This window comes from Callorhinchus milii, unplaced genomic scaffold (genome assembly GCF_018977255.1).
Source record: "Callorhinchus milii isolate IMCB2004 unplaced genomic scaffold, IMCB_Cmil_1.0 Scaffold13, whole genome shotgun sequence".
Classification (NCBI taxonomy): domain Eukaryota; kingdom Metazoa; phylum Chordata; class Chondrichthyes; order Chimaeriformes; family Callorhinchidae; genus Callorhinchus; species Callorhinchus milii.
The window spans coordinates 18,413,606-18,485,694 of record NW_024704754.1 but is presented as its reverse complement, the minus strand read 5'-3'; the positions used below and the strand labels follow the sequence as shown (position 1 = coordinate 18,485,694).

The following is a 72,089-nucleotide window of genomic DNA, read 5'->3' as shown; positions in this document are numbered from 1 at the left end:
GGGCTAACCCAAGGGATGAAAGATAAAATCATTTCCTTCGTTAATTCCTGCGAAGTGGTAGGTGACCTTATTGCTGTCTAACTGCAAGTTGTTGTTGTTGCTGTTGTAACATTCCAGGCACTAATATATTATTGTACGCGTTTATATAGCGTACAATAATATCTCTCACATCCATCAAACTATACGGTGCAGGTTTGTAATACAGATGCACAATAAGCTTGAGGACTTCAATCTGTATTTGCCTCCTTGAAACTATAACCATACGTGTGGAATTAGGACCCTCATACGCAGTTAAATTGTCCGGCGCTGTTAGAATTACCTTAACTTCATTAAAGGTCATTTATGGACTACAACACAATCTAATACTCCATCTCCAAACCCCCCTCCCCCCCCCCCCCCCCTCCACACACACACACAACACCCTCCCCGCTCCAGATTTAATCCCAGAAAGTCACAGGAATGATTTGTAACACAGACTTTCCAGCTTGACATGTGTTGCATAATCTGAAGACGGTTATAATGATCGTATTTCCAAATGTTATATACCTCGCAGGTTAACTGATATCAGAAGAAATTATATTGACTTATCCACGAGAAAATAAATATCCACGAGAAAAGAAATAAAGCAATTTTTACGAACATAATTCATCTCCAAATTTTACAAAAAAACAGAATTCCAATCAATTGCATGACTTAAAGGGTCAATAAAGAGAGTGTGGCATTTGTGGGCACGTCACCATAATTTCTGATGAGAGAAACATGGGAGAAAAAGCGTTCTGAGCGTTGTGTATCGATTAGTCTCACTGTATTATATACAAAGCCATTTTACCAACAGCAATTCAGCATCGAGAGAGGCAAATATCTGAAGCAGTGAACAGAATTGCTCTGTTGCATTTTCGATTGCACAACCGTAAATGCCATTTTACGCAAACGTTTCGTGGGTCGTTCCAGCTTTAAAAACTGGTCGAGTTTTGATTGGTTGAACGCGAGGCTCCATCTGTTAACCAGTCAAAGGCCCGAAAGGAGCTGGAGATCCTGCCCGCCCTCTCGCTCGCCCATCCACCATTACGTGCAACCAGATAAGGCATACACATGCATCAGCGAGCAGTGTGATGCGAATAAGGTTTGCTACGTGTGTCCAGGTCCGATTTTAGCGAAAGGAAGACTCCACGGGAATTATCGCAAGGTTTATTGAAGAAGAATACAGGTATACTATCGCATTTTTAGCGTCTCCTTTCGACTAACGAGAGGTGTGTACGTATTCCCAGCAATCATTGAACGGAGCCGTGCCGCGCTGAGCCGAAACAGTTGGGATGCTTTGTACTGGAAATGGGATTTTACGACATAAATTGGCCGTTGAAATGGCAACTGCTGTGCTGTTTGTTCCTTTGCTGGAATCTGGCGTCTGGGTCCATTTTTTATTCAGTGCCTGAAGGACTACAGCCGGGCGCCTTTGTTGGGAATATCGCGCAAGATTTGGGTTTAGATGCGAAACAGTTCTCGGCTCGGAGTTTCCGGATCTTGCCCGGTCCCGGGAAGCAGTATTTGGATGTGAATTTAGACAATGGGATTTTGTTGGTGAAGGAAAAAATTGACCGGGAAGGGCTTTGTGGTGCGAGCCCGACTTGTGCGTTGTCCTTCGAGGCTGTGATCGAGAACCCCTTCAACCTGTACGACATTGAAGTGGAGATTGTGGATGTGAACGACAATGCTCCCCGTTTTCCCAAGAGCCAGTTCCGCCTTGAAATCTCAGAGCTGGCTGCTCCCGGAGCTCGCTTCCCCCTGGAGGGTGCCCAGGACTCGGACGTTGGGACTAACTCTGTGCAAACCTACCAGCTGGTGGCAAATGAATATTTCTCCTTAAACGTTCAGGGTGAGAGTGGGGATGTGAAGTTACCGGTTCTGGTGTTGGAAAGGCGCCTGGACAGAGAACAACAACCGACCCACAGATTAGTCCTAATCGCGGAGGACGGAGGGACACCAGAAAGATCAGGCACGGCTGAGATACTGATCATCGTGCAGGATGCTAACGACAACGCGCCTGTTTTCACCGAGTCAGTTTATCGAGTCAGCCTGCCCGAAAACACCCCGAGAGGAACCGTGGTAATTAAACTGAATGCCACAGATTTGGATGATGGGAATAATGGACAGATAGTTTACGGCTTCAGCAGTCACACATCTGCTAAAGTGCGTGAATTATTTAACATAGATTCCAAAACCGGTGTAATCAGCGTTAAAGGTAATTTGGACTATGAAGAAAACGGTGTTTTTAAGATTAATATAGAAGCGAAGGATAAGGGACCAAATGCAATCCCTGCCTATTGTAATGTGTTGGTGAATATTATTGATGTGAATGATAATTCCCCTGAGGTGACAATGAACTCCTTGTTCAGTCCAGTTCGTGAAGACTCACTGCCCGGGACTGTCGTGGCTTTGATCAGTGCAGGAGACAAAGACTCTGGAGAGTATGGACAGGTGCAATGCCAAATCCCGCATAACCTTCCCTTTAAACTGGATTTATCCTCAAGGAAGTATTTCAGATTGCTCACTCAGGGCACACTGGATCGCGAGACAGCCTCGGAGTACGATATTACAGTGGTGTGCAGTGACAGGGGAACCCCACCTCTCACATCCAACCTAACTATCCGAGTGGAGTTGTCAGACATAAATGACAACGCACCGAGGTTTGCGCAGCCTTTGTACAGAGAGCACGTGATGGAGAACAACGCTGTTGGGACTTCTATGTTCTCAGTGTCAGCCTTTGATCCGGATTCAAGTCAGAACTCTCGAATTACTTACTCGATTCTGGAGAGTCAGATTCAGGGCCAGTCAGTGTCCAGTTACGTCTCTATTAATTCTGACAATGGCATCGTATTTTCTCAGAGATCGTTCGATTACGAGCAACTCAAAAACTTTCAGATCCAAGTTCAAGCACAGGACAACGGTGAGCAGCCACTCATCAGCAACGTGTCTGTGGATGTCACCATCGTGGACCAGAATGATAACTCTCCAGTGATCGTGTCTCCATTGCCCGAGTTTGGCTCAACAGTGACAGAGACTGTCTCGAGGTTGGCAGAGCCAGGCTACCTGGTGGCCAAGGTCTCAGCCACTGACGCTGACACTGGGCAGAATGGGCGTCTGTCTTACCAGATTGTCCAGGCGACTGACCCTGGGCTTTTCACCATTTCGCCTGACACAGGAGAAATCTGGACTATCCGTAGTGTTGTGGATAAAGATGCTAAGAAGCAAAGGCTGGTCATTGTGGTGAAGGACAATGGATCCCCTTCACTGTCAGCCACAGTGACTATTATCTTGTCAGTGATAGGTGGCGATGCAGAAATGCTCTCGGACATGAATGGTTTGTCTGAGGACACGGGGTTCCCTTCCCATATAAGCTTTTATTTAGTAATTTCCTTAGGGATAAGTTCGTCCGTATTTCTTATAGTTTTAATACTGCTCGCTATTAAGGTCCACAAGAACAGAAATGGCTTTGGTCACTCTAATTATTGCCTGGGCATGTGCTCTTGCTTTGAAGCAAGGAACTCCCTCAATGGAATCCAAAGAGCCAGCAGGAATATTCAGATACCCCCTAACTACGTTGAAGTATTTGGGGGCGATCCACTTTCCCAAAGTTTCCGTTATGGATCATATTCAACGTCAGGTTCGACCAAGACAGACTTGATGTTTCCCAACAGGTGCAGCTCACCCACACACAGGGATAATGCCAGGAGTGGAGGTATTGTGAAAGAAGGGAATTCACGATCAACACATTATACCAACACTGTAACTGGTGAGGTGAGACGCTTCTCAAATTAACCCTTAAGGGTTTTGTTTGGATGTACTAAATTTCATTGATACTGATGGTAATATTGAAGAGATAAAAAAGTTTTTAATTAGCCATGTGATTTGCTGTTGATTTTCCTAGATCAGCATTCCTTGAACAGTCCTACAATGCCCCGTAATTGTGCCCATAGTTTCTTTCACATTCATTTGATTTTTGTCAGGGTTAAGGAGCAAGGGTGGGTAATTGGAGTTGAGGCACAGACCAGCCACGATCTAAGAGAATGGAGGAACAGGCTTGAGGTGTGAATGGCCTACTCATGATCCTATGTTTTTACTTAATGATTTCAGTTGTAAAAGTGTTTTGTCCTCATAAACGCACCCTTACTGATGTTTGCCATAGTGCATTCCACTGTTACACATAAAACAACGTGCTGTAAAGCAAGAGAGCACTGACACATGTTTATCAGGAACAATGTGAAAATATGCCTAAATGCCATATCCTTACTAAGCATACTTAATTCTTACTTAGTTTAGTGTGATATATGTGCAGAATATATTATATTGTTTTTACAAATCAACTGAGAGGAATAAGAACCCTCACAATGTTCAGATCTGTTGGGTTGGTAACGCTCGGTCTTAGTGTCAAGAGATTTTGAGTTCTTAAATTAGGTTGATCATTTCCTTGAATTTAATTTTATTTCACTAATAAATACATTCAACTGACATTGCTACATGTGTTAGTCTGGGGAAAATAATACTACAAATATCAAGAACAAGGTTACAGTGCATAAAAAGCATTTAACGAAGGATAAACTGGCAGGGTCGTGTATGAAACCCCATGGTGACTTCAATGAAATATTGAAAGGGTTATATATTCTGGCAGCTAATGGAGAAGTGGTCTATACTGTTGTCAATTGTCAAATACATGTCAGAGCATTTCAGCAGCGTGAATGAAGTGTCCAAAATATGGTAAAGGGAAGATTCGTTAAATTTTGGTTGCACAACTAAAATTATAATTTTTACGCAGCGTTTTCTTCAGACATTCCAGCTTTAAGAAATTCCCACGGTCGTGATTGGTTGAATACCGTCCTTCTTGTATTCACCAATAGGGAGCTGAAAAGCGACCAGCGATCCTGACTGCCCCCTCCCCTCCCTCTCCGCCATTGCGCACCGTCAAACGCGTTGCAAAAAATGGAGAACGAGCGTCACATCAGGTTCTGTACCGGCTTGATTTAGTGAATTTAGGGGGAAAATATGAAGATTCGAGTGAAATAATCCCGGCGGTTTTACACAACTGAAGGTATTTTCGATCATGCACCGATTTTTGCTGTGTAAAAAATGATAAGTAGATAACCTATTAAGGAATCCAGAAACGGCACTGTGCCGCGTTAAGGCAATTGGAATGCTTTGTGTCTGAAATGGGAGATTATAAGATCCTTTGGCTGTTAAAGTGGCCGGTACTGGGCTGTATTTTCCTCTTGTGGGATCTAGTTTCTACACAGATTCGTTATTCGATTCCCGAAGAGCTGCAAATAGGTACTTTTGTGGGGAATGTCGCTGACGATTTAGGGTTGAATACAAAGAAACTCTCAGCTCGCGGTTTTCGCACAGTGTCTGGTCCGAGAGCACAGTATTTGGGCGTAGATTTGGACAACGGGATTTTGTTTGTTAATAAAAAAATTGACAGAGAAGAGCTGTGCGGTGCGAGCCTGTCTTGCGTTTTGTCTTTGGAGGTCGTGGTTGAAAACCCTTTCAATCTTTACGACGTGGAAGTGGAGATAGTGGATGTGAATGACAATGCTCCCAGTTTCCTAAAGAGCCAGTTCCGCCTGGAAATCTCAGAGGTGGCGACGCCAGGATCTCGCTTCCCCCTGGAGTGCGCTCACGATCCGGACGTTGGAATCAATTCCCTGCAAACCTACCGACTGGTTGACGATCAATATTTCACTTTAAATATTCAGACGCGAACTGTGGATGGGAAGTTGCCAGTACTCGTGTTAGAAAAGCCCCTGGACAGAGAACAACAACCGACCCACAGGTTAGTGCTAATCGCGGAGGATGGGGGTACACCAGAAAGATCAGGCACAGTCGAGATATTTATCAACGTACAGGATGCCAACGATAACGCACCTGTTTTCACCGATTCAGTTTATACAGTCAGCCTGCTGGAAAATACCCCGAGAGGAACTCTGGTAATCAGAGTGAATGCCACAGACCTGGATGATGGAAATAATGGAGAGATTGTTTACTCTTTCAGTGGTTATACATCTGCCAAAGTGCGCGAAATATTTACTGTAGATTCCAAAACTGGGGAAATCAGAGTTAAAGGTAACTTGGACTATGAAGAATTCAATGTTTTTGAAATTAATATAGAAGCAAAGGATACGGGACTATATGCAATCCCTGCCTATTGTGATGTGTTGGTGAATATTATTGATGTGAATGATAATTCCCCTGAGGTGACATTGAACTCCTTGTTCAGTCCAATTCGTGAAGACTCGCTGCCCGGGACGGTCGTGGCTTTGATCAGTGCAGGAGACAAAGATTCTGGCGAGTATGGACAGGTGCAATGCCAAATCCCGCATAACCTTCCCTTTAAACTGGATTTATCCTCAAGGAAGTATTTCAGATTGCTCACTCAGGGGACACTGGATCGCGAGACAGCCTCGGAATACGATGTTACAGTGGTGTGCAGTGACAGGGGAACCCCACCTCTCACATCCAACCTAACTATCCGAGTGGAGTTGTCAGACATAAATGACAACGCACCGAGGTTTGCGCAGCCTTTGTACAGAGAGCACGTGATGGAGAACAACGCTGTTGGGACTTCCATGTTCTCAGTGTCAGCCTTTGATCCGGATTTTAATCAGAATGGACGCCTCACCTACTCAATTCCCGAGAGTCAAGTTCGGGCCGAATCAGTGTCCACCTACGTTTACATCAACTCAGAAAATGGTATCATATATTCTCGGAGATCCTTTGACTTCGAGCAGATGAAAAGTTTTCAGTTCACAGTTCAAGCGCAGGACAATGGCTCGCCACCTCTCACCAGCAACGCCTCAGTGGATGTCACCATCGTGGACCAGAATGATAACTCTCCTGTGATCGTGTCTCCATTGCCCGAGTTTGGCTCAACAGTGACAGAGACTGTCTCGAGGTTGGCAGAGCCAGGCTACCTGGTGGCCAAGGTCTCAGCCATTGACGCTGACACTGGGCAGAATGGGCGTCTCTCTTACCAGATTGTCCAGGCGACTGACCCTGGGCTGTTTACTATTTCCCCTGATACAGGAGAAATCTGGACCATCCGTAGTGTTGTGAGCAAAGATGCCGATCAGCAAAGGCTGGTCATTGTGGTAAAAGATAATGGGAATCCATCGCTGTCAGCCACAGTGACTATTATCTTATCAATCGAAGGTCGTGACACAGAAATGCTCTCTGATGCAAGCGGTCTATCTGAGGATCCCTGGCTGACGTCAGACGTAAGCATTTACTTAGTCATATCTTTGGGGATAACCTCATCCGTTTTTCTTGTGGTATTAATTCTGCTCGCTCTCAAAGTCCACAAGAACAGAAATGGCTTTGGCCACGGAGTCACGTGTCGCTGTTTGGAAGCGAGGGATTCACTGAATGGGATTCAAAAGGCCAGCAGAAATATCCACATACCTCAGAACTATGTCGAAGTGTTTGGAGGTGATCCACTGTCACAGAGTTTCCGCTACGACTCTTGTTCCACTTCGGATTCCACCAAGGGAGACTTCATGTTTGCATCCGGACGCAGGAATAACTCCAGGAGCGAAACTACTGGTAAAGAGGGAACCCTACGTCCAGAGAATCCCTCAAATTATAGGATTGCTGTAAATAGTGAGGTGAGGCACTTCCAAGGATAAACCCTTGCAGGTTTGATTCGGCTGTTTAGAGAATTCGATCGCACAGGAAATAGACATGTTTATTTGAGAGATAACAGTATCTGAATTATCAGCTATATTTCCCCTGGTTCATCCCCTCGGCCAAGAGCTTCACTGTATTTGCGCTACGTGGTGGTATTTCTTGTCTTTATTTTTTTCCAGTTAGATTTGCACGTGGACTATTGGACAATTGCAATATCGTTAGCATCTTCCAAAAATCGCACAAATATCCATATTCGGTGCAGGGCCTCCGATGTAAATTATTTGGCATACGTCCCAGTAGTGTCCGTGTCCAGCTTGGATCACAAGTTCAGTGTTGTGATGGGCAAGCTTATGATCGACTTGGTGAGGTATTAATTTAAACAAATGGTACTCTGTATGTAGGAGCTGGAACCTGTTACGTGAAAGGATAGCCTTTCCCATGATAATGTACTTATAGAAGGATAAGATCAAGCGGGCCTGAGGCAATTGATGGGAGTTCCTTGCTGATGTTATTGTAGCTCAATGATACTGATTTTGTAATGCTGATTTCACATATGACCGAGCAATAGTCAGCGCAACAATATTTATTGGCTTTATATTTCTCCTTATATATATATATATACATTAAAATCAACACAGACTGTGAATGCGGTCAGTGCGGGAACAGCATTTGCAAACTATTAACAAGGTTGCATGGAATAAGAGACTTTGATGGCGGAATGAAGGACAGAGTGAAACATTTAAAGGTGTGTGTTTTGGCGTTGTAAGAATAAGCGGCTCTTTCGACATCTAATGTTTATTTCTACTGAGTAATGATATCTCAGATCGTAAACAGAATCCTCCAACTTATCGAAACGAGCAGCTGATCACATATTTGATTGCACAACCCGATATTTACGCAAAAAGCGTTCCAGCTTTAAGAAATGCTCACAAATCTGATTGGTTGAATGTGGTTATGCCTACGTGCACCAATAGGACGCTGAGAAGCTGCCAGAGATCCAGACCGCCCCCTCCCCTCGCCATCCACCATTACGTACGACCAGATGCGGTGCAAGAATGGGGGAGCGAGCTGCTGAATGTTATATCAGGATCTGCGTACCCGTCTCTGGGCGATTTTATAAGAAAAATACGGGGAATTGTCCTAACTAGCCTCGGCGAATTATCAACAGTGCAGGTATTTTGTTTTCTAATGTAGCTGTTTTATAGGCGAGCAATGATATAGAAATAACTTTATATAAGGAAATACAGAACGGCGCTGTGGTCGCGCCGAAGCGATTGGGATGCTTTTGTGTTGGCAATGGGATATTCTAAAGCAAATTGGTTATTAACGTGGCGATTGTTGTGCTGTATATCCGCCTCCTGGGATCTGGTTTCTGGACAGATTCGTTACTCGATTCCCGAAGAATTGCAACCGGGTGCCTTTGTTGGGAATATCGCTGGCGATTTGGGTTTGAAAGCAACACAGCTTTCAGAACGTAGTTTTCGCATCGTCTCCACTGCCAGGAAGCAGTATTTGGACGCGAATTTGGACAAAGGGATTTTATTTGTGAAGGAAAAAATCGACCGAGAAGATGTGTGTGGGCCCAGCCTGACCTGTGTGTTGGCCTTCGAGGCTGTGCTGGAAAATCCTTTCAATCTGCACGACTTGGAAGTGGAGATTCTGGATGTAAATGACAATGCTCCCAGTTTCCCAAGGAGCCAGTTCCGTCTAGAAATTTCGGAGGTCGTGACGCCCGGAGCGAGCTTCCACCTCGAGGGAGCGCACGACCCAGACGTAGGAACCAATTCACTGCAAACATATGAGCTGGTAGCAAATGAATATTTCACCTTAAACATTGAACAGCGCAGTGGGGCTGGGAAATTACCAGTGCTTATATTGGAAAAGCCGCTGGATAGAGAATTACAATCGACCCACAGTTTAATGTTAATCGCCAAGGACGGCGGTTTGCCTGAGAGATCCGGTACTGCAGAGATCATAATCATTGTACAGGATGCAAACGACAACGCGCCAGTTTTCACTCAGTCGGTTTACAGTACCAGCTTGTCGGAAAACACACCTAAAGGCACACTGGTGATCAAACTAAATGCCACTGACTTGGACGATGGCGCTAATGGAGAGATAGTTTACTCTTTCAGCAGTCATACTTCTCCTAGAGTGCGTCAACTGTTTAGTCTCAATTCCCAAAGTGGTGAAATCAGAGTCAAAGGGGATTTGGATTACGAGGAAAGCCGCGCCTTTGAGATGACCATAAAAGCGATAGACAGGGGCTCTCATGCAGTCCCTGGTTATTGCCGTGTATTTATAAATATTACTGATGTGAATGATAACGCCCCAGAGGTGACACTCACGTCGTTGTACAGCCCAGTTCGTGAGGACTGTCTTCCTGGCACTGTAGTGGCTTTAATGAACGCAGCAGACAAGGATTCGGGAGAGAATGGACAGGTGCAGTGTCAAATCGCAAACAAACTTCCTTTTAAATTGGAGCCTACTTCAAAGAAATATCTCAGATTGATAACTCAACAGCCTCTTGATCGCGAAAACATTTCCAAGTTCGACATTACTGTTGTGTGCAGCGATAGAGGAATCCCTCCTCTCACTTCGAGCAAACATATCCGGTTGGAGGTTTCAGATATAAACGACAACGCGCCACGATTTACGCAGCCTGTATACACAGCCCAAGTAATGGAGAATAACGTGATCGGCGCCTCTATTTTCTCGGTAACCTCCGTTGATCCGGATTTTAACCAGAATGCCCGACTCACTTACTCTATTCTCGAGAGTCAGATTCAAGGGGAATCAGTATCCAGTTACGTCTCCATCAACAAGGAGAATGGTGTTATTTCGTCTCAGAGATCGTTTGACTACGAGCAGCTCAAAAGTTTTCAGATCCAGGTTCAGGCACAGGACAATGGAGAGGCACCACTTGCCAGCAACGCTTCTGTGGATATAATTATCCTGGACCAGAATGATAACGCCCCCGTGATCGTGTCTCCAATACCCGAATATGGCTCCACGGTCACAGAAACTGTTTCACGTTTGGCAGAACCAGGCTACCTGGTAGCCAAAGTATCAGCCACTGATGCTGACACTGGGCAGAATGGGCGTCTGACTTACCAAATCCTCAAGGCTACTAACCCTGGCCTTTTCACTATTTCCTCCGACACAGGGAACATTTGGACAATCCGAAGGATGACAGACCACGATGCCTCCAAGCAGCGGTTAGTTATTGTGGTCAAGGACAACGGATCGCCGTCACTCTCAGCCTCCGTGACTATCATCCTCTCAGTGGAAGGGGGAGACACAGAAATGGTGTCTGACAAGAGTGAGCTGACTGCAGAACCCTGGTTCACGTCGGACATAAGCATTTACTTAGTCATATCTTTAGGGATTACATCATCTATATTTTTTGTGGTCTTAATCCTGCTCGCTATTAAGATTCACAGGAACAGAAATGGCTTTGACCACTCCAACTATTGCCTGGGCATCTGCTCTTGCTTTGAGGGAAGGAACTCCCTCAATGGAATCCAAAGAGCCAGCAGAAACATTCAAATACCCCCTAACTACGTTGAAGTATTTGGGGGCGATCCACTCTCCCAAAGTTTCCGTTATGGATCCTATTCAACGTCAGGTTCGACCAAGACAGACTTGACGTTTCCCAACAGGTGCAGCTCACCTACACACAGGAACAACGTGCGGAGTGGAACTATTGGAAAAGAAACTCCACAGGTCTCCAATTCCGCTGAATATAGGAATCCTGTAAATGGTGAGGTGAGGTGCTTTAAAATAAGTCATGTATTTGTTAGGGATTCCACGAGTATCCACTGCAAAATTCGTAGGTATATTTTGTGTCTGTTAATTTTTGGTTCCAGAGTTCCAATTTGTATGAACAAACACCTGAAACGGCAATCTTTTTTTTCTATTGTACTTCGGGTCCTATATATGTGTATGTGTGTGTGTGTGCGTGTTTGTATAATATCATATATGTATATATATAACTGTAGCTGTATAAATTCCCAGTGCTTGCCATAAGAACGCATGCATTGCGCATTTAGCTTTCAGTGGATTATTCTTTTAAACAAATCAAATATGTTGCGGGAGGAATATCAAGGTTAGACTCCACCAAACTAAAAACTTTTTTTTTCAGGATCTGCTTCTGCGTGTATTTCGTGTCTTAGCCAAACGGAAGTCACCACAGTCCTTGACTGCTGGGTGCAAATTTTAACCAGGGAACGTCTCCTATGCCATGTCTCCCATTTTGCTCCTTGAAGAAACAGGCAGGTGGCCTTTGCTTACAATTATTTTTGGCATCAAAGCTGATTATATATTCCTTCTCAGGCATCCAAGCAAAGCGAGGTCAGGTATACAGCAGCCAATGCCGAGTAAAGCTACTTCTTTCAATATGCCTCAATGACTTATTTTGTGCAAAATAGATACAGATTGTGCGTTTCGCTCAAGCTCATTTGGGGGTTCTCAGTGACCAAACTCATTTGATGTAGAATAGTGAGCAGGAAACTTATATCCCACTTGTGAAGATACATTAGAACACATTTTACAAGAGGTGAATCGGCAAAATGGTAACCTACCATACTGCCCATTCCAGAATAATTCCCGAATAATTAGGACCGCTCGATGTTAAGGCAAATCCGTAACAGGAAACCAAACCTGTTGAATTTGGACAGAATCTTCACCATGTCTCATCAATCGAGCATGTACGTCATCCGAGGTTTGGATTGGTGGGTTTTGAACTTTATTTAGCAGCGTGGTGAAAATATGTAAGATAATGAGTTAAAAGGGTTAGTCAAATTATGGTTGTGCGCCCATAAACGTGAACACGACCGCATGGGCTTACTCGAACGTTGTAGCTTTAAGAACGGAGCAGTGTTGGGATTGGTCGGGTGTGAGTGTACCTCCGTCTCCCAACCAGAAGCTGGGATGTGACGGGAGATCCAGACTGCCCCCTTTCCCTTCCCATCCACCATTGCATACGGACAGATACACAGTAAAATGGAGAGCGAGCTGCGGATCATTGCGGCGGATTTTGACAATGCTGCTGATCGTGTTTGCAGAAGAAATATGAAGTTTTATCCGAACTAAACTCAGGGATTTTCAAACGCACAGGTATTTTACTCTACGGTTCAGCTCTCCTCGTTAAAGAAAATGGTTTATAAATAACAGTTCCAAGGGATTATTGAACGGTGTGGGTCCTGCTGAAGCAAGGGAAATGCTTTGTGCTGGAAATGGGATTTTATACAAAAAATCGGCCGTTAAAACGGCAACTGTTGTTCTTTGTGACATTCTGCTGGTGTGTAGTTTATGGGCAAATTCGTTATTCGATCCCAGAAGAGCTGCAACTGAGCGCTTTTGTTGGGAATATCGCGGACGATTTGGGTTTAGACGTGAAACAGTTGGCGACGCGCAGTTTCCGTCTTGTGTCTGGTCCCAGGAAGCAATATTTGGACGTGAGTTTGGAGAACGGGATTCTGTTTGTGAAAGAAAAGATTGACAGAGAAGAGCTTTGTGGACCCAGCCTGACTTGCGTGTTGTCTTTCGAGGTCGTCCTTGCCAACCCTCTGAATCTGTACCAGGTTGAAGTGGAGATTATGGATGTAAATGACAACGCACCCAGCTTTCCAAAGAGCCAGTTCCGCCTTGAAATCTCAGAGGTGGCGGCACAAGGAGCTCGCTTCCCCCTCGAGTGTGCCCACGACCCGGACGTAGGAACAAATTCCTTGCAAACCTACCGACTGGTTGCAAACGAATATTTCAAATTAAATGTCGAAACCCGCCGAGGGGATGAAAGGTTGCCAGTGCTCGTGTTGGATAAGCCCTTGGATAGAGAGAAACAATCGAGTCACAGGTTAGTGCTGATTGCGAAAGATGGTGGGGTGCCTGAAAGATCTGGCACAGCTCAGATAATTATCAATGTGGAGGATGCAAACGACAACATTCCTGTTTTCTCCCAGTCAGTGTATAGGGCCAGTCTGCCGGAAAACGTACCCAAGGGAACCCTTGTAATAAGACTAAACGCCACTGATTTGGATGATGGGTCTAACGGTGAAATATTATATTCATTTAGTAGTCACACGTCTCCAAGAGTGAGCGAAGTGTTTGAGCTGAATTCAAGAACTGGTGAAATTAGAGTGAAAAGAAACTTGGATTATGAAGAAAATAGTGTATTAGAGATCAATGTGCAAGCAAGGGATAGGGGATCTCATGGAACTGCAGTGTACTGTGATGTGCTGGTGGATATTATTGATGTAAACGATAACGCACCTGAGGTGGAACTAACATCTTTATCCAGTCCAGTTAGTGAAGATTCTCTGCCCGGGACTGTGGTGGCTCTTATCAGTGCAACAGACAAGGATTCCGGAGAAAACGGCCAGATACAGTGTCAGATTCCCCATAACCTCCCATTTGCATTGGATTCAACCTCAAACAAATATTTCAGATTGCTTACCCAGGGCCTTTTGGACCGTGAAAACATTTCCTCCTACGACATTACAGTGATGTGCAGCGACAGAGGAACCCCCCCTCTCACATCCAACAAAACCATTCGCCTGGAGGTTTCAGATATCAACGACAACGCGCCACGCTTTCCTCAGCCTTTATACAGAGCACACGTTATGGAGAACAACGTTATCGGTACCTCTCTATTCACAGCCAAGGCTTATGATCCGGATTTCAGCCAGAATGCTCGAATCTCCTACTCTATTTTGGACAGCCGCGTTCAGGGTGAGCCAGTGTCCACTTACGTCCATATTAATTCAGAGAATGGCATCATAACGTCGCAGAGATCATTCGATTACGAGGAACTCAAGACCTTTCAGATCCAAGTTCAAGCAAAGGACAACGGAATCCCTCAACTCCAGAGCAACATCTCTGTGGATATAATTGTCCGTGATCAAAACGACAACGCCCCAGTGATCGTTCATCCAATACCCGATCAGGGATCGATAGTGACGGAGAGTGTGTCGCAGTTGGCAGAGCCAGGCTGCCTTGTGGCCAAGGTGTCGGCCACCGATGCGGATACGGGTCAAAATGGGCGTCTTTCTTACCATATTCTCCTCGCTACCGACCCTGGACTTTTCACAATATCACCCGATACAGGAGAAATCTGGACAATCCGTGGGATTGGGGACAGAGACGCCAATAAGCAAAGGTTGGTCATTGCGGCAAAGGACAATGGAACGCCTTCGCTTTCAGCGACAGTGACCATCGTCTTATCAGTAATTCGTGGCAATGCGGAAATGCTCTCTGATGTGAGTGACTTGCCGAGAGATCCCGGGTTCGCGTCTGACTTAAGCTTTTACTTGGTGATTTCTCTGGCCACAATCTCTTCCGTGTTTCTTGTGATTTTAGTCGTCCTGGCTGTGAAGGTGCACAGAGACAGAAACGTATTTAGTGACCATTACTGCTGCTGCTTTGAAACGAGACATTCGCTCAATGGGATCCAGAAAGCCAGCAGAAACGTGCAGATACCCCCGAACTATGTCGAAGTGTTTGGAGGTGACCCTCTTTCCCAAAGTTTCCGATATGGATCGTATTCAACTTCGGGTTCTAGCAAAGGAGAGGTCCTGCGTTCCAACATGGGCGGTTCATCCACATACAGGAATAACGCCAGAAGCGATGCTATTGGGAGAGAAGAAAATCCACGGACCACGTATTCTGCAGATTATAGGAACACTGTAAATAGTGAGGTGAGACGCGTCTGAAAACAAAAATCTAGTGTTTTTATAAAAATGGGAAATTGATACAGGATTTGCTTTAGCGTGTCGAGGTTGCTGGGGTTTTTGTAAGCCATTGCATTCAATTAACCTGCCCCTCGCCCAACTCTCCAAACCACTCAAGGATTCACCTGTTAACCTCTTCTTCCCCCACCACCCATCCCCCCCCCCCAATTCTTTCACTCAACAAATTATCGAAGCTACGAGGAGACGGATGATCCCTTGGGAGTAGGGATGCTCCCCCCCCCCCCCCACATGGAAGCCGACTGGCCACTGCGCATGTTGCCTCCTCCCCTGTTCGTCCAGCCTCCTTCCTTTGGAAAGTCATCTTTGCGCTTCCCAAATAGTGGGTCCTTGATTCCCCCCCCCCCCCAAACTCACCCAACCACCTCCAGAATCCAACAGGCACACTCTTTGTAATACCTTGTCTGACATATTTTGCCAATCCTGCATTTTAAACAGAGGGACTTTAGCTCCAGGGAGTGGTGAATTATTTGTTCTATTGTGGTCGATGGTAATTCAAGACGAGTGTGGCTTCGGCTGCCCATTAAAGCTCCCGTAGCTTGCCTGTACCTGTTAGGAATGTAAGTTACAGTATACGTAAATTTCCAGTTGATTTAGAAACAGAGGAAACTTAAAGATGATTGTAACCGAATGGATTTCTTGTGTGTTTTAATTACTTTATGATTCTGTGACTGACCAGCTTGTTCCAGGCAAATTATTTACCTGATCAAAAGGGGTTATATAGTAGAAATCACAAGTTTAAAACAACGTATCGAGTGAGATGCAGATTTAGGAAAACATACCTGAACATAATAGCAGTATATTTATAGATGACGTTTGCAGAAATACTACTGAAACAAATAGCATTGATATATAGGGACTCAGTAAGCAGTGTTTGTCTATCTAAGATTGTTCTATCCGATGGCGCTGAGGCCGTTTATAAGTCTGAAGATTTATTCATACGACAGACTGAGTGACCAAATATCAACGATGGCTGACTTTTTTCAAATGTGGTTTCTCAGAGCAGGGCAAAGGTCCTCTACTTGCCTCCTTTAAACATATCAGTTTATGCACTTCGCAAGTTGGAGAGATGAGGGGACCCACCGCAAAATCTAATGTAGCATTATCCAATCAAAGTGCAATGCTCAAACAACTCAGCTCTAATGCACCACAAAACAACCATTGTAACTCAGTGCAAGAGACAACTGCGAGGATTTGTGCATTTGTACAGTAAATGGATTGAGGAATACACCGACGAGGCGCCCGGTTGATATTTACATCAATGAAAACAGTAGCTTTGCTGGAACTATGGCCCTTTTGCATTTGCCTCACACACATGACTCCGAGAATATCTGCCTTTCACAATGTTTTTGAGAATTCTTGGGAACAAATATCCTGAAGGTGAAAGCTGAAGGCTGCTGATATTTTGAATGCACAACGGTACATGTAAAAAGAGTTGCCAGGAGGATTTATGGAGACATCCTTGCTTTAAGAAATGCTCTTCACGATGATTGGCCGACGGTGACTTTCCTGCTTTGACCATTGAGAAGCCGGGATGTGGCTGGAGATCCCGACTGCACCTCCTCACCATCACATACGAGCAGACACAGAGCAAAACGGGGACATTGAGCGGCGCAACCTAATGTTCGACTGTGTGTGTGTGTGCAATCACTGGCACAATAAGAAGATTCCTTAGGAAGTATTCCTATCGCTGTTCACCACGCACAGGTACCTATCTACAATTTAGCTGCTGTATCCACTCAGAGCGTAATAGTTAAATAGCATATTTCCCAGGAACGGGCGAACGGTGGTCGTGTGACGCCGACACATTGGGAATGATTTGTGCTGGAAATGGGATGCAACCGAGCAAATTGGCTGTTAAAATGGATACCATTGCGCTGTATGCTGTGCCTCTTGTGGCGTCCAGTTTCGGGAGAGATTCGTTATTCGATTCCCGAAGAGCTGCAGACGGGAGCCTTTGTTGGGAATATCGCGGGCGATCTGGGTTTGGATGTGAAAGAGCTGGCGGCTCGCGGGTTTAGGATCGTGTCGGGTCCCAGGAAGCAGTATTTGGACGTGAACTTAGAGAATGGGATTCTATTTGTAAAAGAAAAAATCGACAGGGAACAGCTCTGTGGGTCGAGCCTGACGTGTGTGCTGTCTTTCGAAGCAGTGATCGAGAACCCCCTCAATCTGTATCGTGTTGAAGTTGAAATACTGGATGTGAATGACAATGCTCCCGGTTTCTCAAAGAGCCAGATCCGCCTTGAGATCTCAGAGGGGGCTGCCCCGGGAACACGCTTCGCTCTGGAGTGCGCCCACGACCCAGACGTAGGAACCAACTCGCTGCAAACCTACCAGCTCGCCCCGAACGACCATTTTAGTTTGGTGGTGCAAACGCGCGGCTCGGATGGAAAGCTACCAGTGCTAGTGTTGGAAAAGCCGCTGGACAGAGAAAAGCAAACGGGTTACAGGTTAGAGCTAATTGCCAAGGATGGAGGTATTCCTGAAAGATCCGGTAAAGTTCAGATCATAATTACTGTACAGGACGCCAACGATAACGCACCTGTTTTCCAACAACCGCTTTACAGTGTCAATGTATTCGAAAATGCCTTTAAGGGGACACTGGTCCTTCAGCTGAACGCCACCGACTTGGATGATGGCGCTAACGGAGAGATAGTTTACTCATTCAGTAGCCACACGTCAGCTCGAGTGCGTGAACTCTTTTCCCTCAATGCCAAAACTGGTGAAATCAGAGTGAAAGGGGAGTTGGATTATGAAGGAAATAACGCTTTTGAGATCAATGTGCAAGCCATGGACAAGGGTCCAAACGCGATACCGGGCTACTGCGATGTGTTGGTGCAAGTAATTGATGTGAATGATAACGCGCCAGAGGTAACTCTGACCTCTTTCTACAGCCCGATAGGGGAAGATGCTTTGCCTGGGACTGTGGTCGCTTTGATCAGTGCAACAGACAAAGATTCCGGCGATTACGGACAGGTGCAATGTCAGATCGCCAACAACCTTCCTTTTCAACTCGTTTCCTCCTTGGAAAACTATTACAAGTTGCTGACACTGCACCCACTGAACCGCGAAAATATCTCCGACTACGACATTACAATTCTCTGCAGCGATGAAGGAAACCCACCGCTCACCTCCAGTAAAAACATTCGGGTGGAGGTGTCTGATGTCAACGACAACGCACCACGATTTTCGCAACCTGCCTATACTGCCCATGTGTCGGAAAATAACGCTATCGGTTCATCTATTTTCTCAGTGACTGCTTATGATCCAGATTCAAACCAGAACGCTCAACTAACCTACTCTATCCTGGAGAGTCGGGTTCAAGGACAGTCGGTGAGCGCTTTTGTCTGTATGAATTCGGGCACTGGAACCATCATGGCCCAAAGATCGTTTGATTACGAGCAACTCAAAAACTTTGAAATTCGGGTTCAGGCGCATGACAACGGAGTCCCAGCACTCTTCAGCAACGTGTCTGTGGATATAATTATCCTGGACCAGAATGACAACTCCCCAGTGATCGTGTCTCCACTACCAGAATATGGCTCAACAGTGACAGAGACTGTCTCGAGGTTGGCAGAGCCAGGCTACCTGGTGGCCAAGGTCTCAGCCATTGATGCTGACACTGGGCAGAATGGGCGTCTGTCTTACCAGATTTTCCAGGCGAGTGACCCGGGGCTTTTCACCATTTCCCCTGATACTGGAGAAATCTGGACCATCCGCAGTATCCAGGACAAGGACCTTAGGAACCAAAGGTTGGTCATTGTGGTTAAGGACAATGGAACCCCCTCACTTTCAGCCACGATGACCATCGTGTTATCAGTGGTGGGCAGCGATACGGAGATGGTCTCTGACAGTGAAGGCTTATTTGAACCGCGTGAATTCGCTTCACCTTTAAGCCTGTACTTGGTCATTGCTTTAGGATCAATCTCTTCCATTTTTCTAGTGGTTTTAATTATCCTCGCTGTTCAGGTTCACAGAAACAGAACTGGATTTGGTGCCTACAGTTGTCCTCTGGCTAACTGCTGTTGCTTTGAAACGAGACATTCTCTGAATGGGATTCAAAAAGCCAGCAGAAACCTTCAGATACCCCCGAACTACGTTGAAGTGTTTGGTGGCGATCCACTTTCCCAGAGTTTCCGTTATGGGTCGTGTTCAACTTCAGGCTCGAGCAAAGGAGACCTCCGATTTTCCAACATGGGCCATGCATCCACACACAGCAATGACTTCAGGAGGGAAGTTATTGGGTCAGATGGAAACCCACGTGCATCTGAAAATTATAGGAGCAATGAAAATGGTGAGGTGAGGCTCCTTTCTTTAGCAAAACCTTGAAGAATTTCCTTTGAATGTATAGATCACTATTTCAGAAAGCAACCAAGCACAGGCCACGACCGCTTCTTATCAGTGCCTTGTATAAAATAAATGTTTATACCCTGTAAAGCATCGTTTTTTGCTGCAAGATTGGTTCAAACCAAGTGATAATACTGAATGCTAACTCATTATAAACTGCCTTTGATATTGTAGTTATGAATTCATGTTTTGATCTGGAAACTATTAATGGAAATAAATATCTGATACTTATAACACCATTCAGCATCAACTGTTAAAAAGTGCCCAAAATTAAAATGCTTCTAAACAGAAAGTAATAAAGGAAATACGAAACGGCAAATCTGGTGCTCGATACGAATCATCACAGAGTATCGAGAGAGAAGTGGGAATAGCAGTAAAGGTTTTACGGAGGATATCGATTTGTGATCTGTAGTGTATGCATTATAAGTATAGATCAAGCATAGTTTACCAAAAATGAAATTAATTTACCAAGTTATGATAACTCACGAGTAAGGAGGTAGATTGCGTTTTTAGCGGCACAACAATAAATGCCCAATTTTACGCAAAGGATTAAAGAGTACATTCTCGCTTTAAGTAATGGACAGTGTTCTGATTGGCTGAATGTGAGTTTGCTTCCACTCACCAATGAGAAACCGAAATGTGACGGGAGATCCTGACTCCCCCTTCCCCTTCCCATCCACCATTGCAGACTCTCAGACACAGTGTAACATTGGACAGAGGGCTGCGTAACGCTGTATCAGGACTCGTATGTGCAGCCATTGTGGTTTCCAATGAACAAAAAAGAAGATTTTTCAGCGATAGTCTGCGATTTTTAACAATAACAGGTACTTGTCTACGTTTTAGTCCCTCATGCTAACAATAATAGATGCAGAACCTTGTCCGGGGGATGCACGGCTCTGAGTCGCACTGAAGCAATTGATATGCTTTATGCTGGACATGGGGTGTTATAAAATACACTCGTGGCTAAAATGGCAGCTATTTTACTTAACCTTCTCCGCCTGGAAGCTCGTTTACTGCCAGATTCGTTATTCGATTCCTGAAGAATTGCAGCCTGGTGCCTTTGTTGGTAATATCGCGCAGGATTTGGGGTTAGACGCGAAACAGTTGTCTGCTCGTAGTTTTCGCATTGTGTCGGGTCCCAGGAAGCAATATTTGGATGCGAATTTGGAGAATGGGATTTTATTTGTGAAGGAAAAAATCGACAGGGAAGAATTGTGTGGTAAAAGCCCCACTTGCAGGCTATCGTCCGAAGGCGTGATTGAAAAACCTCCAAATGTGTATCCTATTGAAGTGGAGGTATTGGATGTGAATGACAATGCTCCCATCTTTCCCAAGAGACAATTCCGCCTTGAAATCTCGGAACTAGCAGCACCGGGGACTCGCTTTACCCTGGAGCGAGCCCAGGACCCAGACGTTGGGATTAATTCCATTCAAACCTACGAACTGGTGACGAATGAATACTTCAGTCTAAATATCCAGACGAGAAACGTCGGCGGAAAGTCACCGGAACTAGTTTTGGAAAAAACACTGGATAGAGAAATACATTCAAATCACGAGTTAGTGCTGATAGCCAAAGACGGAGGAATTCCAGAAAGATCTGGCACTGTAGCGATATCGATCATAGTGGAAGATGCCAACGATAACTCACCAGTTTACTCACAGTCAGTTTACAGAGTCAGCCTACCCGAAAACACGCCAAGAGGAACTCTAGTGCTAACACTAAACGCCACTGACTTGGATGAAGGATATAACGCCGAGATCGCTTACTCTTTGAGTGGTCACACGTCAGACAGAGTGAGTGAACTTTTTAGTTTGGATTCCAAATCCGGCGAAATAAGAGTTAAGGGTAACTTGGATTTTGAACAAAACGATGTTTTTGAGATTAATGTACAAGCAAAGGATAAGGGACCATATGCAATCCCAGTCTATTGTGAGGTGTTGGTGACCATTACAGATGTCAACGATAACGCACCTGAGGTGACTCTGACCTCTTTATTCAGCCCAGTTGGTGAGGACGCGCTGCCCGGGACTGTGGTCGCTGTGATCAGTGCTGCAGACAGAGATTCAGGAGCCAATGGACAAATACAGTGTCAGCTCGCAAACAAACTTCCCTTCAAACTGGATTCCTCTTTAAAGAACTACTACAGACTGGTTACACGGGAGCCACTGGATCGGGAAAATGCCTCTGTGTACGACATCACCATTGTGTGCAGTGACAGAGGCGCCCCTCCCCTCACAGCCCACAAACACATCCGGGTGGAGGTTTCTGATATTAATGATAACGCGCCGAGGTTTGCGCAGCCTTTATACACAGCCCATGTGATGGAGAATAACCTTGTGGGCTCTTCCATTTACTCAGTGACAGCTTATGATCCGGATTCAAACCAGAACTCTCGACTGTCTTACTCTATTCTGGAGAGTCAGGTTGAGGGCGAGTCAGTGACCAGTTACGTTTCTATCAACTCAGACACTGGTATCATTTACTGTCAAAGAGCTTTTGATTACGAGCAACTCAAACACTTTCAGATCCTGGTTCAAGCTGAAGACAGTGGAGTCCCAGCACTTTCCAGCAACGTGTCTGTGGATGTCACCATCCTGGACCAGAATGACAACGCCCCAGTGATCGTGTCTCCATTGGCCGAGTATGGCTCAACAGTGACAGAGACTGTCTCGGGATTGGCCGAGTCAGGCTACCTGGTGGCCAAGGTAACAGCCACTGACGCTGATTCTGGCCAGAATGCTCGTCTCTCTTATCAGCTTCTCCAGACCACTGACCATGGACTCTTCACCATCTCCCCCGGCACGGGAGACATCTGGACCATCCGTAGCATCGAGGACAAGGATGTTAGGAAGCAAAGATTGGTCGTTGTTGTGAAGGACAATGGAACCCCTTCACTTTCAGCCACAATGACCATCATGTTATCAGTGGTGGGCGGTGATACAGAGATGCTCTCTGACAGGGAAGGCTTATCTGAACCTCATGAATTCGCCTCACCTTTCAGCCTGTATTTGGTCATTTCTCTGGCAATCATCTCGTCCATTTTCCTGGTGGTTTTAATCATCTTAATTATTAAAATCCACAGACACAGAACTGGTTTTGGTGACGCTGATTGCTCGCTATGTACTTGTTGCTGCTTCCGCCCGAGACATTCACTGAATGGGATTCAGAAAGCGAGTAGAAATCTCCAGATTCCTCCCAACTATGTTGAAGTGTTTGGTGGTGATCCCCTTTCCCAGAGTTTCCGTTACGGGTCCTATTCTACTTCAGGTTCTTCCAAAGGAGGCTTCCCATTTACCAACACACACAGTTCATCCACCAAGAGGAATAAAGCCAGGAGTGAACCAATCGGGAACGATGGAAACCCACTGACGTCAAATTCTGCAAATTATAGGAACTGTGTAAATAACGAGGTGAGAGGCATCTAAAAGGAATGACGAAACCTCACGTTTGATTTTGGTTTACAGTTATCGATTGCAAACGCCAACATTAAGAAATTTAGAAATGTAGTATTGTAACTCCATGGGAGGGATTGTGGATATAACAAAGTGAGGTTGCAATCTTACTTTTGTAGGAGAATTTTCTTATTATACGAGAAACCAGTTCTGTCTTGTGGTAACCTCAGAACCCTTTAACAACCTTATGGTTTTCTCCAGCAGTATCTCGCACTTCCAGCTCACACTGTAAATGTTTGCTAAAGTGATTTTTCGTGTGTAATATGATGTATATACTTTTTTACAGAAATAGCCAAAACGAAAAAAAGAGTTGCAGCTTTGTCTTAATCCAATAGTTATTCGGTGATTTGTTGTGGAATAACAGTGCGGTGATATGAATGATTGCGCAACAGTACTGCGCTGTTTTGGGTTGACGTTGAGGAGTACATTCTCGCTTTAAGTAATGGTCAGTGTTCTGATTGGCTGAATGTGAGTTTGCTCCCACTCACCAATGAGAAACCGAAATGTGACGGGAGATCCTGACTCCCCCTTCCCCTTCCCATCCACCATTGCAGACTCTCAGACACAGTGCAACATTGGACGGCGGGCTGCGTAATGGTGTGTCAGGGCTTCGGTTTCTGCATTCATTGTGGCCTTTAATGGGGAGAAGAAGACTTTTCAGCCACAATGTTTGATTCTTAACAATTGCAGGTATTGCTCCGGGTTATAATACTTCTCGTTAGCGATGGTGCATAAAGAACTTTGTCCGGGGGAATGGTAGGGCTCTGTGTCGTGCTGAAACAATTGGAATGTTTCATGCTGGAAATGGGATGGCGTAAGATAAACCTGTGTTTAAAATGGCAGCTGTTTTACTTAACCTTCTTCTCCCGGAACCTCGTTTCGGGTCAGATTCGTTACTCGATTCCTGAAGAATTGCAGCCTGGTGCCTTTGTTGGGAATATCGCGCAGGATTTGGGGTTAGATGTGAAACAGCTGGTGGCTCGCAGTTTTCGCGTTGTGTCCGGTCCCAAGAAACAGTATTTGGAGGTGAATTTAGACAATGGGTTTCTATTTGTCAAAGAAAAAATGGACAGAGAACAATTGTGTGCAAGGAGCCTCAGCTGCATGTTATCGTTTGACGCCGTGATAGAAAAGCCAGCGAATCTGTACCCTGTTGAAGTGGAGATTCTGGATGTGAATGACAATGCTCCAAGCTTTCCAAAGAGCCAGATTCGCCTTGAAATCTCAGAGATTGCGACTCCAGGAGCCCGCTTTGCCCTCGAGTGCGCGGACGATCCGGACGTAGGAATCAATTCCCTGCAAACCTATGACCTGGACGCCAATGATTATTTCAGTTTACATATTCAGTCGCGTAGTGTGGATGGAAAGTTACCGGTACTTGTGTTGGAAAAGCTGCTGGACAGAGAAGAGAAATCGATACACAGGTTAGTTTTGGTTGCTAAAGACGGGGGAGTTCCAGAAAGATCCGGCACTGCTGAAATAATAATCGTAGTGGAGGATGCAAACGACAATGCACCTGTGTTCTCACAGTTAGTTTATACAGTCAGCCTAACAGAAAACGTATCGAAAGGAACACTGGTGATCAAACTGAATGCCACTGACCTCGATGATGAGCTCAATGGAGAAATAATTTATTCTTTTAGCAGCCACACATCCCCCCGAGTGCGGGAACTATTCAGTGTGGACGCAAAATCTGGTGAATTAAGAGTTAAAGGGGATTTGGATTATGAAGAAAACAATGTGTTTGAAATTAATGTGCAAGCAAAAGACAAAGGTCCTAATGCAATCCCAGCCTATTGTGATATCCTGGTGAATATTATTGATGTCAATGATAACAGACCTGAGGTGACCCTCGCGTCTTTATTCAGCCCAGTTGGTGAGGACGCGCTGCCCGGGACTGTGGTCGCTGTGATCAGTGCTGCAGACAGAGATTCAGGAGCCAATGGACAAATACAGTGTCAGCTCGCAAACAAACTTCCCTTCAAACTGGTTTCCTCTTTAAAGAACTACTACAGACTGGTTACACAGGAGCCACTGGATCGGGAAAATGCCTCTGTGTACGACATCACCATTGTGTGCAGTGACAGAGGCGCCCCTCCCCTCACAGCCCACAAACACATCCGGGTGGAGGTTTCTGATATTAATGATAACGCGCCGAGGTTTGCGCAGCCTTTATACACAGCCCATGTGATGGAGAATAACCTTGTGGGCTCTTCCATTTACTCAGTGACAGCTTATGATCCGGATTCAAAGCAGAACTCTCGACTGTCTTACTCTATTCTGGAGAGTCAGGTTGAGGGCGAGTCAGTGACCAGTTACGTTTCTATCAACTCAGACACTGGTATCATTTACTGTCAAAGATCTTTTGATTACGAGCAACTCAAACACTTTCAGATCCTGGTTCAAGCTGAAGACAGTGGAGTCCCAGCACTTTCCAGCAACGTGTCTGTGGATGTCACCATCCTGGACCAGAATGACAACGCCCCAGTGATCGTGTCTCCATTGGCCGAGTATGGCTCAACAGTGACAGAGACTGTCTCGGGATTGGCCGAGTCAGGCTACCTGGTGGCCAAGGTAACAGCCACTGACGCTGATTCTGGCCAGAATGCTCGTCTCTCTTATCAGCTTCTCCAGGCCACTGACCATGGACTCTTCACCATCTCCCCCGGCACGGGAGACATCTGGACCATCCGTAGCATCGAGGACAAGGATGTTAGGAAGCAAAGATTGGTCGTTGTTGTGAAGGACAATGGAACCCCCTCACTTTCAGCCACAATGACCATCATGTTATCAGTGGTGGGCGGTGATACAGAGATGCTCTCTGACAGGGAAGGCTTATCTGAACCCCGTGAATTCGCCTCACCTTTCAGCCTGTATTTGGTCATTTCTCTGGCAATCATCTCCTCCATTTTCCTGGTGGTATTAATCATCTTAATTATTAAGATCCACCGACACAGAACTGGATTTGGTGACGCTGATTGCTCGCTATGTACTTGTTGCTGCTTTCAACCGAGACATTCGCTGAACGGGATTCAGAAAGCGAGTAGAAATCTTCAGATTCCTCCCAACTATGTTGAAGTGTTTGGTGGTGATCCCCTTTCCCAGAGTTTCCGTTACGGTTCCTATTCAACTTCCGGATCTTCAAAAGGTGGTTTTCCATTTTCCAACACGCACAGCTCATCCACCCACAGGAATAAAGCCAGGAGTGAGCCAATTGGGAACGATGGAAATCCTCTAACATCAAATTCCGCAAATTATAGGAACTGTGTAAATAACGAGGTGAGCGGCTCCTGAAAGGAATGACGAAACGTCACATTTTTGATTTGCAGTTATCGATTGGAAACGCCAATTTAAGGAAATCTAGAAATGTAGTATTGTAACTCCATGGGAGTGAATGTGGATATATATCAAAAGTGAGGTTGCAATTTTATTTTTGTCGTTTTTTTTTATAGTAAGAGAAAACTGGTCTGTCGTCTGGTATCCTCATATCCTTTTAACACCTTAATAGTCGTCTCTTGCTGTATCTTACCCTTCCAGCTCACATTGTAAACAATTGCTGAGGTGATTTATTGTGTTATAATATGTATGTCTTTTCACAGAAATAGCAAAAAGGAAAGAACAGGTGCAGCTTTGTCGTAATCCAATAGTTATTCGGCGATTTGGTGTAGAATAATAGTGCGGTGATATGAACGATTGCGCAACAATACTGCGCTGTTTTGGTTTGACGTTGAGGAGTACATTCTCGCTTTAAGTAATGGTCAGTGTTCTGATTGGCGGAATGTGAGTTTGCTCCCACTCACCAATGAGAAACCGAAATGTGACGGGAGATCCTGACTCCCCCTTCCCCTTCCCTTCCACCATTGCAGACTCTCAGACACAGTGCAACAGTGAACGGCGGGCTGCGTAATGGTGTGTCAGGGCTTCGGTTTGCACAACTGTTGGTGTTTTTCATGATTTAAAAGAATTTTCAGTAAAAATCCACGATTCCAGAGAGGCCCAGGTATTTGTCAAAGTTTTTGTTTGAAAAAATAATGATATGTAGAGAAGCATTCAGTGGAATATTTGAGCGGCTATGACTCGGGCTGAAGGAATCGGAATGCTTTACACTGGAGATGGCTTATAGTGGAATCATTTGGCTGATAAAATGGCGAGTATTATGCTTATTATCCGTCTCCTGGCATTTAGTTTGTGGACAGATTCGTTATTCGATTCCCGAGGAGTTGCAACCTGGTGCCTTTGTTGGGAATATCGCACAGGATTTGGCGTTAGATGTGAATGAGCTGTCTGCTCGCAGATTCCGTCTCGTTGATGGTCCCAAGAAGCAATATTTGGATATTAACTTAGACACTGGTGTTTTATTTGTAAAGGAAAAAATTGACAGGGAAGAGATTTGTGGACCGAGCCTGGCGTGTGCGCTGTCTTTGGAGTGTGTGGTTGAAAACCCACCGAATGTGTATCATGTTGAAGTGGAGATTCTGGATGTGAATGACAATGCTCCCAGATTCCCCAAGAAACAATTTCGCCTCGAAATCCCGGAGCTGGCTGCGACAGGAGCTCGCTTCCCTCTGGAGCGGGCTCAGGACAAAGACGTGGGAAGCAACGCCCTCCAAACCTACCAAATTAGTGTGAATGAATATTTCAGCCTAAATGTTCTGGCGGGTGGTGAGGATGGGAAGCTACCCGTGTTAGTGCTGGAAAAGCCCCTGGATAGAGAAAAAATAGCAGCTCACAGGTTAGTGTTGATCGCCAGAGACGGTGGGGTCCCAGAGAGATCTGGCACCGCTCAAATAATTATCGTGGTGCAGGATGCTAACGATCATGAACCTATTTTTTCTCAGCCAGTTTATCATGTGAATCTGTTGGAAAATACACCCAAAGGAAGTGTGGTGATTAAACTAAATGCTACTGATCAGGATGATGGTCCCAATGGAGAGATAGTTTACTCTTTGAGTGATCACACATCAGCAAGGGTGCGTGAAATCTTTGCTGTGGATTCCAAAACTGGTGAAATCAGGGTTAAAGGAAAACTGGACTACGAAGAAAACAAAGCATTCGAGGTAAATATAAAAGCCATGGACAAGGGACCAAACGCAATGGCAGTGTATTGTGAGGTTTCTGTGAAAATCGTTGATGTGAACGATAACGCACCTGAGGTGACTCTGACCTCTTTATTCAGCCCAGTTGGTGAGGACGCGCTGCCCGGGACTGTGGTCGCTGTGATCAGTGCTGCAGACAGAGATTCAGGAGCCAATGGACAAATACAGTGTCAGCTCGCAAACAAACTTCCCTTCAAACTGGATTCCTCTTTAAAGAACTACTACAGACTGGTTACACGGGAGCCACTGGATCGGGAAAATGCCTCTGTGTACGACATCACCATTGTGTGCAGTGACAGAGGCGCCCCTCCCCTCACAGCCCACAAACACATCCGGGTGGAGGTTTCTGATATTAATGATAACGCGCCGAGGTTTGCGCAGCCTTTATACACAGCCCATGTGATGGAGAATAACCTTGTGGGCTCTTCCATTTACTCAGTGACAGCTTATGATCCGGATTCAAACCAGAACTCTCGACTGTCTTACTCTATTCTGGAGAGTCAGGTTGAGGGCGAGTCAGTGACCAGTTACGTTTCTATCAACTCAGACACTGGTATCATTTACTCTCAAAGAGCTTTTGATTACGAGCAACTCAAACACTTTCAGATCCTGGTTCAAGCTGAAGACAGTGGAGTCCCAGCACTTTCCAGCAACGTGTCTGTGGATGTCACCATCCTGGACCAGAATGACAACGCCCCAGTGATCGTGTCTCCATTGGCCGAGTATGGCTCAACAGTGACAGAGACTGTCTCGGGATTGGCCGAGTCAGGCTACCTGGTGGCCAAGGTAACAGCCACTGACGCTGATTCTGGCCAGAATGCTCGTCTCTCTTATCAGCTTCTCCAGGCCACTGACCATGGACTCTTCACCATCTCCCCCGGCACGGGAGACATCTGGACCATCCGTAGCATCGAGGACAAGGATGTTAGGAAGCAAAGATTGGTCGTTGTTGTGAAGGACAATGGAACCCCCTCACTTTCAGCCACAATGACCATCATGTTATCAGTGGTGGGCGGTGATACAGAGATGCTCTCTGACAGGGAAGGCTTATCTGAACCCCGTGAATTCGCCTCACCTTTCAGCCTGTATTTGGTCATTTCTCTGGCAATCATCTCCTCCATTTTCCTGGTGGTTTTAATCATCTTAATTATTAAGATCCACCGACACAGAACTGGATTTGGTGACGCTGATTGCTCGCTATGTACTTGTTGCTGCTTTCAACCGAGACATTCGCTGAACGGGATTCAGAAAGCGAGTAGAAATCTTCAGATTCCTCCCAACTATGTTGAAGTGTTTGGTGGTGATCCCCTTTCCCAGAGTTTCCGTTACGGTTCCTATTCAACTTCCGGATCTTCAAAAGGTGGTTTTCCATTTTCCAACACACACAGTTCATCCACCCACAGGAATAAAGCCAGGAGTGAACCAATTGGGAATGATGGAGCTCCACTGACATCAAATTCTGCAAATTATAGGAACTGTGTAAATAACGAGGTGAGCGGCTTCTAAAAGGAATGGCGAAACCTCACCTTTTTGATTTGCAGTTATCGATTGGAAACGCTAATTTAAGGAAATCTAGAAATGTAGTATTGTAACTCCATGGGAGTGAATGTGGATATAACAAAAGTGAGGTTGCAATTTTATTTTTTGGCTCTTTTTTATATTAGGAGAAAACTAATCTGTCGTGTGTTAACCTCTTATCCTTTTAACACCTTAATAGTCGTCTCTAACTGTATCTTGCTCTTCCAGCTCACATTGTAAATGTTTGCTGAGGTGATTTATTGTGTTATAATATGTATGTCTTTTCACAGGAATAGCAAAAACGAAAGAACAGGTGCAGCTTTGTCGTAATCCAGTAGTTATTCGGCGATTTGGTGTAGAATAATAGTGCGGTTAGATGAATGATTGCGCAACAGTACTGCGCTGTTTTGGGTTGACGTTGAGGAGTACATTCTCGCTTTAAGTAATGGTCAGTGTTCTGATTGGCGGAATGTGAGTTTGCTCCCACTCACCAATGAGAAACCGAAATGTGACGGGAGATCCTGACTCCCCCTTCCCCTTCCCTTCCACCATTGCAGACTCTCAGACACAGTGCAACAGTGAACGGCGGGCTGCGTAATGGTGTTTTGTGGACTCGCTTTGTGGATTTATTGTGGTTTAACATGAAATAGTGAGATTTTCCAACAATATTCTGCATCGCTTAAGAAACTCAGGTATATATCTATGTTGTATTTATGATCTTTAAAGACAATACGAAAGTATCCCTTAATCAATGGACATATTTGAGCGCCGCTGTGTTGTGTAGAAAAAGTCGGAATGCTTTCCATTGGAAATGGCTTATAGTGGAATAAACTGGTTATTAAATTGGCAAATATTATGCTTCATATTTGCCTCTTGCCGTGTAGTTTGTGGTCAGATCCGTTATTCCATTCCTGAAGAATTGCAACCTGGTGCCTTTGTTGGGAATATCGCACAGGATCTGGGGTTAGATGTGAAGGAGCTTTCTGCTCGTAGATTCCGTCTCGTTTTTGGTCGTAGGAAGCAGTATGTGGACGTAAATACCGACAAAGGCATTTTATTTGTGAAAGAAAAAATTGACAGGGAAGAGCTTTGCGGACCGAGCCTGGCGTGTGCACTGTCTTTGGAGGGTGTGGTTGAAAACCCACCGAATGTGTATCATGTGGAAGTGGAGATTCTGGATGTGAATGACAATGCTCCCGGGTTCCCGAAGAGCCAATTCCGCTTTGAAATCTCGGAGGCTGCTACACCAGGAGCGCGATTCGCATTGCAGTGTGCCAACGACCCAGATGTAGGAATAAATTCCCTACAAAGCTATCAGCTACTTGCAAATGAATATTTCAGCCTAAGTATCCAGATTCGCAGTGGGGATGAAAAGTTACCTGTGTTGGTGTTGGAAAAGACACTGGATAGAGAAAAGCAATCGAGTCACAAGTTGGTGCTAATTGCCAGGGATGGAGGTGTCCCTCTGAGGACTGGCACAGCTCAAATAATAATCATAGTTCAAGATGCAAACGACAATGCACCAGTTTTCTCCCAATTAGTTTACAGAGTGAAACTGTTGGAAAATGTGCCGAAAGGTACGTTTGTTATCAGACTAAACGCTACTGACCTAGATGACGGTTCGAATGCAGAAATAATTTACTCATTAAGTGACCATACGTCGGCGAGAGTACACGAGCTATTTGGTGTGAATCCCAAAACTGGTGAAATCAGAGTTAAAGGCAACTTGGACTATGAAGAATGCGGCGTGTTTGAAGTTAATGTACAAGCAGTGGACAGAGGTCTCAATGCAATCCCAGCTTACTGTGACGTCTTTGTGACCATTATTGATGTCAATGATAACGCACCTGAGGTGACTCTGACCTCTTTATTCAGCCCAGTTGGTGAGGACGCGCTGCCCGGGACTGTGGTCGCTGTGATCAGTGCTGCAGACAGAGATTCAGGAGCCAATGGACAAATACAGTGTCAGCTCGCAAACAAACTTCCCTTCAAACTGGATTCCTCTTTAAAGAACTACTACAGACTGGTTACACGGGAGCCACTGGATCGGGAAAATGCCTCTGTGTACGACATCACCATTGTGTGCAGTGACAGAGGCGCCCCTCCCCTCACAGCCCACAAACACATCCGGGTGGAGGTTTCTGATATTAATGATAACGCGCCGAGGTTTGCGCAGCCTTTATACACAGCCCATGTGATGGAGAATAACCTTGTGGGCTCTTCCATTTACTCAGTGACAGCTTATGATCCGGATTCAAACCAGAACTCTCGACTGTCTTACTCTATTCTGGAGAGTCAGGTTGAGGGCGAGTCAGTGACCAGTTACGTTTCTATCAACTCAGACACTGGTATCATTTACTGTCAAAGAGCTTTTGATTACGAGCAACTCAAACACTTTCAGATCCTGGTTCAAGCTGAAGACAGTGGAGTCCCAGCACTTTCCAGCAACGTGTCTGTGGATGTCACCATCCTGGACCAGAATGACAACGCCCCAGTGATCGTGTCTCCATTGGCCGAGTATGGCTCAACAGTGACAGAGACTGTCTCGGGATTGGCCGAGTCAGGCTACCTGGTGGCCAAGGTAACAGCCACTGACGCTGATTCTGGCCAGAATGCTCGTCTCTCTTATCAGCTTCTCCAGGCCACTGACCATGGACTCTTCACCATCTCCCCCGGCACGGGAGACATCTGGACCATCCGTAGCATCGAGGACAAGGATGTAAGGAAGCAAAGATTGGTCGTTGTTGTGAAGGACAATGGATCCCCTTCACTTTCAGCCACAATGACCATCATGTTATCAGTGGTGGGCGGTGATACAGAGATGCTCTCTGACAGGGAAGGCTTATCTGAACCTCATGAATTCGCCTCACCTTCCAGCCTGTATTTGGTCATTTCTCTGGCAATCATCTCGTCCATTTTCCTGGTGGTTTTAATCATCTTAATTATTAAAATCCACAGACACAGAACTGGATTTGGTGACGCTGATTGCTCGCTATGTACTTGTTGCTGCTTCCGCCCGAGACATTCACTGAATGGGATTCAGAAAGCGAGTAGAAATCTCCAGATTCCTCCCAACTATGTTGAAGTGTTTGGTGGTGATCCCCTTTCCCAGAGTTTCCGTTATGGGTCCTATTCAACTTCAGGTTCTTCCAAAGGAGGCTTTCCATTTTCCAACACACACAGTTCATCCACCCACAGGAATAAAGCCAGGAGTGAACCAATTGGGAATGATGGAGATCCACTGACATCAAATTCTGCAAATTATAGGAACTCTATAAATAACGAGGTGAGAGGTTTCTGAAGGTAATAATGAAACCTCATGCTTTGATATCCATCTTATACATGCTTCGGAATGTTCCAATAGATTCGGATATGGAAATTCATGGATATCAAAGTAGTTAGATTTCCATGTTAATTGTTAGCCCGTTTCATCTTCTCATTTCTGATCTGTGATATCTTGCAACTCTTCCGATTTTATTACAGTTAACTCTATTTCTTCCAGGACCTCAAGGACAACCGAAGCAATCTCATTGATAATTTTTTTGATTTGTGTGGGAGATGCATGTTAGGATTGCGCTACATATTTCCTTTCTTTTAATTTGTGCGATATTAACCAAATATAGCACAGGAGATAAAATCATGTGGTATTATCATAATGGAAATTCTAAGGTTCTTTTACATGAATAGCAACCATGGATGAGTCAGAGTTTTTGCTTCAATGATCACAGGGACTCGTTTCCAAAGTGTATAAGTGTGCGTGTTGTACAAGATTCAGTCTGCGGTCATTCGTAGCGGTAGAACCATTCTTTGCAGAATAGGTTAGCAGCACAAATAAAATAACTCCTGCAATAATTAAAGGTGAGGCGTTCTCCAAATTTATCGCTCAGCACAGTAAGTGTACCTTTTACGCCTGTCGTGGAGACATTCTTGCTTTAAGAAATGTCCCTGTGCGGCGATTGGTTGAACACGAGTGCCCCAATGAGAAGCTGGGATGTGGGCAGAGATCCTGACCGCCCCCTTCCCCTTCCCATCCACCATCACCATCAGTCGATCAGATACCAAGTGAGCACTGGATAGTGAGCTGCGTAAGCCAACGCCAGGATTATTTGTGCACCGTTTTGTGATATTTAGAGGGGTCGAGAATGCGTACGAGAAGGCACCACAGCGAACTGTAAACACATACAGGTATTTGTGTGTTACTCAGCCTTTCTGGTGGTCAGAATGACTCGTAGCTAAATGTATTCGAGGATTTATTCCACAGCGCCGTGTTGTTCTGAAGCTGTTGAAATGCTTTGTGCTGGATATGGGATATTATCAGACATGTTGGTGGATAAAATGGCAACTCTTATACTGTATATTGTACTCCTGGAATCTGGTTTCCGGAGAAATTCGTTACTCGGTTCCTGAAGAGCTACAACTGGGCGCCTTTGTTGGAAATATCGCGGACGATTTGGGGTTAGACGCGAAAGAGCTGTCGGTTCGCAGTTTTCGCATCGTGTCCGGTGCCAGGAAACAGTATCTGGACGTAAATGTGGACAATGGGATTATGTTTGTGAAGGAAAAAATTGACAGAGAAGAGCTTTGCGGATCGAGAATCTCGTGCACGTTGTCTTTAGAGGCCGTGATTCAAAACCCAGCGAACGTGTATCACATTGATGTGGAGGTTTTGGATGTGAATGACAATGCTCCCAGTTTCCCAAAGAGCCAATTCCGCCTGGAAATCTCGGAGATGGCGGTGCCTGGAGCTCGCTTCCCTCTGGAGAGCGCGCACGACCCCGATGCAGGAACGAACGCCCTGCAAACCTACGAACTGGCCGCAAGCGAATATTTCAGCTTGAATGTGGAAACGCGCAGTGGGGATGGGAAGTTACCAGTGTTGGTGTTGGAAAGGCCGCTGGACAGAGAAAAGCAACCGACTCATAGGTTAGTGTTGACTGCCAAAGACGGAGGGATACCTCAGAGATCCAGCACAGCGCAGATAATGATCATTGTACAAGACGCAAACGACAATGTGCCAGTGTTCCCCCAGTCCGAGTACAAGGTCAGCCTCTTGGAAAATATACCTCAAGGAACGCTAGTGATGAAACTAAACGCTTCAGACGCGGATGAAGGATATAATGGGGAGATAGTGTACTCGTTTGCTGGTCACACGTCTGCAAGAATGCGTCAGTTGTTCGCTGTGAATTCGAAAACCGGTGAAATAAGAGTTAAAGGCAAGTTGGATCGCGAAGAAAACATTGCATTTGAGATCAACGTCCAAGCAACCGATAAGGGTCCCAACGCTATCCCCACCTACTGTCATGTGTTAGTAGATGTTATCGATGTAAATGATAACGCACCCGAGATAACCCTAACCTCTCTGTTCAGCCCAGTCAGTGAAGCCTCTCGCCCCGGCACATTAGTAGCTCTGATAGGCGCAACCGACAGAGACTCGGGAGCAAACGGAAAGGTGGATTGTCAAATCCTAAACCACATTCCTTTCAAACTAGATTCATCCTCCAAGAACTATTACAGATTGGTCACAAGCCAACTATTGGATCGCGAGAACACCTCGACGTACGACATGACTATCGCTTGCAGCGACAGAGGCTCCAGTCCTCTCACAGCCAAGAAACACATCCGGCTAGAGGTCTCTGATATCAATGACAACGCGCCACGGTTTGCCCAGCCTTTATACACAGCTCATGTGATGGAGAACAACGTGATTGGGACCTCTATTTACTCCGTCACAGCTTTGGACCCAGACGCAAACGAAAACTCTCGACTGACCTACTCTCTTCTGGAGAGTCAAGTTCAGAACACGTCAGTGTTCAACTATGTCTCCGTTAACGCACAGAATGGTGACGTTTTATCTCAGAGATCCTTTGATTACGAACAACTCAAAAGTTTTCAAATCCAAGTTCAGGCACAGGACAAGGGAGAGCCGGCGCTGTCAGGCAACGTGTCTGTGAACATCATTATCCTGGACCAGAACGACAACTCTCCAGTGATCGTGTCTCCATCGCCCGAGTTTGGCTCAACAGTGACAGAGACTGTCTCGAGGTTGGCAGAGCCAGGCTACCTGGTGTCCAAGGTCTCAGCCATTGACGCTGACACTGGGCAGAATGGGCGTCTGTCTTACCAGATTGTCCAGGCGACTGACCCTGGGCTTTTCACTATTTCGCCCGACACAGGAGAAATCTGGACTATCCGCAGTGTTGTGGATAAAGATGCCAATAAGCAAAGGCTGGTGGTTGTGGCGAAGGACAATGGATCCCCTTCACTATCAGCCACAGTGACCATCATGTTATCAGTGGTGGGCAGCGACGCGGAAATGCTCTCTGAAGTCAATGTTTTGATGGAAGATCCCTGGGTCACTTCTGGTGTCAGTATTTACCTGGTGATAGCCTTGGGAACAACCTCCAGCATTTTCCTCGTGGTTTTAATCGTCCTCGCTGTTAAGTCCACAAGAACAGGAACGGTCTCGGAAACAACAGCTGTTTGCTGGATACGTGCTGTTGTTTGGAATCAGGGAATTCGCTGAATGGGATTCAAAGGGCCAGTAGGAACATTCAGATTCCTCCCAACTATGTTGAAGTGTTTGGTGGTGATCCGCTTTCCCAGAGTTTCCGATACGGATCCTATTCAACCTCCGGTTCTTCCAAAGGAGGCTTCCCATTTTCCAACACGCACAGTTCATCCACCCACAGGAATAAAGGCAGGAGCGAACCAATTGGGAACGATGGAAATCCACTGACATCAAATTCTACAAATTATAGGAACTCTGTAACTAACGAGGTGAGAGGTTTCTAAAGGTAATGGCGAAACCTCATGGGTTTGATATCCATCCAACGTATAATTTGGAATGTTCCAATAGATGCGGATATGGGATTCATGGATATCAAAGGTGTTAGATTTTAATTTGTTATATATTTTCCATCTTGTCATTCCTGATCTGTGATATCTTCCAAGTGTTCAGATTTTCTTCCAGTTAAATACATTTCTTGCAGGACTTAAAGAGCAACCAAAACAACCTAATAGATTTTTGTTTTGTTTTTTGTGGATGATATATTTTCGGGCTGTGCTACATATATATATTTTTTTCCAATTGTGCGATATTATCCAAGCATCGCACAGGAAACATATTCATGTGGTATTATGGTAATGAAATTCATAACATTTTTTTAACATGAACAGAAAATATGGATGAGTAAGAGGTTTGCTTTAATAATGGCAGGGAGCAAGACGTAAGCGTGCTTTTTGTACCAGATTCTAACCGTTATCATATGTAGTGTAGAACCAATGCTTGGAATATCGGCTTGCAGCGCTAAAGGCACATCTGAAATAATTAAAGGTGAGGCGTGCTCGTTATTTACCTTTCACCGCAATAAGCGCACATTTTTACGCTTGTCGTGGAGACATTCTTGCTTTAAGAAATGTCCCTGTGCGGCGATTGGTTGAACACGAGTGCCCCAATGAGAAGCTGGGATGTGGGCAGAGATCCTGACCGCCCCCTTCCCCTTCCCATCCACCATCACCATCAGTCGATCAGATACCAAGTGAGCACTGGATAGTGAGCTGCGTAAGCCAACGCCAGGATTATTTGTGCACCGTTTTGTGATATTTAGAGGGGTCAGAATGCGTACGAGAAGGCACCACAGCGAACTGTAAACACATACAGGTATTTGTGTGTTACTCAGCCTTTCTGGTGGTCAGAATGACTCGTAGCTAAATGTATTCGAGGATTTATTCCACGGCGCCGTGTTGTTCTGAAGCTGTTGAAATGCTTTGTGCTGGATATGGGATATTATCAGACATGTTGGTGGATAAAATGGCAACTCTTATACTGTATATTGTACTCCTGGAATCTGGTTTCCGGAGAAATTCGTTACTCGGTTCCTGAAGAGCTACAACTGGGCGCCTTTGTTGGAAATATCGCGGAAGATTTGGGGTTAGACGCGAAAGAGCTGTCGGTTCGCAGTTTTCGCATCGTGTCCGGTGCCAGGAAACAGTATCTGGACGTAAATGTGGACAATGGGATTATGTTTGTGAAGGAAAAAATTGACAGAGAAGAGCTTTGCGGATCGAGAATCTCGTGCACGTTGTCTTTCGAAGTCGTGCTTGAAAATCCGCCGAATGCGTACCACGTTGAAGTGGAAATACAGGATGTGAATGATAATTCTCCCCGTTTCACAAAGAGCCAAATCCGCCTTGAAATCTCAGAGGGTGCTGTGCCGGGCGCTCGCTTCGCCCTTGAGTATGCCCATGATCCGGACGTGGGTACCAATTCCCTTGAAACCTATCAGCTTGTGGCAAATGATTATTTTTCCCTTCATGTTGACACACTCAGTGGGGATGGGAAGTTACCAGTGCTGGTCCTGGAAAAGCCCCTGGATAGAGAGAAACAATCAACGCACAGTTTAGTGCTGACAGCCACAGACGGAGGGGTCCCTGTGAGGACTGGCACAGCTCAGATCACTATCGTAGTGCAAGATGCAAACGACAACGCGCCTGCTTTTCCCCAGTCGGTATACAGAGTGAGTCTGTTGGAAAACGCACCGAAAGGAACGTTGGTGCTCAAACTAAACGCCACCGACTTGGATGATGGCCCTAACGGAGAGATAGTTTACTCTTTCAGCAGTCACACTTCTGCACGCGTGCGTGAATTGTTTGCGGTGAACTCCAAAACCGGTGAAATCAAAGTTAAAGGACGATTGGACTATGAAGAAAACATTGCATTTGAGATCAACGTCCAAGCAACCGATAAGGGTCACAACGCTATCCCCACCTACTGTCATGTGTTAGTAGATGTTATCGATGTAAATGATAACGCACCCGAGATAACCCTAACCTCTCTGTTCAGCCCAGTCAGTGAAGCCTCTCGCCCCGGCACATTAGTAGCTCTGATAGGCGCAACCGACAGAGACTCGGGAGCAAACGGAAAGGTGGATTGTCAAATCCTAAACCACATTCCTTTCAAACTAGATTCATCCTCCAAGAACTATTACAGATTGGTCACAAGCCAACTATTGGATCGCGAGAACACCTCGACGTACGACATGACTATCGCTTGCAGCGACAGAGGCTCCAGTCCTCTCACAGCCAAGAAACACATCCGGCTAGAGGTCTCTGATATCAATGACAACGCGCCACGGTTTGCCCAGTCTCTATACACAGCTCATGTGATGGAGAACAACGTGATTGGGACCTCTATTTATTCAGTCACAGCTTTGGACCCAGACGCAAACGAAAACTCTCGACTGACCTACTCTTTTCTGGAGAGTCAAGTTCAGAACACGTCAGTGTTCAACTATGTCTCCGTCAACGCACAGAATGGTGACGTTTTATCTCAGAGATCCTTTGATTACGAACAACTCAAAAGTTTTCAAATCCAAGTTCAGGCACAGGACAAGGGAGAGCCGGCGCTGTCAGGCAACGTGTCTGTGAACATCATTATCCTGGACCAGAACGACAACTCTCCAGTGATCGTGTCTCCATTGCCCGAGTTTGGCTCAACAGTGACAGAGACTGTCTCGAGGTTGGCAGAGCCAGGCTACCTGGTGGCCAAGGTCTCAGCCATTGACGCTGACACTGGGCAGAATGGGCGTCTGTCTTACCAGATTGTCCAGGCGACTGACCCTGGGCTTTTCACCATTTCGCCCGATACAGGAGAAATCTGGACCATCCGCAGTGTTGTGGATAAAGATGCCAATAAGCAAAGGCTGGTGGTTGTGGCGAAGGACAATGGATCCCCTTCACTATCAGCCACAGTGACCATCATGTTATCAGTGGTGGGCGGCGACGCGGAAATGCTCTCTGAAGTCAATGTTTCGATGGAAGATCCCTGGGTCACTTCTGGTGTCAGTATTTACCTGGTGATAGCCTTGGGAACAACCTCCAGCATTTTCCTCGTGGTTTTAATCGTCCTCGCTGTTAAGGTCCACAAGAACAGGAACGGTCTCGGAAACAACAGCTGTTTGCTGGATACGTGCTGTTGTTTGGAATCAGGGAATTCGCTGAATGGGATTCAAAGGGCCAGTAGGAACATTCAGATTCCTCCCAACTATGTTGAAGTGTTTGGTGGAGATCCGCTTTCCCAGAGTTTCCGATACGGATCCTATTCAACCTCCGGCTCTTCCAAAGGAGGCTTCCCATTTTCCAACACGCACAGTTCATCCATCCACAGGAATAAAGGCAGGAGCGAACCAATCGGGAACGATGGAAATCCACTGACATCAAATTCTGCAAATTATAGGAACTCTGTAACTAACGAGGTGAGAGGTTTCTAAAGGTAATGATGAAACCTCATGGGTTTGATACCCATTTTTTTGGAGTAGTTTAGAATGTTCCAATAGATGCGATTATGGGCTATAGATATCAAAGGTGTTAGATTTTCCTTTTTCAGTTGTTATATCTGTTCCATCTTCTCAGTCCTGATCTATGATATCTTCGAAGTATTCAGAATTTCTTACAGTTAAATACATTTCTTGCAGGACTTAAAGAGCCACCAAAACAATCTCATTGATAACTTTGTGATTTTTTAAAATATATTTTGGGGTTGTGCTACATATTTCCGTTCACTGAATGGAATTCAAAGAGCCAGTAGAAATATTCCAATACCTCCTAACTATCCTGTAAGTAGTTGGGGGTGATCCACTGACTCAAAGTTTTCGCTATGGGACATGCTCAACGTCTGGTTCAACCAAGAGAGATTTCATGTTTTCCAGCGTGGCCAGGTTATCTGCACGCAGGAATAACATCAGTAATCCCACTGATGGGAAAGAAGAAGGCTCAGTGAACTGAGCGAATGAAGTGAGACACCTCGTAGGTTCGATTTCATGGAATATTCTAGCATTTGATGAAGACATTGTGGCCATCCAACCTGTGTTGATGGTAATTCCTCCAATGAAGCTAACTGTTCCCATCCAGATCTTTCTCGTATCCTTGTTTGTTGTTGCTCTAATGTGGTGTTGAGTTATAGATCAGCAATGATCTAGAGAGAGTACAGAATGGTGGAACAGGCTCGAGAGGTTGAATGGTCTACTCCTGTCGCTATGTTCCTAAGTTTATATGCTTGTGCAGATACCAGAAGCCACTGAAGAACTCAAGTGTATGCGTGTGGAAAAGTGAATGAAAGAGCCAGACTTATCAGTTTTATTTAGGATTGTCATTATTGCTGTATTAATCAGAAGTTAGTGGCAGTATGATTCATGGTGGGTGGACTGAAGTTGTCAAGAACAACTTTAATTAGAATAGGATACATTTAATGAAGGTACGAATAGGAGAATTGGGGAGAAGGTTTCTGCATCCCAGTTTCACACAATGTATGTTCAGTACCATTCGTTTCGCAGGTAAACACGAAAATTGCCTCTTATGTGTGTTAGTAGGTGAAATCGCTATCACAGTGGTTCATTGGCATTAAAGAGGTTATCCAAGTAATTTTAATTGCGCAACAGTAAATGTAGTATTTGCGCAGTTGTTTTTTTTAAAAAAATGAAGACATTACAGCTTTAAGAAATGTCCAGCTTCCTGATTGGCTGGGAGCGAGTGTGGCTCCGTTGACCAATGGGAAGCTGCAATGTGACGGGAGATCCTGTCTGCCCCCCTTCCCTCCCCCTCTCCCCCATCCACCATCGCAGATCATCAGAACCAGCCTGGGTGTGCATGGCGAGCAGCTCCAACGTTACATTACACTGCGCTCCTCACTGATTTACCGCAACGTTTGCTGCAGACCCGCAGGTACTGTTTGCGTGTTGCCGTGCGTCAGATATTCTTCTCCGTAAATATGATGCCTCGGTCGCTTTATCCCTGAGCCAGTATTCCACGTTACCGGTGCCGTGTTCGAGCCACGGAAATGCTGTATTGCTGGAAATGGGATGTTATGGAATACGCTGGTCGCTAAAATGGCAACTGTTTTACTTAGCCGTCTCCTGCTGGAACCCCGTTGGCGGACAGGTTCGTTACTCGGTCCCTGAAGAGTTGCAGCCTGGTGCCTTTGTGGGAATATCGCGCAGGATTTGGGGTTAGACGCCAGACAGCTGGCGGCCCGCAGATTCCGTATCGTGTCTGGTCCCAGGAAGCAATATCTGGACGTGGATGTGGGCAGTGGGGTTTTATTTGTGAGGGAAAAAATCGACAGGGAGGAGCTTTGTGGAGCGAGCCTGACCTGTGTGCTGTCCTTGGAGGGTGTGGTGGAAAACCCGGTGAATGTGTATCATGTGGAGGTGGAAATAGTGGACGTGAACGATAATGCGCCCAACTTCCCAAAGAGCCAGTTCCGCCTTGAAATCTCAGAGCTCGCCTCGCCGGGGGCTCGCTTCGCCCTTGACGCTGCTCACGACCCGGACATTGGAACCAATTCTCTGCAAACGTATGACCTGGTGGGAGACGAATATTTCAGCCTTAATATCGATACACTGAGCGGAGACGGGAAGCTACCCGTGTTAGTCTTGGAAAAGCCCCTGGATAGAGAAACGCTGTGGGTCCACAGGTTAGTGCTGGTGGCCAGGGATGGTGGGGTCCCAGAGAGATCTGGCACCGCAGAGGTGAACATCGTCGTACAAGATGCAAACGACAACGCGCCAGTATTTTCTCGGTCGGTTTATAGGGTTAGCCTTTTGGAAAATGTGCCCAAAGGAACTCTTGTGGTCAAAGTCAATGCCACCGACCTGGATGTTGGTCCCAACGGAGACATAGTTTATTCCTTTAGCAGTCACACGCCTGCAAGAGTACGTGAGCTGTTCGGTCTGAACGCCAGGACTGGGGCCATCAATGTTAAAGGGGATTTGGACTATGAAGAACACAGTGTTTACGAGATTAACGTGGAAGCAAAGGACAAGGGACCTAGTGCAATCCCCGCATACTGTCATGTGTTCGTGGATGTTATTGATGTCAACGATAACGGCCTGAAGTGACCCTAACTTCCTTGTTCAGCCCAGTGAGTGAGGACTCCCGACCAGGGACTGTGGCGGCTCTGATCAGTGCAACAGACAAGGACTCGGGCGACAACGGACAAGTACAGTGCCAAATAGCCAACAATTATTATTTCAGGCTGGATTCATCCCTGAAGAACTATTACAGATTGCTTACCCAGCGGGCGCTAGATCGCGAAAATACCTCCCAACACGACTTGACGATAGTGTGCAGCGATAATGGATCCCCTTCTCTAACATCCAACACAACCATCAAGGTGGAGGTTTCTGACATCAATGACAACGCACCAGTCTTCAGTCAGCCTCTATACACAGCGCAAGTCATGGAGAACAACGTTATGGGCGCTTCCATTTTCTCAGTGACAGCTCACGATCCGGATTCACACCAGAACGCTCAACTCTCTTACTCTCTCCGGGACACTCAGGTGGGGGGACAGTTGGTGTCAAATTACGTTTATATCAACTCGGGCTCTGGAGATATTTTCTCTCGGAGATCTTTCGACTACGAGCAGCTCAAAAACTTTCAGATCCAAGTTGAGGTCCAGGATAAAGGAGAGCCACCACTCAACAGCAACGCTTCAGTGGATATAATTATCCTGGACCAGAACGACAACGCCCCAGTGATCGTGTCTCCATTGCCCGAGTTTGGCTCAACGGTGACAGAGACTGTCTCGAGGTTGGCAGAGCCAGGCTACCTGGTGGCCAAGGTCTCAGCCATTGACGCTGACACTGGGCAGAATGGGCGTCTGTCTTACCAGATTGTCCAGGCGACTGACCCTGGGCTTTTCACCATTTCGCCTGACACAGGAGAAATCTGGACTATCCGCAGTGTTGTGGATAAAGATGCTAAGAAGCAAAGGCTGGTCATTGTGGTGAAGGACAATGGATCCCCTTCACTGTCAGCCACAGTGACCATCATATTATCAATAGTGGGCGGCGATGCAGTAACACTCTCCGCGAGGAACAAGATATCTGAACGTCCGGAATTCGCTTCCCCTTTCAGCCTTTATTTGGTCATATCTTTGGGTGCAATCTCTTCCATTTTCCTTGTGGTGTTAGTCATCCTCGCTGTGATGGTTCATCGAAACAGAGCTGGTTTTGCTGCCTATAGTTGCTGTTCTCTGGCTACCTGCTGTTGCTTTGAAGCCAGGCATTCGCTGAATGGGATCCAGAAAGCCAGCAGAAACCTCCAGATACCCCCCAACTATGTGGAAGTCTTTGGGGGCGACCCACTCTCTCAAAGTTATCGTTATGGGTCGTGTTCAACCTCAGGCTCAACCAAAGAAGATTTCGGGCATCCCAAGGCACACAGGAACGGAACGGTTCGAAGGGAAGAACCTGCGACAATGTTAAATTGTGAACATTTTAGGAATTCTATAAATAGTGAGGTGAGGCGCTCATTGAGAGGGAAAATACACGCCGGGCAGGTTTGCTTGGGTAGACACCTGTCCCCCGGATACAATCTAATCTGTGGCGGAGAGGGAGATAACTAAAATGTCATCTGTCACGTTCACTTCTCTTTCTCTTGCCAGTGACAACTTGTTGTTGATAAAAAAATGTTGTGAATTGCGATTTCTCTCCAGTTTAATTCCCCTGTGCGTTGCGGTCGTAATTCCAAATCGTACTCGCACTAATTTAGTTACAGTGCCCTCCATGGCTGCAATTAGAAGCATCAAATAGCATCAACAGTGAGCCGTAACATTCGTGTGCATTGCTGTATCCCTCGCCAACACGTCTGGTTAATGTAGAGTAGGTGTGGCGTACGGAAAATTTTAACATCAAAATGAGGCCATTCAGCCCATCGAGCCCGTTCTGGAGGTTTACTGGAGCATAGCAGATCTTTTAAACCAATGTCTCCATAGTAGTAATAATTAATGAGCACAATAATAGCTGTAAAACAAGTCTGGTGGCTTAGCATTGAGTGGAATCTCCAAATTAGCCAAATAAAAGGGTGTGTGGTATTTTGGATTGGTGAACTGTAAATGCACATGCTGCAGAGAGCTTCGCCGATACGTGCCAGCTTTAAGCAGGGCTCGGTTTGTGATTGGTTGAAATTGAGTCTGGCTCCTTCACCAATGGGAAGCTGAGTGGCGCCTGGGAGATCCACACTGCCCCCTTCCTCTCCCCATCCACCATCGCACAATCAGATGCGGTGTACGCGTCCGTGGCGAACGGCGTAAGGCTGTGTTAGATAGTTGTGTGAATGTTTATGCTCAGCAGTGGTGACTGGAGAAGGAATGGAGCCGATTGTTTTCAGGGGAAAAAAATTCTCAGCGAATTTAGTTTTGTGCATCTGAGCTCTTTTTCTCCCTTGAAATGGAATGCAAAGAACTTTACGCTCTGGGATTGGCATTGAACGGCGCCGTGTGGCGGTGAAGCACTTGGGATGCTTTTGCGCCGGAGATGGGATGTTATAAGATATATTGGCTGTTAAAATGGCAGCTGTTTTGTGGCATATTCTCCTCCTGGACCCCAGCTTACGGGCAGGTTCGCTACTCGATTCCCGAAGAGCTGCAGCCTGGTGCCTTTGTTGGGAACATCGCGCAGGATTTGGGGTTAGATGTGCGGGAGATGGCGGTCCGCAGTTTTCGCATCGTGTCCAACCCCAGGAGGCAATTTCTGGACGTGGATTTAGACAATGGGATTTTATTTGTCAAGGAAAAAATTGACAGGGAAGAGCTTTGCGGGCAGAGCCTGGCTTGTGTGATGTCGTTGGAGGGGGTGATTGAAAACCCCCCAAATCTGTACTACGTGGAGGTGGGGATATTGGATGTGAATGACAACGCGCCCCTTTTCCCAAAGAGCCAGTTCCGCCTGGAAATCTCAGAGCTCGCTGCCCCGGGGGCTCGTTTCCCCCTCGAGAGAGCTCACGACCCAGACGTGGGAACCAATACCCTGCAATCCTATCAGCTGATTGATAATGAGTATTTCACCCTCGATGTGCAGTCGCGAGGTGCGGATGATAAGCTGCCAGTGTTAGTGCTAGAGAAGTCGCTGGATAGAGAGAAGCACTCAAGCCACAGGTTAGTGTTGATTGCCCGGGATGGAGGGGTCCCTGAGAGATCAGGCACCGCTCAGATCACCATAGCAGTGCAGGATGCGAACGATAACGCGCCCGTTTTCTCCCAGTCGGTGTACAGGGTCCGCCTGTTGGAGAACGTACCCAAAGGAACCCTTGTCATCCAGCTGAACGCCACTGATTTGGACGATGGCTCCAATGCAGAGATAGTTTACTCATTTAGTAGTCTGATTTCTGCTCGAGTGAGGGAACTGTTTAGCGTAGATTCCAGGACTGGGGAAATCCGAGTGAGAGGGAAACTGGATTATGAAGAAAACCGTGGGTTCGAGATTAATGCACAAGCAAAGGATAAAGGTCCTAGTGCAATCCCATATTATTGTGATATTCTGGTGAATATTATTGATGTCAACGATAACGCACCTGAGGTGACTCTGACCTCTTTATTCAGCCCAGTTGGTGAGGACGCGCTGCCCGGGACTGTGGTCGCTGTGATCAGTGCTGCAGACAGAGATTCAGGAGCCAATGGACAAATACAGTGTCAGCTCGCAAACAAACTTCCCTTCAAACTGGATTCCTCTTTAAAGAACTACTACAGACTGGTTACACAGGAGCCACTGGATCGGGAAAATGCCTCTGTGTACGACATCACCATTGTGTGCAGTGACAGAGGCGCCCCTCCCCTCACAGCCCACAAACACATCCGGGTGGAGGTTTCTGATATTAATGATAACGCGCCGAGGTTTGCGCAGCCTTTATACACAGCCCATGTGATGGAGAATAACCTTGTGGGCTCTTCCATTTACTCAGTGACAGCTTATGATCCGGATTCAAAGCAGAACTCTCGACTGTCTTACTCTATTCTGGAGAGTCAGGTTGAGGGCGAGTCAGTGACCAGTTACGTTTCTATCAACTCAGACACTGGTATCATTTACTGTCAAAGAGCTTTTGATTACGAGCAACTCAAACACTTTCAGATCCTGGTTCAAGCTGAAGACAGTGGAGTCCCAGCACTTTCCAGCAACGTGTCTGTGGATGTCACCATCCTGGACCAGAATGACAACGCCCCAGTGATCGTGTCTCCATTGGCCGAGTTTGGCTCAACAGTGACAGAGACTGTCTCGAGGTTGGCAGAGCCAGGCTACCTGGTGGCCAAGGTCTCAGCCATTGACGCTGACACTGGGCAGAATGGGCGTCTGTCTTACCAGATTGTCCAGGCGACTGACCCTGGGCTTTTCACCATTTCGCCTGACACAGGAGAAATCTGGACCATCCGCAGTGTTGTGGATAAAGATGCTAAGAAGCAAAGGCTGGTCATTGTGGTGAAGGACAATGGGTCACCATCGCTGTCAGCCACAATGACCATCATCCTATCAGTGGTGGGCGGCGATTCTCAAACACTCTCTGATGTGAGCAGTTTGTCCGAAGACCCTGGATTGGCTTCTGACACCAGCCTATACTTTGTTATTTCCTTAGGCATTGTTTCGTCCATTTTTCTGGTGATTTTAGTCATCCTCTCAATTAAGGTTCACAAACACAGACAGGGTCTGGGGGCTTCTGACTGTCTTCTGTGCACGTGTTGTTGCTTCGAAGCCAGACATTCACTGAATGGGGTTCAGAAAGCCAGCAGAAATCTTCAGATACCCCCCAACTATGTGGAGGTATTTGGGGGAGATCCACTTTCTCAAAGCTATCGCTATGGGTCTTACTCAACTTCCGGTTCATCTAAAGGAGACTTTCTGTATTCCAACGCATGTGGTTCCTCCACACGTGGGAACAACGTCAGGGTTGGCGCACATGGGCCACAGCAAAGCCCACAGGCATCAGATACTACAGATTATAGGAACAATGTAAATAGTGAGGTGAGACTGCAAAGGAGAGGCAACCCCTCAGGATTTTGAGATGAATGTGCTCTTGTCGAATTGTCCCTTTGTGGCGATTTGCAGTAATTTGGGTTCTGTGCTCAATTCACCAAGTACCATGTTACTTAGTTGTGATTTTATTTCATTAGATGATCCAGCTATAGATGAGTTCCTCTAGTGAATCATCTATTAAAATCATCTAATGAAAGGAAATTGCAAGTAATCATACAAACCATTATAATATGCAACAAAAACAATACTTAGCAGGAGAAGACTGAAATATGTCACCCCGTCGTGCTGAATAATATATTGATTATTACCTTTCTGATTGCTCTGCTCAGAGATACCTGATATAATTTGGATTCCCATTTAAATTGGATAAAAATGGCAACAGTGATCTTTTCCAGATTATGCATTCAGAAACTGTATTGGTCCACATTTTCACTAATGCTTTAGCACATCTGCTGACATTTACAGAGAATATGGCTGATATGATTCAGTGGAGTATTGAGTGAAGGAGTGACGCAGGGCATTTTAGGGAGTGTAGTTGTAATAAATGGCTCTAAAAGGAACAAATTAAATTGATATGTGTTGTATAGGGACTCAAGTCGAGTTTGTTTTACCTAGCTTTTGCATGATCTCTGTTCAAGGATAGTTTAGCAGATACAAAGAAGTCTGTAAAACATTGAAATAATTTTGATCAACAAGAAATGTACATTTTGCACAAGGTCAGGGCTACATTGCAGCTTTTCAGCCACGAAATACAGTCAGTTCACTTTATAGTAATATCCGTGGAGCGCTTTGAGACATCACAAAGTGATATAACTGTACAGACTTATTACAGAAGAAGGGCACTTCGAATATTATGTCAAACAAATCTCAAATAATTTATCTTGATTTGGAATTATCTGGGGGAATGGTGATGGTGGATAATGAGGAAAGTCTGTCTTGTCTTCTCACGCAGCTGTTTGACCCATTCTCTTCTGTGTTAGAAGAACACTTTCACTGGGAGTGTTGCCAACAATTTGATGGAAAGTTGAAATGTTCTGATCATCTGGCATGAGAATGTATCATTCTGTAGGGCTTTTCGCCTGAAAAGAGTTGTGTGAATCCAGAAGTCATGCTTGATATTTCACTGAGTGGCATTGAATTGGAGACATTAGCTTCGATGCACTGTAAATGCTACATTCCCTGGTTCTTCAACGAAGTAGAAATGTGTCCAACGGTACTTTAATCATCTAACTGTTTCCTCAGTGATCCAGACAAAAAATAGAAGATTGATACCGTGTTATGCATTTGTATTTTGATTTGCCTCCAGAACGTTGAATGGACACTGTTCATTGATATTGAAGAAGTAGGGGGGCAATTTACAATCTGTGATATGGGTGTTCATTGTACAACATACTGCAAAATTTGCTGATGAAAGGGAATAAATTGTGCTTTTTCAAGTCACTGGAAAGAAGTAATGTTGTACTAGGCAACATATCAATATCAAAGCTAATCTAACTCTCAGTTGACCCAAGTTCATTGTTAATATCAGAACTAGGGTTTGTCCACACAAAAGCTCTGGTCATTTGTTGAAAATGCTGTTCCTAAGTAACAAGTCTTCGAGGCTCTAAAGTACATTTGCACATATAACTACGTTAGTGCATGTAGGATTTCTACTAAAATTGTGTTTAAGATTTCACAATGGTGGGTGAAAGGCCGTGGAATATTTACGAGAGGCTTTTATTTTCTGTTTAGTAAGGAATGTGTTACTGGGAGTTGCAGTTCCCTGAACTGATGTCACATTCAGTTAATTACCTTAAATGATATAGTTACTCTATTTTTTAAAAAAAATTCTCTTCTCATCTTTAGTTCGATAACATTGTAAGTGCAGCTTCCACCGTCTTATGCATTTCAAGAAGTTGCTTTTAAAGATGAATAGGTATTTGTTAGGTAAGGGCATCAAGGGACATGGACATCGGGTGGGTAACTGGAGTTGAGGTACAGATCAACCATGATCTTATAGAATGGTGAAACAGGCTCGAGGGGCTGAATGGCCTACTCCTGTTCCTATGATGTTAAAATGATGAATTTTGTAAAATATAGTTAAACTAATCAACGAAGCTAGTGCTGTGTAACAATACCCATTGACCACGAAGACACATTGCTTTAATTTTGTTGTGTTGTGGATATGCCTCTTCCTGTGACATGTGCTCTCATCAATCTGTTTGCGGGGAGTTGACCGAGTGTTTGTAGTCTGTGCTGTGAACATACAGTAAGTGCGCCACCCACAACCGTGCATTTAGCTCAGCCACAGTCATATCCTTTCATCTCAGCTTGGAACTACAAGCTGCCTGCGAGGAATCAGTGCTCAGTTTTAATGAAAAAACTGAGCTGAATATGGTGACTTTGGCAAGCTTGCTAATTGTTGCTTAACCCCCGATCAGCGTTCTTAATTCAGTGACGATCAGTCAGGCGTGGTGAATGACAACCAGGGACCACAGTTACAGAGGCAGAGATATCAAAGCAAGCTGGTGACCCTGTCTGAGACTGTGCTGCTTGTTATGAGGAGTATCATTCTATTTGGGAGTCCTGAAGCTTAGTGGTTAGAGCACTCGCATTGCAAGTGAGGGGACCTATGTTCGATTCCTGGGCAGGGTGAAACATTGGGCAAGTTTCCTCACTCCACAAGCCTCTGTTTACTTAGCAGTAAGCAGGACCCCGATTGTTAGTTGATTGGCGGATCACCTTTCGGGGATAATAATCTTATTATAGAGCGACTCGATGCAGATGCAGTTTTAGGTACTGCAGCGCTCATTGTGGCAGAAATATTCAGATACGTTCAATATCATGTGTGTGTGTGCAAAACTGGTGAGAAACTTCAAATGCAAAATTCAACACAACTAAGTGCAAAATGTCCTCAAAAACTAACGAGCCATAATAATATTTTTTGCATTTCATGTAGTGCCATATCATGTCAAAACATATCAAAATGCTTCCCTTTTGCATTTTGCCCCCAAACTGCAAAGTGAATCCACTTTACAATATATGCTCTGAAGTGCTTTGATACATCTCAACAATATGATAAGGAACTATATCAATATTAAGGATTATATTATTAAGATGTGTTTGTGTTAAGTGACTGTATTTATTGGACATCTGTGCCAAAATGTAGAGTAAAGAGATCTTGGAAATGCTTAAAATCCCATCTTAATTGTCGTTTCCGATAGAAAGTAATAGAATAATATTAATAATAATAAGGTAATAGAAGACCAGTGATAAATAGTAGAAGAAAACAATGTTAATTTGCTGTTGTTATTAAATGGTCTATTTATCACCAGTAAATTAGGAGGGTGTAATACAGTATTTTGCTTGTTATTCTAACTGTAGCAAATGATTAAATGCAGACTGCTATCAGCTTTACACTTCTTTAATGACTCCTCTCAGACTTGGCCCAAGGTTTTCCAGCCATTATTGATTAGTGATGTGTTCAAAAGAGTAAGTGTCTCTGCAGTAAAATGGCTCAACTGCATTGTTTATCTATGTCAGTAAGAGCAACAGGTCATTGAATAGTGAAGGGATTTAGGCTTTCCAGCACTTAACACAAAACTGTAGGAAAACTCTGTAATGCAGGGAAAAAAGTGACTTACCACCACTGTTTTAACAATAGACGTCTTCAAAATATTAATTGTCAAGAACTTTAAAACTGATAACGTACATGAAAAACATTTTATTTTGCCTTAGCCAACATAAAGCAGTGATTAGCACACTTGCCTCTCAAGCGAGAGGAACTGGGTTCAATTCCCGGGCAGGGTGAAACCTTAGACAAGATTCCTTACTCCACATACTCCATATTTACCGAGCAGAAAGTAAGAACCCGGTTGTTGGTCGATTGGCGGATCACTTTCCGGGGATCATTGAATCCAAAACAAAATCCTCCATTTTATCCCAGCAAGATTTTTTTCTGTTTCTTGTTAAGTAAAAGTTTTTACGGTAAATTCTCCTGAGTGCCAAAACCCTTTTGTGAGCAAGTGACTGATTATACTCAGTGGGCGCTACATCTTTACGCCATCTGTGAATCTCCTTCTGCCAGTGCCAGCTTAACGTCAAACCTCGCAAAGCTGTTTTAGCTGTTCTGTGAAGATAGGTTGGTTACAATTCAAAGCTTATATTTCCGCATACAAAATCATTGTAAACAGGGCTATTTTCATTCCAAACCTCTACTCGCTGCTGTGAGAAGGAGACATTGGGAAGGTTTAAAATTGAGCTCAAAACATGAAGCAGAGAAAGGCTATTATTATCTAAGCAAATATCTACTCCGATAATCCTTCCAACACATGCCAGACTTAGAAGTTTGCCACTTTTCAATTAGTACACCGTTAATGGCATTAATTCATTATAAAATACGGACTCCACAAATTCCGTCTGGCGCAGCGGAAATAAAAGATGCTCAGCTACTTAAAGTTTTAAAAATAGCTGAAAGACATAAGTTAGCCGCAGAGGGAGGGAAAATGAATGAGGAGAGAGATGTGGACTGTGTGTCATATAAAACAAAATATTTGACATTAAAAAAACCTTACGGGTCAGATAAACAACAGTATCAGGAATAACACAGGTGAGGATGCAAAACCCAAAGCCTTTGCCTGACCAATCTCCGACCATTGTTAATTAATAGAAACAGACAGTGTGTTGGAGCCTTGACAGAGACACCCTCTGTGAAAGCTCTAACACACTGTCCCACACAGCCCCTCATAAATAGCATGTTCACACCACAAATGTCAGGAATACGCAACTCGCAGCAAATTTAAACGTTTCAGAGTCAATCCGCCATATGGTTAGTCAGTCTTAAATTTTAGGGAGAAAATGATGATTTTATATATTTTTCTATTCTTGTTGAATAAGGCTCTTTTATTCACCTTAAAGTAGGTGACTGACAAAAGCTTTTCTCTGCTAATGCGGTGAGAGGAAAGTGATTGCAGTCAAAGCTCAAGTAAAATAACCATTACATATGGTTTAATCTTTCTACTCTTTTATTTCTTTGTAGGTGAAACAACCGAACGCTGACTGGCGTCACTCACAGGCTCATCGAGTGGAAGTGAACAGGTAACTCTTCATTTTTCTTCTGTGCAAGTGTTTGCTTTGTGTGTGTTCAGTTAACTCTGTGTGCATGTGAACACATTTTCATTGGCATAAGTAACCCTCAGTGGGTTTCTGTGTGTGCTAGCCATCCATCTGAAGTTTTAGTTATTTTCTTGTCTTCGTTCTGATCCAAGTCTGATGATCGCCTCAGAGCATCTCATCACTGTTCGAGGGACACCACTGTGCGAAATTGTCAGCCGTGTTTCGCCCACAAAACTCAGCCCACTCCGATTAAAGAATCCTGCTAAGAAATCCGGCATTTTAGACCCAGAATCATACCCTGCTTTGCTCAGCCTACATTTTTGGCCATTTTATTGACATGTCATCTGCAGAGAAATATCCATTGCAATTTAACCTGATAAAAATCACTTTCAGCTCGCGTCGAGATTATCAGAACTGAGTATAATCCTCTCATGATTTTAGACTGAGCAAGGTCTCAAATCGGTTTATGTGCCAGGGCCTGCCAAATTATTATTCCTTTGCATGAAACAAGTTTTGATTCAGAACTGGAATCTGCTGTCTGTTTGCATTAGATACTGCCGAGATCCAAAAGCAGAGGATAATTCACATGGGGAATAAAATGGCACTTGTGACGCTAAAGTCTGATCCCAATGAGAAGCACCCCCCCACTTCTAATGAGGCAATCACTGTGGTTCAAATCCCCTGCAGTAACATGCAAAGTCATTGCAAAGTGCAGGTGGCCAGACTGATGTACTGTGAAGCAATGAAACATCAGCAATAAAACAACAAAATACACAGTCACTACACTTTACACTATATTCTGTAAAGAGCTTTGAGACATCTCGAAGGCATGATAAGGCGCTACATCGAATGCAAGAGCTATTATTATTATTAAATATAGATGAAAACTGTTCCTTCAGTCAAAAGTTAGTCTAATTCTCCACGTTGAAAATAGAATTAGTTTATTTTCATTAGCGACTGACACATAGCGTGGCATCAGCTGGCAAGAAAGGTATATTGGAATTTGCACAGTGAAACACAATCTTCTGTGGCAGATTTGCAAGTTAAGCTTTTCATTTAAATAACAAACCATTCTATGATTGCCGACACTCACATATATTATTACCCACTATTTGCCCAAAGGTACTGCTGCACCTGCGTCCACTCGCAGATAGAACAGGAATGACTTGTGTGTTTTTAAGCTCTTCTTGCCTCCTCCTGTACCAGTGCACCTTTATGTAGCGTCGTAACTTGCTCTGTAGATACTTAAACGACCATCGGTAGTCGCGCTTTCAGCCACTACATACCGAACACTCTCCCTCAATCCTTCCATCTTGCATCTCCGTCCCCATCTTCAGATCGCGTCTGAAGACATTCCTCTTCAACCATGCTTATGGTCACCTTCCCTCTTCCGCCCCGCTCAGATTTGTGCACCACCAGACCAGTATCAAGCGCTCTAGGATACCCTGCATGAGGGGGGGGGGGGTGCTATAGAAATGTAAGTTATTGTTGTCCTGTTGCCTTGGGGGTTCACAACTAAAGGTTCAGCACCTTAAAGATGAATTGCAATCGATCATTCACTTAAAACATGAAAAGGTTGCAATGGCCAAACTTCGGAGAAAGTGAAGTTTATTTGATGCTGTCTCTGTGTCTCTCTCTCTTTCTCTCCGATGCTCTCCATTCATGACGCTCAGTTAATGTATGTCTATTCTTTCCGCAGTTCCCAATATTTGGAGGAGGAAGTTGTGCAGCGAGATGTTCGGAGAGATGTGCAGAGAGAGGCACAGAGGGAGGTACAGCGAGACGCACAGCGAGACCCCCAGCGCGAAGTGCAATGCGAAGTACAACATAACGTGCAGCGTGATGTGCCTCGGGCAGCGGAGAAAGATCCCGGGGTTCCGCGGAGAGTCGTGCCTGCAAAACCCACAGCCGTCCCTGGTCAGTGCTGGTCAGGGCATAAACAAAAACACAACACATGTGTATTTGAGATTGATTTTCATAGGAACAGCAGTTGGCCGTTTCTGTTCTGATGCTGGCAACGTAATTAACATAAGGAGTTGATATAAATATTTGAAGTGAAATAGTAGCTAAAAGATTTTGGGGTAAGAAAGCACAGTGAATTGGGGTTAGAGGAGATAGCTCTTGGGGAGGAGCGAGCACCATCATTGATAGTATAAAGGACTGAACTTCATGTGCTGTAATTTCTACCCTCTATGTCAGTTCAGCTGGCATTAGTGAGCCTGCACCAGTAATGAGGAAAGGTACGGAAGTCAATTGAGTTTAGCGGGGTGTAAAGTTTGACGGATTAATTTCAGAAATTAAGCCACGGGTTCATTTTCAGACATCGTAACTCAAATAGAGCAAGGAGTACAAGTTGTGTATCTGGGTTGTGTACTAATCTCACATACTGTTTGTATTTTACTGAAAGCACATAGTTTGCATTACAGTGTTCTCTTGTGGTGTTTCCATAACCCATGCCTGAGCTGTGTGTTACAATAGCAAAGCTATCCATCTAATTTGGGGATTGCTTACAGATCTTAAGCGTGCATTTGGCTTATCCAGTGTGTCTATGTGGCAAAGCAGTCATCTTTTATGAGTGGTTTAATATTCTCCTAGCATTTTCCTCCAATGTATTGATGAGCACCTCTGATGTCTCGGTTGGTAAGTACATTTCCCTGTGCTGTACAGATCCGTGAAGTGGAGTGACCAAGGTTGGATTCTCAGTCTGTGCTGAAATCTTAATAGTTGGGTTGAGGTTGAGCTAAGAAGGTGACTATCAACCAAGTTTCCTCTCCTAGTTGGTATCCAATGACTCTCTTCCCCCTTTTCCTTCCACAAAGTGTGAGGTCTGATGTCGGGCTCAGCTGAGATTCTTTTCCCCATGGCGGAATAGACTGTTGACACTATTTAAGTTCAAATATACGCTGGCCTAAGGTCCTGGTATTGGCATGGACATGTGCACCAATAAGAGCTTGAGGAGGTAGTGGGAGAAAATGGTGAATGTGAAAGAACCGGAAAAAGCAAGTTTTGATTCATGAATTTATGAACTGCAGAGATCTGGCTTCCAAATTAACGACCGACATGAAGAATTCTCCTTAATTCTTAAAATTCAAAATCTTAAATTTAAAATTTAAATCTTAAATTTAAATCTTAAATTTTAAGACAAAAATGTCTCGCAGGCTAAGGCCAGATAGAATTTCGAGCCTCTGATTCTAATACTATTTCAATTGCCAAATTGCTGTGCAACTGAAATCTGTGTGAATGGCAGGAACTGTCTGTGTGGTGGTGCCTTAGGAAGCTATGTGCAGGGTTGTTTTGCTTTCTCTGAGTGGAGGAAGGGTGAAGCTGCCACACATGGAGTCTTAGCATTGCGATGCATTATTAAACAGTGCAGCCTCCGCCATTGCAGTTTCATTCATTGATACATTTATGAATAAAACCCAAATTTGTCTTTTTGTTATACCCAAACATCGAGCAAAGTGTTAAACTGACTCACGGATGCTTGCGAATAGATGACGAATCTGAGAATCTCACAGAACTCTCTGGCTCTCTCAGTGTGATGCTCTTGAATCTATCAACATAAATTCAGTGCCATTTCCAACACCAATCATTTCCTTGTCTAGACAAATTCTTCCTTTAGGCAGAATTGAACTGATTGTTCTCATAGTTCAAACATTTAAATCCTCTTAGGAGTAGCCCCGGTTCATGTGCTGGTCTGTGCCAAATCTCCTGTTTACGCTGTTTTGAATTATACTTTGCATCAGTTTCTTGCACAAACCTTTTCACAAGATGCTTTAGTCTGACTGTCACTATTTGCTTCGAGACCCATTATGAACTGGGTTGCAGGAACTGTGACAAATGGGAGGAGGTAACAGCTTGGGGAGAAAGTGTTCAGCTAGCTTTTTTTTGGGGGGTGGTGGGAGAGAGAGAAAGAAACTTAACCCATAAGGGCAGAATATAGAGTGCAGAGAAAAAGAGTGTGGTATACATCCAGTCTTATTCTTCTTTAAATATTAAATAAAAAAAGGAATATTCCCTTAGAAAATAATGTGGTTACTCAATCCACGACTGTTTGTGGGGACACTGCTGTGCGCAATTGGCTGCCGCGTTTCGCCCACAAAATATACAGTCACTACACTTTGCCGTATCTTCTGTGAAGAGCTTTGAGACATCTCAACGACCCGATAAGGCACTGTATCAAATTCAAGGCTTATTATTAAGTATTCCTTGTCTCAATTGGTGAAATAAGCAATATGGAACTGAGCCAAATACTGAGGCTTGCGAAATCACACTTTTGACCCCAGTGTCTCGAGGCTCTGAGAAAACATTTGGTGTTTGCGTTTGGAGACCAGTCACAATCAGTCACCTCTGGTGGAAACTAAACGTTTGGACCTTATATCAGAACAGGGCAGACTGTGCTCTGATGTAGGAAATTGTTTCCTCTACATCCTCTCAATGGGATTTTCCATGTCTAAAGTCTTGGATTAAAAAGGAAGCTATTGTTAGTGGGGGTAGGTGGGCGGGGGCGGGGGAGGGGGAGGGTGGGAGGTGGTGTTGGAAAATGGGTTCATTCACTGTGTAACGGACGCTGTGGGTGGATACAGGTAGATGCCTCTCCCAGTTCAGACGGGAGTATTTATTTCAGCCTGGATCTTGCCAGTGTTTAGTCAGATGCTGGCAGATTGTGTATTAGTTTCTCCACAAATTGAATCTCTAAGGGATTGACAAGTGGGGGGATACAGTCCAAATCCAGCATTTGCACGTGCTCTGCCAACCCTATAATAAATTGTATACACTTCAGCCATTGCCATCCATCTGCTAATTTGAAAAGCTACTTTCCCTGCAAGCAATTTCTGTCAATTAGATGGAACCACACAAACATGAATCACTCCTACCCTCTCCGCCCACAACCACAAACCATAGAGGTAACAGTCAAAGCAGAGGTGCTCTGCAGCGTTGCTGTCTCTGTGATGTTCACACTTATTCTGTAAGCTAAGAGTTAACAGCTCTATTTGGGCCACTTTTCCTCAGTACTCTCAGTGGTGTTAGAGCACATGTCACATCAATTGCAGTTGCCATGTTCTGACTTTTTTAATCCAAATTCCAAATCTTTATAAAACAAACTAAAAGAAAAGTTCAACAACAATTCCCATTTAAAAACACCCTAATTGTGCCTTACTCTACTGGCCTTGAATCTTTCCATGAGCCCATTCTTCCCTTCCCCCCACTTTGTGTTTCTCTGACTGATTAAGTAATCCAATATTTTTTTCAATATAACAAGAACAATTGGTGCCGCCTATTACAGTTTAGGACAAAGTGAACCACTTCACTGTGCAATGTTATTTACTGCGTAGAACAAGGTTACAGTAAAAAAGCTTGGAGAGACATGAAAGGGAATGAAGAAAGATGAAACGATAGTTCTGAACAACAAATCCTTTCCATTGGAAAGACCAGGAGTGGCGCTTGCAGGGAAAAGAAAAGATAGTTTTTGTGTCGTGTTTCTTTAGAATCCATAACCAAGCTAAAGCAGTTTTGCAATGAGGATATTTCCTCTGTTTTCAATGACTTAAAGTTGAGGCATGACATGCAGCCAATGCTTGCATGATCTTGGCATTGATGTAAGTGTCTGAGGTCATGGAACATTCCAGGAACCCTCGTTATTTTGAAATTCTGAGTGGCAGGTCTGGCTCGCGAGAAAGTTATGATTCGAGAAAGTCAAGTCACTGGTTTTGAAATGCATGGCTTCCTGGCAAGCTTTCCCTCTGCTTGTTCAGCTAGGACCAACCTACCCGTTAGGGCATTGGCTTGCAGGGTTAGCATTTGCTGAGCGGGAGGTTTCCCTGCCCCCAGTGACTGGTCGGCCCTTTCCAGGTCCTGCCGATGAGCCAGGCTGGGCTGTGCTGCCTCCAGTGGTGCCCTAGAGTACTACAGACCCGTCCGGCTCAGGATCCGGACGATTGAGACCATCACAGAGCGCTGGCTCGATTCCTGCATTCCGTTGCCAAACATGTCACCTTGGAGCCAGTTCAGCTACAAGGAGACCCGGTTACCACCTCACCCAAGGAGGATAGTAACTAGGTGGTCGTTCGACATCCAACAAGCGTGGATGTGAGCCCTCACTAGGTGAATAGTAACATGGCTTTGAAACATTGGGGCAAAATTTTAATTCGCAAAGTGGGGCAGAGGGGTTGGGGGAAGAGGAATGTGATCTCAGAGAACCAGGAAAAAAGGCACAATGTGTTAATTAGCACAAGGAATGGGTTAAGAAACTGCAGCACGATAACAGGAAATAGCGATATTCCAATGCCAGATTTTCTGGAGTGATTCACTCTCCAACTCTATAATTACGATCTCAAGTTCCCTTTTGGAATTATACTTTTGATTTCATTTTCTAAAGAGGGCTCCAGTAAATAGTCCCGGAGGTTTCATGTTAAAAAGAAACAGCATTTATTCTTCTAAAGAACATTCAAGTTGCCTTTCAGTGTTTGAAGTTATTTCTGTTTCCTCCGACGATGGTCTGGATCATTTCAACATAAATACGCGTTTTTTTTAAAAAGAAAAAATCTGCAGTTTGATTGTCTCTGCAGTTCTCCTGATGTGAATGCCAACATCTGGGGTTTAAAACAAAGAAAGGACTTTATTTTAACACGTAATGTGCCTGTCAGTGATATCTGTTTTTAGGACAGTCTTTATGACACACAAAACGAATGTGAATATTACAGTAATAAATAAAAGGCATAACAACAAATATAGCGCTGTCGCATTGGGAGGACATCTCAAAGCGTTTCACAGGATTTTCTGTAAAGTGTAGTGACTGTTTTGTAGGCAAATTTAAATATGAGGCAGAATTTCTGCAGTTTTTGAAAAGAGCCATCTTCCAAATCAAGACCGAATTTAGCAATTTTCCATAACTGTGGAAGATTTGAAGAGAATGGTGTTAAGGCTAGGTTTGTATGGAATTTCAGTCCTCAGGTTACAATAGTAAAGCACCACCTGGCTACCCTACGTGAAAAAAACACCTCCTTTCCCTCGCACAATTGTCATTGACTATTATGAGCAGAAATAGTCTACCTGTGCATTTTCTTTGAAAGGCAGACACAATCAGGTGGATGTCGCATCCTGTCCTATTTTATTCCAGACTCAGTTCACTGGAGCTTATATACAGAAATAAATGAATGCGATTTCACGTAGCAATATAATCCAACTACCGTGCATTTAAATTAGAGAGGGTATTAGAGCTATTGATGTTTTATGTCTTTGCAGCTCTCCTCTCCCCGCTCTGTGTTGTTTGATGAATACAGAATGGAGGCAGTGTGACTCAGTATTAAGCAACAGATTTGCTTTAAGAGAAATTTCCCCCCTCCCCCAACTTCCACCCACACACACACTCCCTACCCAACGTCAGCAAAATCTATCTTGCTTCACTTAAGTAATTATCCCCTGGGCTTTGTGGATGCTGGAGTCCATCAAATCCTGGCTGTCTGGAAACCATGGGTTCTGTAAATCTAATAATGTGGGAACACCTGCTGGGATGACGAGCATTTGTAGAGCAGAAAGAGCATCCTTACTCTTTAAATCTCTTAAACTGGAGGTGGGTGCCCAGTGCTGAAGACGTCAAACTGCACGTAACTTAAAGGAACATCACAAATAAACCTCAGGACAATATTTACTCTGCACATGATTGCCTATTCATTTCCTGTCCTCCTTCGCTCGAAATAAATCCAGCAAAAGCCTTAATTCTCTGGAGCCAGTGTTTAGGCATTGACTGCTGGAGCCGCAGAATAAATCACCACGGAGACAGAACAGTCAGTTTAGGGCTCATGTGACCGACTGTAAATCCGTTAGCATTCACGCGTTTCTGGGAACCTGACCTGCTCTGCTTCACAATGAACGCTGGCTGTGAGGAGCGGGCGGCAACGACCAGCGAAGAAAACACACTTATTTCTAAAACTACATATTTCTCCAAACGTATCATCCTGGACTCCCCTGCAGTGAAAGTACACAAGCGAGTTATTTCCAAATGCAGTCTTGTAGCTCAGTGGTTAGAGCACTCGCCTCGCAAGGGAGTGGACCCGGGTTTGTTTCCTGGGCATGGTGAAATGTTGGGCAAGTTCCCTTACTCCACACGCAAGTCCCTGTTTACCTAGCAGGGAATAGGAACCCAGTTCTTTTGTCGATTGGCGGAGGCTTTCCAGGAGTAATAATCCCTCCAAATTAAAAATAATAATTTGGTCAATCAATCCCTGACTGTTTGCGGGGCCCTGCTGTACGCAATCGACTACCGTGTTTCGCCCACAAAATGCACAGTCAATTTACTTTTTACTATATTATGTGAAGCGCTTTCAAACGTCTCAACGACGTAATAAGGCGCTATATCAAATGCAAGGATTATTATTATTATAGTACAGTAGGACATTCACACCCAGGACTAAAAGGATTAAAGCGAGAGGAAAAAGGGTTTGACAATTTGGAAATAAAATATAGGCACTGTTGACTAGCTGGAAATTGTGTTCACAAGTTAAAATAACCAACACCAGCATCAGGAAAAACTCTCGAAAGCTTAGATTTAAAGGCAGGCGGAGAAGGGAGGATGGAAAGATCCAGGAGCCAGAACAGGAGTTCAAGGAGCAGAATAAGCAGGTTGCTATGGAAACACTCGAAAGGAGGACAGAATTGAATTAATGATGTGCAAGTACCAAGTAGCACAGAGAGAGGAGAGCTGCAAAGAGCATAAACACCAACAGCATCAAGTCCCCACTTTATTTTCAATGCAGGGTTTCTTCCAGTTGGATGAGATATTGTACGGAATCACAGAAAATGTTTGAAAAAGATGCATTAACCTTGCCTCTTGCAGGACGCTATATTTAAACCATGTCGTCATTTACGATACAAATGGAAGTGTTGCCTTACCCTTGTGCGGGTAATGGGTTAGTTTGGTTTGAGGCCAGAAATTGAACAGATTGCACTCTTAACATAACGACAGCCCTTGCCGACACAACCATATCAGACAGGGACAGCAAGATTATTGTTCACAACCAATCCCAATCCTTTTCTGATTAATAATAGTAATAATCCTTGCATTTGATATAGCCCTTTATCAAGTCGTTGAGACGTCTCAAAGCGCTTCGCAGACATATTGCAAAGTGGATTTACTGTGTATTCTGTGGGCGAAATGACAAACAACCGGGTTCCTACTTACTGGTAGGTAAACAGAGGAGTGTGAAGGAAAGAAACTCGCCTGAGCCTTCGTCCTGCAGGGAATCAAACCAGGGTCCTCTCACTTGTGAGGTTTGCTCGCGAGCCACTGCATAATTAGCTGTCACATTTCGCCCACAAAATACACAGTTAATTCATCAATTCACTTTACAGTATATCCTGTGAAGCACTTTTCAATGTCTCAAAGGTACTATATCAAATGTAAGGATTATTATGGGACAGGAGCTATTATAAGGAAAGACGTAGGTCAGATAGTACAGTACTACACTGCCCAGCTTACATTGCTGTTCAATTAAATGAACTGGCAAGGTCAGATCAGAATGTGCGCAAAGCTTTTTTGGTTGATTGCACCACTGATGCAGTGTTAGCCAATATCAGGGCCTCAGTCTATCTGTGCAGCTGAAGCTCAGACTATTAATAGACTGAGGAATATGGTGCTGATGGAATTTGGCCAGGGATTAGAGTAGAAGCCGCCCATGGGGGTGCTAGGCACAGGCGCAGACCCAATGGCCTCCTCCTGCTCTTTGACTAACACACTATCCTGCAGCAGCTCGCAGATCTCGTTTTAATGCTGATCTCAAATGCCTTCGCAAGTTCCAAGCGAGGTGGTTAGTTTCGCACCACATCTCATTTCCTCTGGGTTTGTGAGATTCGTCTCGATGAACATTTTTGCAGCCCATACTTTTGCACATCAATAGGATTGTCCTCTGTTCCAGTTTCTTTTGAGTTCGTGAGGAACCCTCTATCGATTCCCCGAACCAGATGTTCACTGCTCACTTGGTCTTTTAGCTTACTGATTACAAGTATATAATCATATTATATATTAACCATGATATAATATTATATTATATTGCCCTCTGTTCCACCATCAGTAGCCGTGCCTTCAGCCACTACACCCGGAAACCTTGGAACACTCTTCCTCTATCCCTTCGCCTTGCCCCTTCGTTCCCTATCTTCAGGTCCCACTTGAAGCCCTTCCTCTTCAACCGTGCTTACGGCCGCTTACTCCCTTCCTCCTCCTCCCTCTCCCTGGCTCAGCGTTGTGCTCTGCCACTGTCAAGCGCTCTGGGACGCTACCCTGAGTGATGGCCGCTGTGTAAATACAAGTTGTTGTTGTTATTGCTATGACACGACTAGCAATGAGCATTCAGCTGCCCTGTTCTTGCACTATTGTTTCATGATTTCAAAACAGAGATTGGGACATTGTCCTTAAAAATGCTCCTTGCTCAGACTTGTACTCATTTAAACTCATTCCTATTCATTAAATTCCAGAGCAAACTCCTGCTTTGTTTCCATTCAGAAACTCAGTGCAAATAAACAGGGTGCAGTTTACAGCAGTTCATAAAACGTTCCTATCACAAGGAACATCCTAGAAAAAAGCCATAGCTTTCTCCTAGCATCGTTATATGTTTGTCTTATCCAAGCCTTCAAAACATATTTCATATATTTTGATCCTTTTGCGTAGAACTAAGGTTTCCTTGTTCTCTGGCACCTATCCATAGCTTTCAAGATGACATTATTGCTGCGGTTAGCTTTCCGCAGTTGACTTGCTTTCACTGTGTTGTAGACAAAGGAATTTCTGCACGTGAAATATCCCATGAATGAAATGTACAAGGTTGGGATTCAATTCAGTTTGAAAGCTGTGAGAAACAAGACTTGGATGTGTAATGTGCATCTCCTTTGACATCTCCCGTGAAGGACGTCAGTGCGAATCCCCAAATGTAACACATTAAATGAAACATGTTCAGTTCTAAGGCAGAGGCAGAGTCATTTACTGGAACCATATTAACACAAACTGCTTATACCAGAGGGTATCCAAAATATGAATGGAGGGTAAAATAGGGTATTTCTTGACTGAATTCCTTAATAAGAGATATACCAGTTGATTCCTTCTGGTTACCAAAAGTGAGCCACACTTACCTGATATACAGGAACTTTCTTTCCTTGTTCCTCCTCACCTTGTCCTGCAGCTCAGTTGTTAGAGCACTTGCCTCGCAAGCGAGTGACCTGGGTTCTGTTCCTGGCAGAGCGAATTGTTGGGCAAGTTTCCTTATTTCACACGCCTCTGTTTACCTAGCGGTTGTTAGTCGATTAGCGGATCGCTTTTTTGGGCATAATAATCTCTATTAAAAAAAATGCGGTCACTCAATCCCCGACTGTTTGTGGGACACTGCTGTGTGCAATTGGCTGCCGCATTTTGCCCACAAATATTACAGTCGATTCACCTTACAATATATTCTGTGAAGCGCTTTGAGACATCCAAAAGACTTGAAAAAGCGCTATATCAAATGCAAGGATTATTATTATTATTACCTTCAAATGCATCTCCCTACACTCCGTGCATCCTCACCTTATTGAAGCATCTCAACAATGTAATAAGATGCAATGTTAAATGCAAGAATTAAATGAAATGGAGCGCACTATGTCTCTCAGATCTCTCCTCCTTTAACAATCTCCAGGCTTTTAAAGCTCCAGGTTTGATATCATCTACTGTTGATTTACTTTGTCTCCTCTCCTGCATCTTTCCAGCCTTGCTGATGTCCTGCTTGTTCCTTCACCTGGTTTTCTCATTATAGAAACATAAAGTAGTGTTGTGCACATCACCTCACATTAAGTTCACTCCGCTGTGATTGCTCAATGTACTGATCACCAGAGAATCAGATACCGCTTGCTTCTTACGTGTACTAGTTTTGCTAATTATTCAAACTTTTCAAGGCTTCCCTTGTGTGGAATTTACTGCGTAAGAACTTATGGGGATTGTGTGGGTGTGTGTGTTTTGGGGGAGGGTGTGATGGGTGGGGGGGGGGGATGTGGAGAAACTGGAAACCAAATGGACAAATCTTGCTGCAAATAAGTCAAGCTTAACAGGTAAACGTTTTTGAGCAATCGAAAAGTCATGTTTCCGAGGCCTGAAATTCCATCTAATCTTAGTCCCATACAACAATCATTCTGGTTTAATTTGGAAGTCGTTTCTCTGGTAATCTGCGACCGAGATAAAGGGCCTTACAATTTGGTGAGGCAAGCAGTCCAGATGTACCACGGCGGATCGGTCAAACACATCTAACCGAGGTAGGCTAATTTGAATCTTGTTGCATTTTTCCAAGGGGTACCTTTAAGGATTGGGGGTATATTTCACATGCATTGCTATTTATTGCTTGACCTCTTTGTTTTGCATTGCTGTTGTTTTGCATTGGTGCTTTTCCCCTGAACTTTTCACGATGCTTGTTCAAGGTTTTATTTTCAAAATTTATTGCAATCTCATGCTGGCCGTACTCGGCGCTATGATTTCTGCATTATTTCATAAGTTACCTGTTTTGCTTTCATTTCTGTTGTTTCCTGGATTTTATTCTATTGTGTTTCTCCTCCTTCCCCCCACCCCACCCCTCCTCACCACTCACCACCCACCACCTACCACCAACGCACACCCACAACGATTCCCGCTACCATGTGTTCCTTCATCAGCTGGTAGAGAAGGGTGGACAATACCACGGACAACTCCACGAACTCCGTTGCAGATGAAGCTGAGTGCCCACCCGCCAGGAGCCATGCGAAGTCAGTATTTTCTCCCCCAAGGTGAGCCCCTTCCCCTCACTCAGGCTTGGTGACGTTTCTCACCATGGCACTTCCCAGGGCTTTTAAGTAAGAAAGACTTCTTTGACTTATGATAAGTGATTACTAACACATATAATCTATGAAGCGCTTTTGGACGTTCTCAACAACATGATAAGGATAAATGTAAGGATTATTATTATTAATGTTATTATTTGTCGACTTTGTTCGCTGAGTCATTAGGACCAGATCCGTGCCCTTTCACTCCACATCTGCTCCTGGTGTTTAGATCTGGAATGAATCCCTGAATGACTTTGACGAGACCAAACAGGTTGCTGTTGACCCCCACAAAGCAATGTTTGCTGCACCAGTATCCATTCACTTTTGTTTTTCCGATTGATGATTTCCTCTTTGCAACCATCTCCCTCTTGCGGTTGCCTCCCCGTCTCTCTCAATTCCCAAGAGTATCAAAAAACACCCTGTATAACACCCAATCCAGGGTGTGTCTGTCAAGGTGAGATACGTTCTCTTGCTCTCTCCAATGATTGTTACAAATACCTCTTCCCACAATGGAACGCTCTGCTTACATTCTCCAGCTGAGAACCTGTAAATCAAATCGGCTGGGATTGTCATGTTCAAATGTCAGTGGAGGATGGTATTGAACCTCAGACCAGTGCAATTGGTGCTCCAACACTAGGGCTTCCAGACTGCCTAAGTTCAGTAGCCTTTCACTTTACACAGTAAATTAATTAACTGGCGTATTAATATTAGTTAATATGTCAACGTAACAGACATCCACAATGTATGGTAGATGGACAAACTGCAGACTCAGGTTCACAAGAGGAAAGATGAACAGACGACTTAAGGTTGACTGCTTTGTACAGAGGGTGGTCAGTGTAAATAAAAAGATATTGCCAGTGGGGACAATATGGGTGAATTCAAGAAGGAGCTGGACAAATTGTTTGGCAAAAAAAAGGAGACGGGCGTACGAGAAACTTTTCAAGGCAAAGAAAATAATTCTAATAGCATAGGGAAAGAGTGGAATAATAAGATTAGAGTCAAGTAGCGAGCGAGCTGGCTAGCAAGAGATTTTTCCTGCAGCGAGTTAAAGAATACTTTTCTTCAGTGATATCCAACCTAGGTTAAATATATGAGGCACCATATTAAAAACCTTCTCTTATGAATGCCTCATTACCCGTGAATGCTCTCTCTCTCTCTCTCTCTACCCTGTCAAGCTCTTCCTGTTGCCCTCTGGCTAAGCACAAGCTTGAAGAAGCTTGCTTGCGTGTGTGTTAGAGATTTCAGGTCCCCTCCATTTGCAGGGAGTGCATTCAGCAACCAGAGAGAGCTACTGTGCTCTCAGTCACTGGCTGGAGGCAAAGCGCTGGTTCACACAACCTATCCGTTGAGCCATATCCAATTTAATGAATGCTTGTGCGGGGATACAATCCATATGTTGATTTATAAGGGGAAATAAAAAAATCAGTTGATGTGTTAACCAATGAGAATGTCGAGAATGAGTTTCTCAGATCCGTATTATTTACAGAGGCTATTCCCAATCCCCTTGAAGGAATGATGAGGTATTAATCCTTTCATCTTGGAAATGTCATCCGGAATGATCGGAGTGAGTTTCCTGCTTGTGAGCATAACATTGCCTTTCTCTCTCCGTGGATATGTATTAATGCAGCCACCATGCAGTCACCTCCCAGAGGGGTTTATGATGTGTTCTTGTTATTTCAGAGTCTAAGACTGTTGTTTTAATAGTACATTTTGCCCACGTACTATTGCACAATGGGTCTTTTAGCTCAGTCAGGCTCGTGTGGGATGATCAGGGTGTCAAGCTGTTTTCAAGAGGGACATAGATAGGTGTGTGAAGGGATATGGAGATAGGGCAGGGCAGTGTGATTGAAAGTGTAAGTTGCTCTGAGACACTTGATGGGCCAAATGGCCTCCTTCCCCACTATAAATGTCTATCATTCCTTGTTGGTGGCCAATAACAGCATTTAGTTTTCTCTATTTTGGTGAAACATTTATTTATAATTTTACAAGCGCAGAAAACAAACAGGTCTGGGGGAACAGCACGCTGGATATCAGGAAGGGTGACACGGAGAGAGACACAGAGGGTCACATAACCTGGTCACAATGATATAATCACTCACTTGCAGATACATTAAAAGGTCATGATTGAATCCATTCCGGGGAAAACTGATGCCTCTGGCAAGGAAAGGCACACACGAGACAACTTGGAATACCATGAATAATTAAAAAGGGCATATTAGGGTTTCTTGACATACGTCAATGCTTATAGGATCAGTTTAAAGGAGTCTGTAGGACAAGTCACCCAGACATAGAGGCTGACCTCAATATTTCCTCTTAGCTGAGAGGACGCAGACAATTAAATGATGTTTACTGTAAAAATTGGACCAACTGATGTTTAACATGTATCACAGATTCGGAGGCTGGATTGAGGAGGGCTGCTGTGTTGGCTTCACGAAACCAATTCCCCCTCGACACTACCTCGCTGCATGAATTGTTCACTTATTCACCAGCTTCTGGGTAAAGAAATTAAATCTGAACTCCCTGTTTACTTCCCCTCTTTGGGACTTAACACCACACACCCAGAACTCTGGGCTACATCACACATATTATTGCAGTTGGGTCGTTTGACAGCCCTTGAACACCTTTTCCAGCATTGCACAATCTGCTAATAACCCTCTCTCATGTACATGCAGCAAATGGGTTTCAGTTGTTAACTTCTTCCTAATCGCTTTGCCTCGCGGCCTGGTCTCTTCCTTCATCCAGTTCTGATGAGGGATCTCTCACCCGAAACATTAATCTATCTTTCTCTTTCAGATGCCGGTTGACCTGCTTTGCATTTCCAGCCTTCTCTGTTTTTGTTTCAGGGGTTCCAGCCTTCACGGTTTTCCCTCTTTAATCTCTTTGACGTTCCCAGCTTTAACATCAAACACTCCCCTGGTCAGGCACTGCCCAGATTTAATTAGGATAAAACTATTACTGAATTACCTTAAAACACCATCTGGATTAGGGTACCTTCCCTTTCCCACACCTGGAGTTCTTTGCCAATTTAGAGCCAGATTAGGACATAATTTAGTGCTGTGAGACCCTCAACCAACAGTACCTGAGCTGAGATTGGGCACAAACTCATTTCACACAAAGACTCTTCCCTCCCAAGGAGACGTTCATCCCATTAATCAGGTCTCAAGAGGTGAAAAGGGTCACCCAGTTCCCTCACTTCACTAATCCTCAGTAATACTCCTGAGAATACCATGGTACAGTAGAGCCCATGGCACCTGTCACCCTCACTCCAGTGATAGACACACTGCGTGAGTATGAATATGGGAGATACAAGGAGGCTAGTTGACTGAAGGTGACACACAGCTCAGCTCAGTAATGCCTTCAGCCAATAACGACACACCTTCTCACAGGACAGCAGTCAGCGTTACTCACAGCAATGAGGCCAATTGCACTGTCGCCATCATTGCACTGGCTGAGATCAGGTCGCGAACCCAGCACTGGCTGAACCTGGGGCTTTTCCATTCTGTATTGCTGACTTCTCCGCTGGGCATTGATTGCTCTCATCCACTGAGCTATCCAGGAGTGAACTCGCTCACTCACTCACTCACTCTCTCACTCACTCACTCACTCACTCACTCACTCACTCACTCACTCACTCACTCACTCACTCACATTTGATATCTGTGCACCATGCCAGAGGTGATAACTGACGTTTGCCCCCATTGTGCCCCTGACAGAGGGCATCGAGTCATCTCCAGTTCGAGTACCAGGAGAGCAGAGCTGGACGCCCAGACTAGCGGTGAAATTTCCCCCGCATCACCAGGCCACTGACTATCTACACAATGTCTACATCCCGGGCACGACAGCCACACTCTCCGGGAAATCCACCTCCGAGCGCGAGGGGAAGAAATCCTTCATCACCTTCGGGAAGAAGAAGAAGAGCGGTAAATAAGCTTTTAGGCGAGGGAGAGAAACGGAGTTTAATAAAAAAGAACATTATTAATAACAATAATAATAATAACAACAACAATACCGGCGCTGCATGTCTGAAGCACGTTTTGTGTTTTTTTTAGAAAAAATAAATGACTAAAATGTCACTGACTTACTTAAGCCACTGGGATCAACCCAGTTCTGTTTTTTGCTGCCCTCAGTATTAGTTTGAAAGGGAATGGAGATTTTCAACTGCAATGAGCATGTTCAGAGAGCTGAATGCCTTGGGAGGAATTGGGAGCCTTATACCTAGCAACTGCTGTGGACGAAAATATCTTTGCACCACTAGCAATCTGCTAAGTCCACGTCTTCAATCCTTCATAGTGTTAAGTGTTGGTTATTAATGTTAGTTATCAATCACTGTCATCAATTAGTTTTCAACCAAGTCACTAGGTGCAAAGCAGTCTAGCATTTTCCCCCGTAAGAAGGGAATTGGCTCAAACCATCTCGCTCTCTCCGTCACACGTCAACTAACTGGTTGAAAGGCCCAACGAGAGCTATGTTTCATTGCAAATTAAGTTGACCTGTTTTCTCACCAAAATTCCCGAGTCAGGTGAGAACCCCTTCTCCTGTCCTTCGCCACCCCACCCCCCACCACACCCACACCCCAAGATGGTTAAAACGTTTAAAGAAAGATCCATTCCCTTTTTCGAAGACTTGTTACACATGTTTCAACTATTGTCGGCAGCCACTGATTTTACTGAATCCCATTTCCTGTGCTAACGTGTCTCCATTTATCCATTCCAATGTGTCACTCGGCCTTAACGTAGATTAAGCAGCGCTTTGTATCTCATTGTGCATGTTGCCAACCCTCCCTCACCACCCCCCGCCGACAAGGGTTATCGCTCTTTTGAAATTTTCTGAAATTTATTTACCACCTAACACCCCAGCTTTAATGTTCGGAGGGTGTGTGGCAGATCATAAAAGAGAAAAACAAATGTGTGTGTGTAAAAAAAAAAGTAATGCCTTCCTTCCTTTATGAATTGAGTTGGGTCAGAACGCTAACAATGCATCCCATTTCTGGCCCAAGAGAAAGCATCTTCCTGATATTCCTGATCTCATTCCATTGCAACCGTAGACAGTATTGGCTGGTGTTTCAGAAATTGGCCCCTGTCATAATATCTCAAGGAGATCCCATGATGGACAGTGTTTGTTGCAAGGAAGGGAAACAGGGAGAGATTGAAATTGGAATTAAATTGGAGTTGAGGTACAGATCAGCCATGATGTGCAGGCTTGAGGGGCTGAATGGCCTACTTCTGTTCCTATAGGCAAGGAAGAGTATGAGGAAGAGAGAAAGAGAAGAATGAATGGAAGGAACAAGGGATAAAGGGAGCGAAGGTCTAGAGGGAGGAAGGAAAAATATAAAATATTAGTACGCCGAAAATACGTATAAATTTTGTGGAACAGGGACTTGACTATTTAGATACCCCTTTAAGTCCTGAACTGTATTTTTTTTCCTGAAAAACAGCAGCGATAACCCTATAATCTTGATTTTTCTCTTATTGACTGGGATAATGAGCCAAGGCTTTCTGAGAAGCCTTTGCTAACCAGTGCTAGAGCGAGCGCAAGTACTCTGTAGCTGTTGTAATATTTAGGCATGCTGAATGTGTCCTGTGAACAGTGATTATGAATATATGCATATACAAGTAGTTGTCCAATTTCTTAGTGAGAGAGAGTGCGAGCGAGAAAGACTGAATTAGCTCTGACAATGTGAACTTCCTTCTAGTTTCTCGATGTTAATTTTTTGCTAAAATCTGTTTTAATACAATTTCACCGTGTGTGGTGCTGTACACTTCTACACAAAGACCTTTTTTTGTACACTAAGCCAACACTAGTCAACTCTAATGATGGTCCAAGTTTCCTTATCTTGCACTTGTCTATTCCTGCAATGCTCTTGAAATTGCTTCCACCAGTATGATGGCCTGTACAACCACAAAGTGTATCACAGAGTTCCTGTAGCTTCTCACAGCGTGCTGTAACCCTACTGCAAACATTTTTGCTTTGAACTGTATTGCTTTATATTAGTACTGTTTTGCTCTAAGTTCAGTCTTTCCAGTAAAAAAAAATTGTTCCTTTAATCCATTCAATGTGTCTGTCCATGTTTCATATGAAGACTTAATCCTGGGAAAACGGATGATGTAAAATTCCGTCTACACCACATCACTCACTCACCACCAAACAAGATCACAGACTCACAATGGGGACTTTGAGCTCACAGTCAAGGCTGACGTTGAGTGATAGGTGAAGCATTGCATTGTTGGAGGCGCCATCTCTCGGATGAGACGTTAAACCGAGGTCCCGTTAAAGATCCCGTGGGACTATTGGAGAATAATATTGGGGAATATTGGTCAACAATCTTCCAGATAAATTCACTGTTGTGAATAGATTATTGTTGGATGTTGCTGTGCCCAAATTGGCCGCCAGGGTAAGCCAACAAACACACAGTCACTTCACTTGAAAGCAATTACCTGGGAAGCACTTTTCCCCACTATAACTGACAAAGGATTATTTATCAAGATACACTGCACCTGGTCACCCTATGTTGGGGGGGGGGGGGGGGTGGGGGGTGTCAGAGAGTGAGGGAAATG

General features: G+C 44.7%; 2 protein-coding genes and 1 pseudogene across 2 annotated transcripts; all 3 read left to right on the top strand.

Moving 5' to 3' along the window:
* LOC103184163 overlaps positions 1–3,940 on the top strand; it is a 6,727-nt pseudogene extending 2,787 nt beyond the window's left edge.
* A 13,360-nt stretch (positions 3,941–17,300) lies between these two features.
* LOC103184166 (protein dachsous-like) lies at positions 17,301–70,723 on the top strand. Its single transcript, XM_042340090.1, has 10 exons — positions 17,301–19,716; positions 20,812–22,613; positions 23,007–23,140; positions 23,960–26,501; positions 27,311–29,809; positions 30,621–33,122; positions 52,655–52,713; positions 54,431–54,648; positions 65,389–65,499; positions 69,249–70,723. Exons 1-10 carry the CDS (start codon positions 17,301–17,303, stop codon positions 69,461–69,463), a joined length of 12,498 nt encoding a protein of 4,165 aa, XP_042196024.1. The 3' UTR covers positions 69,464–70,723.
* Positions 33,917–36,417, top strand: LOC121850035 (protocadherin-10-like). Its single transcript, XM_042339955.1, has one exon. The coding sequence runs from the start codon at positions 34,140–34,142 to the stop codon at positions 36,357–36,359; it is 2,220 nt and encodes a 739-aa protein (XP_042195889.1). The 5' UTR covers positions 33,917–34,139; the 3' UTR covers positions 36,360–36,417.
* Positions 70,724–72,089: the final 1,366 nt, after the last annotated feature.

Bases quoted from the DNA above. Each gene is read 5' to 3' on its own strand.
- LOC121850035 (XM_042339955.1), top strand. From the start codon at position 34,140: ATGGGATATTATCAGACATGTTGGTGGATAAAATGGCAACTCTTATAC.
- LOC103184166 (XM_042340090.1), top strand. From the start codon at position 17,301: ATGCTGTGCCTCTTGTGGCGTCCAGTTTCGGGAGAGATTCGTTATTCG. The intron at 19,717-20,811 runs GTGAGGTGAGGC...CGATTCCTGAAG, and splicing joins TTATAGGAGCAATGAAAATG to AATTGCAGCCTGGTGCCTTT. The intron at 23,141-23,959 runs GTCAAATTCTGC...TGGTGCATAAAG, and splicing joins AACGATGGAAACCCACTGAC to AACTTTGTCCGGGGGAATGG.